The 72,089-nt window shown below is 46.1% G+C and overlaps 2 protein-coding genes across 2 annotated transcripts; both read left to right on the top strand.

Annotated features, from left to right (window-relative positions):
• Window positions 1-25,885: 25,885 nt before the first annotated feature.
• Tmem242 (transmembrane protein 242) lies at window positions 25,886-55,428 on the top strand. Its single transcript, XM_051164666.1, has 4 exons — window positions 25,886-26,039; window positions 26,528-26,628; window positions 33,009-33,146; window positions 55,163-55,428. The coding sequence occupies exons 1-4, from the start codon at window positions 25,955-25,957 to the stop codon at window positions 55,259-55,261; spliced, it is 423 nt and encodes a 140-aa protein (XP_051020623.1). The 5' UTR covers window positions 25,886-25,954; the 3' UTR covers window positions 55,262-55,428.
• On the top strand, window positions 47,188-48,628 carry Ldhal6b (lactate dehydrogenase A like 6B). Its single transcript, XM_051164665.1, has one exon. It carries the CDS (start codon window positions 47,420-47,422, stop codon window positions 48,566-48,568), a length of 1,149 nt encoding a protein of 382 aa, XP_051020622.1. The 5' UTR covers window positions 47,188-47,419; the 3' UTR covers window positions 48,569-48,628.
• Window positions 55,429-72,089: the final 16,661 nt, after the last annotated feature.

Below are 72,089 nucleotides of genomic sequence, written 5' to 3'. Positions count from 1 at the left end.
TGGGGGAACTTCTGCTTCCACCTGGGCACGAGGAACTTGTATCACACTGTATTAGTCACTTGCCCCCTACAAGTGACAAAAGCCCTGACGAAAGCAGTGTGACGAAGCAGGGATTGCTTTGTATTACAGTCCATCATGGTGGGAAAGCTGTAGCCTGAGGCAGCTGGTCACTGGGGTGAAAGCTGGTGCTCACTCACTTCCTCCTTGCTGTTCAGACCGAGGCCCCATTCCATGGGGGTCTTCACACCCCAATTAACATAACCTACATAATCCCTCACAGGCATGCTCAGAAGCTTGTCTTCTACATAACTATATAGGTCCTGTTGACAACACACACACACACACACACACACACACACACACACACACACACGCACACATGCACCCATACACATACACACGCACACACACACTCACCACATACACTACCTCTCCCACAAGCACATTGTGGGATTTTTCTATTTTTGTTCACCCAAGATAAAAAGGGCAACAAAAGAGCCTGTTCTTCCCGGGTCTAGCTGATTGTGTTTTATCAGGCTTGCTTACAGGAGAAAGGGTGGGAGGTTACTTACTAGATCCAGGGACAGTTTACTTCCCCACTCCTGAACGATTTTTTAAACTCTTCTAAGTCTCTAGGGAAGGACAGAGCCCATGCGCATCATTGGCCTCCCTACTTTCATTGTAGTATATTAGTACACCAGTCTTGGGATTGGCTCATGTGGGAATCACGGGTGTTCTCATTGCAAAGTGACAACTGTCATGCCATCCATGGAAGACAAACACAACCATAAAGGCAAAATAAAAGCACACACACACACACACACACACACACACACACACACACACAACACATACACTCATTCTCATGCACACACATATTCACACATACACACTAACATATACACACATTCATACACAAACACACGGAGTAAAGCATAAAGATGGTAACCAAACAGCCGTCAATGGGCCAACATCCTGGAGAGAAAGAAAATAAATTGAGGTGAACCAGATACCTACCACTACAATTTCCTCCAGGGGGATATCCTGGAGCTTAGAGGCCAAATGAATAATAAGATGGTATAGCATGCAAGACTCTCACCAGGATGGATAGGTATACCCCAAAGCTCATGGCTCAGTGGTGAAAAGGGTTGGAGGAATCAGCATGCTAGAAAAGTGTGCACCATATTCACTGTGTAATTTCTCTCCAAGCCACTCCCTACTCCTAAGTTAAGCATGCATGGTCCACAAGGCAAGAAAACAAACACCATCAATGTGTTAGTCAGAGACTTAGTGCCTGGAAAGAGGGCAAATAAGAGATAAGTAGCCTTTGCTTAACCTGAAGCCCTTAGCAAGGTTAGTGACACATGCCTGCACCACACCTCAGGGGCATATCTCAGCATTCATGAGGCAGAGGCAGAGGGATGATAGCAAGTTCTAGGCCAGCCTGGTGAGTTCTAGTCCTGCCAGGGCTACATACCGAGACCCTATCTCAAAACCAAACCAAACTAGAAAAGGGGGTCTACACCCTGTGTAATTTTTTTATACAAAGTGTCTAGATTTTAATCAAATTATTACCAAGCATACAAAACACACACACACACACACACACACACACACACACAACCATTACCCAAAAAGCAAGAGTAACCAAAACAGCAAGACAATGGAAAGAGAGAACATTTGATAGAGACATTAAGTTTATGAGGCTTAGAACTTTAGATAAAAATATAATTGAAATAGTCACGAAAGTATGAAGGTTTTCACCCAGAACTGTAACATATTTTAAAAATACTTAAGCGACAATTTTTACAAGTGAGTTGAGAATTCAAAACCTGGGTTTAGTAGTAATTTAAAGAAGAGATAGTTAGAAGATAAGCAAGCTTTTAAAAGTCTAATTGGGGGCTACAGAGATGGCCTGGTGCTTAAGAGCACTGCCTGCTCCTCCAAAAGAGTCAGGTTCAATTCCTAGCACCCACATGGTGCTAACAATCATTTGTACTCCAGTCTTGGGGGATTCGATGCCCTCTTCTGGCCTCTGCAGGCACCAAACACACACACACACACACACACACACACACACACACACACACACGGTGCACAGACACACATATGGGCAAAACACTGAGACACACAAATAAATAAAAATTTTAAATCCAAATTGAGACATGAAGAGAAAAGTTTTAAAAGCTAAAGAGTGGAAGAGAGATGTGAGGTATCCTAGAAAGCTCCAATGTACCTGCAGTTTGAATTCCATGAGGGCAGAAGAGGCGCCAGAAGCGAGTTCCCAAAATGAACAGATGACGTCAAGCCACAAACTGAGAAAGCTTGAGGTTTCTGGGTATACAAATACGAACCTAACCACATCTTTGCGCTCCTTTGAAAGATTGCAGGAAGCCAAAGTTAAGTGTGTGAAAAGCCACAGCAAATAGGAAAAAACAGCACTCTCAGAGGGCAACAGAAAGCCAATTTGAATACTAGCATTGGGGTTCTATGTGTCAGGAAAAGAACAAAATAATCAAACTGATGGCAATAAGTTGCATAGATTATGTAAAGTCTTTACATTAAACATAAGAAACATCCTGAGAGAATATGTGGGGGGACAGGGGGGGGTGCACATCATGTGGAGTCCAGAGGTTGACATCAGGTAGCTTCTTCAGCTACTCTCAATTTGGGGGGGCAATATGTGTGCATGTATGGATGATGTTTGTGCATGTTAATGTATGTGAGTAAGGAAACATGCCACAGCACATGTGTGGAGGGCTATAAACAAACTCGGGTTTCAATCCTTACTTTCCACCTTGCTTGATAAAGGGTATCTTTGTTGTTCACCACTGAATATGCACATGTGTGTGTGCATGCTTGAGTATGTGGATGCACGCTGCTTGCATGTGTGTGTGTGCATGCTTGAGTATGTGGATGCACGCTGCTTGCATGTGTGTGTGTGCATGCTTGAGTATGTGGATGCACGCTGCTTGCATGTGTGTGTGTGCATGCTTGAGTATGTGGATGCATGCTGCTTGCATGTGTGTGTGCATGTGCATGGGTGCATGGATATATGCTTGTGCATGTGTGCATGTATGCTTGTGTGCATGTGTGCTTGTGTGTGCACATGTGTGTGTGCATGCTTGAGTATGTGGATGCATGCTGCTTGCATGTGTGTGTGTGCATGTGCATGGGTGCATGGATATATGCTTGTGCATGTATGCTTGTGTGCATGTGTGCTTGTGTGTGCGAGTGCATGAGTGTGTGGATACATACATACTGCATGTGTGCATGCATGTGTGTATGCATGAGTTTGTGGATGCCTGCTATGTGCATGGATACATGCTGTATGCATGTGTGTGCATGCATATGTGCCTGTGTGCATGTGTGTGTACGTGTGTGTGTGTGTGTGTACCTGTGTGTGTGTGTGTTTAGGCCTGAGGCTAACATCAGGAATCTTGCACAATTGCTCTTCCCCTTACTTACTGACATAGAGTCTTTCAATTAGAACTAGAGTTCACCAGTGCAGCTTGCCTGGCTAGCCAGCTTGACCTAGGTATTCCCTGTCTCTACGGGTAGGCCATAACACCCACTCAGCGTCTCTGTGGACTCCGAGAAGAGAATTGAAACTCCAGTCCTTGTACTTTCTTGCCAAGCTTTTTACCCGCCGAGCCAGCTCCTCAATCCCCACGTCCAGCATTTCAAGGATAATTCTACTTAAATTGACCATAAAATCCCCATAAAAATATGTATAGGTCATTGGCAAGATGAAAAGTAACAAGGTGAGTTTGAAGTTTATACTGAATGCAAAGAATTATAACAGTGACAATAGTCTCAGTGTTGACGAAAAAGCAGAAGACTTAATATTCCAAATACTGAGTATATCTAACTAAATAACTACAGTGTTGATGAATGAACAGAACAAACAGTAGGACTCTGTGCTATTATGTGAAGATGTTACGGGGTGGGCTTTGAGGTTTTAAAAGACCATGTCAAGTCTCCCCCTCCCCACTACCCCCCATCCCCCACTCCAATCAACCGGCTCTGTTCCAGGGCTGGCCTGCTTGGTGATAATGGACTAAACCTCTGAAACTGTAAGCGAGCTCTAGATAAATGCCTTCTCCTATAACAACTGCCTTAGTCATGATGTCAGTTTGCAGCAATAGGCCGGTGACTCGGGCAGCTACTGACACTAAGAATGAGCGCTTGCCGTGCAATCATGAGCATCAGGGTTCGATCCCAGCACCCACCGAAAAAGTCAGGCATCCTGCTGCACACCCAAGGGAGGCAGACTTGGCGCTTCTTGGCTTCCAACCTTGCTAGGAGAACAGCTTCGAGGTCAAGAAGAGATCCTGCCTCAAAGGAGCAGGTAAAGGAGGAATAGGGGAGAGCACGGAAGGCCTTGTCTAGGCCCCATGTATGCACAGGTACATGTGTCTGTGCAAACATACACATATAAATAAATCAACCTATTTTAAAAGGTACTTCTATTTCTCAAGAGATGGCATTCAAATGATAAAAGGCACGTGACAAGTTATAAGAACACAATCATGTGAGAAGAATGCCTATGTGTGCTCAGCAGGGCTCCCTGGAGGAACAGAACCAGTATAACGAAGATATATTAAAAGGAGGGACATATTAAAAGGGGATTTATTAGACTGTCTTACATGAGATGGTCTGAGTAGTCCAACAATAGTTCCCATACCACTGAGACTAGGAACCCAGCAGTTGCTCAGTCCATGCGCTCAGTTGCCTCGACAGTCCCAATTTGGCACTGAAGGCATGGAGCGCTCCTAAAAAGACTTTGGTTTCCTATTCAAAGCAGAAGCCCAAATCTGGATCCTACTCTCTATGAAGGTATGCAGTAGTGGCCACCATGAAGGAAGTGAATCTGTGAGCTAGAGTAAAGGCAAGCAGGCAAAAAGCACAAAATGACCTGCTTTTCTGGGATGCGCTGGGAAGGTACCACCCACATTTGGGGGCGGGGATTGTCTTTCCACTTCAGATAGTGCAATCAGGCAAACTTGTCAGAGGAGAGCCCAGCTATCTGCTTTTTATTTGATTTCAGGATCCAGTCAAGTTGACAACCAAGATCGGCCATCGTGTGATGTCTGTGTACCCGACAAATAATTGAGAAGGAAAATAGCTCATTGAAAATAGACAAACAGAGCTTGATTAGGCTCTTGCAGAAAGTGCATCCAAGGGACACAAGCACAAAGGCTGTTTGATGGCATTAGTCATCAGGAAAAACAATGAGAATTAAGAGCAAAAGAAGATGTTATCACCCAATGGAACAGCTAAAATGAAAAAGACATGGCAATGCTAAGTGCTGATGAGGATGACACTGGGTCTCACATCATGGCGAGTGGGAACATGAGTTGATGCAAAAAGTGGTGGAAAAATTTTAATGGCCACTAAGTCTGTAGATATATATGTATGTATGCAGTTGCAATTAGAGTATCTAGTTCACCTATAGATAAGTTTTGTTTCTCCATTCCTGGAGTCTGGACTCAGTCATGTCACAAGCGTTCACTAGTAAGACACAAGAAAAGTATGACACACAGAAAAAGGTAGGAGGAAGCTGCTGTGTTGATGGTCACTCTCTTATTGTCTTGGAAATTCTGTCAATACTACCATGCGACTGGACCCAGATTCCATGCCAGGCAATGAGCGAGCCATGGACCATAACGACCTTAACGAGCAAGCCTATGCTCCTAATGACCTTGATGAGCAAGCCATGGCTTCTGCTAACATTGATGAGTGAGTCAGGAGACAGTAATGAATGGTTGGTGCTGCCATTGCTCTTATGGGCAACCAGCTGCTTGCTAGACCCATAAATGGGTCTATCAACTACTTTCTGACCACATAAGCCGGTCCAAACCAGCTGACACACATGGATCAAGCATTGTAGATCAATCCAGTCCCAAGTTGTGACCTAGAGAACCATGAGTCACTGTTTGAAGCCACTGTATTTGGGGTGTTTTGTTACATAGAAAAAAGCTAACTGGCAAAACCACTTTAGAAAATTGTCTTTCTGAGTCTGTTGCGTCCATATCCCATTACCAGAAGTTCCACTCCTGGAAATCATCAATATCATGAACAAGAATGTTTACTGTAACACTGTTCATGATAGCCTTAAAAAGAAAATGTCAAAATCTCCATCAAGAGTATAATAAATAGGGGGCTGGAGAGATGGCTCAGAGGTTAAGAGCATTGGCTGTTCTTCCAAAGGTCCTGAGTTCAATTCCCAGCAACCACATGGTGGCTCAGAACCATCTATAATGTGATTTAATGCCCTCTTCTGTCACGCAGTCAGAACACTGTATACATAATAAATAAATAAATGTTTTAAAAAAAAGAATATAGTAAATAATGCCTGGTGTGGTGGTGCACACCTTTAATCCCAGCACTCAGGAGGCAGAGGCAGGTGGATCACTGCAGGTTTGAGGCCAGCCAGGTCTACATAGTCCTGGACAGCCAAGGCTACATAGAGAGACCCTGTCTTGAAAAACAAAAACAAAAAAAGTACAATAAATAAACTGTAGTCACACAGTGGAACGATACATAGAAATAGAAATGAACAAACTATCAGTAGTTATAAAATATTTATAGATTTCACAAAATACTATAATGAGTGAAAATACCTGATATGGACACACACATGCACGCACGCACGCACACACATCTTGAATTAATTTATCCACATGAAGTTCAAAAACGAGGAAGAAGCTACAGACAGCAGCAGTGGGTTGAATACAGCCTGCCTCATCTGAAGCTCATGAGCTAAACAACCACAAGAGCAATCCCTACACTGATAACTCACCCTTTCCCTAGAACCCTGTCACAGCAGAAGGAAACAGATGGAGACACTTACCATCCGAGGGAGTGGACCGGGGTGGAGACATGAAGAAGGTCTCTGAATGCTGGGCGTGTTTCAGAGTGGTGGGTTGGTGGTTACTTAGCTGTGAGCCCAGTGCCCTTTCCCATGATGCCACATTTCCTACTTTAAGAAGACACCTAAGAAATGGTTCTCTGTTTATGTCTCTACAGGATCGCCTTCAGAAACCTCTACTGTTATTCCTTCTAGCCCTTCTGTAAACTTCTTCTATTTATCTACTTGTTTATTTATTTAAATAAACCTACTTATTTATTTATTGTGTGGTGTGCATGCATTTGTGTATGCATGGTTGCATAGGTGGGGACACATACACATGCAAGTCCTAAGTTGGACATCCAGTGTGTTCCTCAATCACTCTCCACCTTATACATTGAGGCAGTGTCTCTCATTTGAACCCAAGCTCCCTGATTTAGCTATTCTAGCCAGCCAGTTTGCTCCAGGGACCCACTGTCTTCAACTGTGCACACTGTGATTTTAGGCAGGCTGCCACTAGGGACTAGTCCGTACGTTTGTGCAGACAGTTCTTTACCCGCTGAACCATCTCCCCAGACTCTGTGAACATCTGTACCATACTATCCGATCCATTAACATAGCAAAGACAACGTTTTATGGAGACCGAGCCTCACCAACTGCCACATATTTGCATTAGTGGTGCTCTACATTGTCACATGCCTGCTCTAGCATCCTCACTGTCACATGCCTGCTCTAGCATCCTCACTGTCACATGCCTTCTCTAGCATCCTCACTGTCACATGCCTTCTCTAGCATCCTCACTGTCACATGCTTTCTAGCATCCTCACTGTCACATGCCTTCTCTAGCATCCTCACTGTCACATGCCTGCTCTAGCATCCTCACTGTCACATGCCTGCTCTAGCATCCTCACTGTCACATGCCTGCTCTAGCATCCTGTCACATGCCTTCTCTAGCATCCTCACTGTCACATGCCTTCTCTAGCATCCTCACTGTCACATGCCTGCTCTAGCATCCTCACTGTCACATGCCTGCTCTAGCATCCTGTCACATGCCTTCTCTAGCATCCTCACTGTCACATGCCTGCTCTAGCATCCTCACTGTCACATGCCTTCTCTAGCATCCTCACTGTCACATGCCTGCTCTAGCATCCTCACTGTCACGTGCCATCTCTAGCATCCTCACTGTCACATGCCTTCTCTAGCATCCTCACTGTCACATGCCTGCTCTAGCATCCTGTCACATGCCTTCTCTAGCATCCTCATTGTCACATGCTTTCTAGCATCCTCACTGTCACATGCCTTCTCTAGCATCCTCACTGTCACATGCCATCTCTAGCATCCTCACTGTCACATGCCTTCTCTAACATCCTCACTGTCACATGCCTTCTCTAGCATCCTCATTGTCACATGCTTTCTAGCATCCTCACTGTCACATGCCTGCTCTAGCATCCTCACTGTCACATGCCTGCTCTAGCATCCTCACTGTCACATGCCTGCTCTAGCATCCTCACTGTCACATGCCTTCTCTAGCATCCTTATTGTCACATGCCTGCTCTAGCATCCTTATTGTCACATGCCTTCTCTAGCATCCTCACTGTCACATGCCTTCTCTAACATCCTCACTGTCCCATGCCTTCTCTAGCATCCTCATTGTCACATGCTTTCTAGCATCCTCATTGTCACATGCCTTCTCTAGCATCCATTATCTCTGTACCAAATTGTCAAGTACCACAAATATTCTGTAACTTCTTTTATGAATCTGTAACCTCTCCCCCCTAAACCATTTGCTGAGCATTTAGTGACACGTGATAACTTCCCAGCTTCTCTTGATCTTGGCATTATCTTTCCTTGGACTTCCTTCCTCCTTTCTATAATATCAGATAAAGCTCATGTGATAGACAGCTGCTGCTCCAGTGACTGAAAACAGAAAGATGCTTAGTACAGAGAATTCATAGCTCATGAAAGTAATGGGGGAGCTAAAGGAGCCTTCCCCAGGATGACTACTACTAGCAAGGCCACCAAACCAGATCTCCCACTGTCCTTTAGTCAGGTGAAGTGCCAGGAGGCTGCTCCTGGAGGTACTAACAAGCTGCCCGACACAGCCAGAAACTTCAGAGGGGAAAAGGTGGCCTTCGTGTCACTTCATAGTTATGCACCTCAGGAAACCAGAGAAACTGAATTTACTCACAGAACACTGACTGCAAGGAGGACTAGAAACACGACTTTTCACTTTCTAGGTATGAGAGACAGGAAGAAAGTCCCTGGAAGGAGACGGAGAAAATGGCACAGGGTGGCTCCTTCCATCCAACACCAGCCCGTGACCTCTGCCCCTGCATAGTTGCCTCCATCATGCTATCTTTCCTGGGTGCTGGGATCACATGGAAAGGCACTGTGTGCACCATGATGGCGAAGGGCAAGGCTCTTCCTTCTCTGTCACTTGGGAAGCGGGAGGCCTGATCAGAAGCTCCAACACTGGTGAATCTTTACTGCTATTGTTTGCTTTATCCCAGATGCCTCCCAATTCCAATGTAGCAACAATCTTGTGAGAGAACTCATCCAGAAAGCAGCTGACGGTCAACTAAAAGTTAAAAAGAGTGGTCTTCGTGAGAGTTTCCAGCCTTCAAGTTCCTCTTGAACACATTAAGTGAATGACTGGAGATACTTTAGATTGCCTTTAACAGTTAATCAGCATCTGCCCGTGTCTTGTGTCAACCACAGAGGCACAGTCCTTCTAAAGTTTGGAGACAGGAAGAATACATTCTAAAACAGTGGTTCTCAACCTTCCTAATGCTGCGACCCTATAACACAGTTAGTTCCTCATGCTGTGCTGACCCCCCCCCCCAACCATAAAATCACTTTGTTGCTACTTCATAACTGCAATTTTGCTACTGTTATGAAACATAATGTAAGTATCTGCTATGCAGGATGTCTGATATGTGACCCTTGTGAAAGGGTTGTTTGACTCCAGGGGTCATGGCCCACAGGTTGAGAACCACTGCTCCAGATTGCTACATTATTGAAAGCTGAATGATACTCAGCCGTTTAAATAAGACCCATAGTTCCTTGAGGCTTTTCTATAAAACTGACATGAAATGGTAGCGGTGTTAGGCTAGCACTGGGCAAACAGCAGTGGCTAGCTCTCTGGAACCAGATGTTGATGTGACAAAAATGGAAAGTAGAAGAGTTAAAGATGTATTTCAGGCCCTGTCAGCTGTGGTCAGGTTCCTACTGGCCCCTGCTACTAAGGAGATTCATATTCTCTCTCTCTCTCTCTCTCTCTCTCTCTCTCTCTCTCTCTCTCTCTCTCTCTCTCTCTCTCTCTCTGTAGCTTTCTTGTGGTGAATGGCACCCAGGTGCAAAGCCAATGTTCCTTTTGACCTTGTAAGTAGCAGCAGCCATCCTAGACCGTTCTAGAATGAGGTAGGGATGCTTCCCACAGCTCCTTTTTGGGAAGAGCGTCCCACAGCTCTTGGGAACAGCCTGAAGGACAACAACATGAATGAGGAAATGCATGCTAGCCTTGATTCCTCAGTTGTCTGAGATGGGCTCATGCATTTACACTGGCCTTTGACTCCCTGTATAGCCCAGGATGACCTTGACCTTCTTTCTGATCTTCCCATCTTAGCCCCCACGCCCAGCACTGGGGTTACAGAACACATTTCATCATGTCCTGTGTGTCCAGTGTTGGAGATGAAATTCAGGGCTCTATGAGTGCTACTAGGCAAGCACTCTACCAACTGAGCTATACCTCCAGCTCCTTAATTTATTCTTTGTTCATATTTTGCAGCGTTGGGGATCAAACTGAAGACATGGCACATGCTAGGCAAGCATTCTACCACTGAGCCGCAACCACCACCCAAAGCATGGCATGTTTTAAAACCTGGAGTGATTCCTTTACTAAACCTTGAGTCATAACTATTAGCTTTAAGGTGCAGTAAAGCAAGAATAATTAATTTCAGGTTTCTTTCATCACCTATTCAAGCTGAATAGACCAAACTCCCTTGAAGAATCGCTCCCGTTTATGTTGTAGTTAATTAAAAACCCCCTCGACAATATTAAACTACAGTTATAAATTTAACACATTCCACTTTCCTTTGAACTACTGCAAATGCCCATCCTGAGGAGCAAAGCCATGCCAAGCTTTTAAGCAACAGCAATAAATCTAATAAACTGGATCCATAAGTAATACTGACTCAGTTCAATTGGACATTCCAATACTATTTATAATGTAATCAAATCTTAAACTTAATTTAAAATCACATCTAAAATCAATTACCTAATTACATATTTTAGGTGGAATTGTAAGGCTGGCTGTCTTTGTTGTGTGTGTGTGTGTGTGTGTGTGTGTGTGTGTGTGTATGTGTGTGTGTGTGTGTGTGTGTGTGCGCGCGTGATGCCAGAGGTAGAGGTTCAATGTTGGATACCTCCCTCAGTCCCTCCATGCTAATTTTTGAGCCAGGGTCTGGCACTGAACCCAGGGCTCACTGGTTCAGCCCCACTGGCTGACCAATGCGCTCACACGTTTCCTTGTATTACCACCATCTTCGTATGCTCCAGCCTATGCCCTCCCAGAACCAGAATGCCAAGTGCTTTCCCTGAAGCCTAGATTTTTTACATGGGCGCTAAGGATGTGACTCAGGTCCTCACACTTATGTGGCAATTCTTTCATCACAAACACATAAAATCCAAGTACACTCAGACTGTCTCAACAACCACAGATGTCTTCTTCAATGCTAGCCACTTAATAGGATAACCATTATGGCTTCCTCAGCACCATCTCTAAACCTCTAACTTGAAATGCTTATAGAATGAGAAATATGGTCCATCTGTGGAGGGGACAATGTCATCATCCTCCAACAACCTGGGGTGTCCAAGATGTTGAAATATTGGCCAGACAGCTGGGTTTTGTTGGTGGTGGTGGTGGTTTTTTTGAGACACAGTGTCTCTGTGTCACCTTGGCTGTCCTGGACTCGTTTTACAGATCAAGCTGGCCTTGAACTCACAGATATCCACCTGCCTCTGCCTCCCAAGTGCTAGGATTACAGGCGTGCACCACCACACCTGGCTCAGACAGCTGATTTTTATTGAGACTCCAATTCTGAACCTGCATTTGCCATCCTAACAGCCATTAGAAAGTATGGAGGTAATTCAGAAAAATTAAAACAAGAACTACCACAGAAACCCAAAAGCCTGCAGCTAAGTATATGTACATAAAGGAGATGACTAGATGTTAAAAAGACATCTATCTGTAACCCCCATGTTCACTGTGGCTCTTTATCTAATCGCCAGCACACAAAACGGGCCTGAAAGATACATGGGATTTTTAAAAAGTGGTGTATATGCACAATAGGACACTAATAAGCCTTGAAAATGACAGAAATTCTGTTCTTCACAACACTTGAGTATCCTTGGATGACATTATATAAAACAAGTGAGATACAGAAAGACAAATACTGCCAGGCGTGATGACATGCACCTTTAATTCCAGTCTACAAGTGAGTTCTAGGCTAGCCAAAGTTACGTAAAGAGGCCCTGTCTCAAAAACCAAGATCCAAAGGACAAATCTCGAATGACCTCATATGCAGAAGCTGAGAAAGTTGAGGTCATAGATGCAGAAAGTAGACGGGGCAGAGATAACTGCGGGAGATGTTGGTCAGGGGAAAGAAAATCATATTCACCCAAGAAGAATAAACAACAGAGCTAGAGCATGGTGGTGATGCGTACCGGAAAACTCTTAGGAGAGTACACTTTAAGGGTTCTCACCACAAGAAGGCTCGTGAAGACCTCAGTGCAGCCATGTCACGGTGCACACACATCAATACTTCCAAACATCATCTTGCACAGAATTTTGTCACTTAGAACAAGGAAATGCCAAGGAAGATGCAGCTCCAGAAAGAGCAGCATGGGAGAAGAGAAAGAGCCACATGCCCTGGATTTGTCAGACTGTTAGCTACAGTCAGCTCCTCTGTTCCTGGGACCACAGCCAATCCCACTGTTTCTTCCTCAAGAGAGAAGAAGTTAATGCTGGAATATCATCTACCTCATCTGCCTGTGACTCTTGTTTCCAGACCATTTTATCTAATAATTGCACCTTCACCTGGCTGGCTTCATGGCTTGGGGGAGGCAGGAGCCATACCTTAGTCAACAGGGTCCTCTTATGTCAGAGGGGGAAAGCAGTGTCTCTTTGGCAGGTGCTGGGACTCAAAGAGACCATGCAGTTAATTGCTGTCCACTGTGACTGGACACTGTAACTGTCCACTGTGACTGGACACTGTAACTGGCCACTGTGACTGGACACTGTGATTGGACACTGTAACTGGCCACTGATTGACCACTGTGACTGACCACTGTGACTGGATACTGTAACTGGACATTGTGATTGGATGCTGTAACTGGACACTGTGACTAGACACTGTGACTGGCCTCAGGCCCGTGCACAATAAATGGTATCTGCTACCATCTTCAATGTATGCATATGTGTGTCTTCTTCAGCATGGGCTGCCTAACAAAATATTGCAGACTGGCTTAATAAAAACTTACTTGTCAGGATTCAAGAGGACAGAAGGATGCCAACATAGTTTGGTTCTTGTGAGAGCTCAATTTCTGGGTGGCAAATGGCCAGCTTCTTGTGTGTGTGACTCTGCATGGTGAAGGGGGTGAGATTTCTCTGGCGTCTCTTCACACAAGGGCACTGATCTCTTTCTGGGGGCCCCGCCCTCATGATCTCACATTAACTAATTGCCTCACAAAGCACTTGCTCCCATACTGGAGGTAAGGACTTCAGTGCCTGCATTTGGAGAGGTACAAATATTCAGCAAACGGTATGCTTCTCTGGGATTCTCCTGGGCTTTTTCTGTATCTCTTGAAAATCCTGAGTTATTACAACCTTACATAGCTGAACCTGGAGGAGACAGATTGGAACAATGGCAACACTGTATTTCAAATGTCAGCTTGGGGTGAGGGGCTGTATCCAGTCTTTTCATTACCTTCCCTGCTTTTCTTTCCCCTGCAAACCCTCATGAGGGCTGATTCCTGTAATTTGACCAGTGGGAAGCAGCGGGGGATGGTAGAGGGCTTGAGGCAGAGGAATTTTCCTGCCTTGCTCCTTTTATGCTCTAGCTCCTCGTCAGGGAGTGATGCCATCCTTCCTGTGATGCCAACCAGCTCCGGCAGGGGACCTAACTTGGCGCCACTACTGAGCACCACCCCTACCCACTTTCCTTCAGGCCACAGTCTTTTACATCCCCCTACAGTTAAGAGTTTCTGTCCTCACTCTCCTGGGGTCCCTGGGCCCTGCCAGGTCACTGTAAAGAGTCCCTTCATGAGAAAGACTTCTGCTGAGCCAGCTGAGGGGTTTTCCACTTTTTTGCTGGGCCCCTGGGTGACAGATGTAATTATAATACGTTTCAATATTTTCCCCCATGCAGCCTACTTCGCCCTGTCCATCCTGCTCTTAGTTTAATAAAATGCCTTCTTTCGTTAAAAAGTGAAATCCTGGAGCAGTTCCAGCTGGCACATGTGGTTTTCGAAAGGTCATGCTGATGACTGCCTTAAGGGAAATAGTCATTTTTCAGTATTGTGTGGGAGCGAGATTGAGGCGTCCAGGAACTGAGCTGCAGTCCTTGTTCCTGGTTTGATGCTATAGGAAAGAACGGTAAGTTAGAAAGACGGTAACTCAGCATCGGGGGCAGGGGTTGGCAGAGGCTAGCTGTGGGAAACTTCACCTGCCTCTTCTGCTCCCAAGACAAAGTACTTATTACCTGTCCAGAGAGCCCAATGGAAGGGGCCAGTGTCAGGTGTATAGTCTCATGGCCCCAAGCCCAAATCTTGGAAGTAAAAGAAAAGTATCCCTGCAGCGTTCGTTTTTAAATTCCTTCTCTAGATCATGACAGAAAAATGCAGGGTCCCTTGAAGGTAGAAGGACCCCCCAAGAATGGGAGGACTTGGCCCCAGGTACCCAGAACAAGCAGGGCCACGCAGTGCAGAAGCAGCAGCCTGCAGAGTCTCATATCCTTAGTGGGGATCAAACACTGCACTTTATCTCAGCCTGGCGCCATTAAAACAATCCATTAAATTCCCTGGGCTCGTCAAGAACTATTTTTACAGTGATGATTTCCCTAACACAAAAGTAATACACATTTTGTTGTTGATTGCGATGTGTGTAGAACTGGCCTGGATCTTTCCATGTAGTCAAGACTGGCCTCCAAATCATATTCCTCTTGCCTCCCTTTTCCAAGTTCTGTTATTATAGCTTTTAAAAAACTACATGTTTAAATCTTTTGTTATCACATTGATTTGTGTGTGTGTGTGTGTGTGTGTGTGTGTGTGTGTGTATGTGTGTGTGTCAGAGGACAAATGTGGGAGTTGGTTCTCTCCTTCCACCATGTCAAACTCAGGGATTAAACTTAAATTTGACAGGCTCGGCTTTGAGTGCTTTACCTGCTGAACCATCTTGCCAGCCCATAAGCAACACATGTTTATATATTGGTAATAAACAGGAAATAGGGACCAAGCCCAGGAGTAATGTGAATGATCTTAACATATTTACTTCTTGCTATTTATGACATACATAAATATATAAACTCACTTAATAATGAGAACAGTTATTTCATCTTAACTGATGATGTCTGTCAGCATGCTCTTCTTGAAATAATGAATAATGAGCACTGTTGGGTGTCAACAAGTGTATCTCAGCTGCAGACCAGTAAATGAATGTTTTGGGTACTCATGTAATCTGTTTAACCAAAGCCCTTTTATTGCCCATATCTCCCACTACACCCAAAGCACTTCTACAGACATCCGTATAGCAAATCTTTACACCTCATCGACCATTACTCCATACCGATTCCCAAAGGGTGATTACTGCTCTAAACGCAGTGGAACCTGGAAGAGTGGAGTCCAAAAATGAAGCAGAATAAAGTCTCACGCAATAGCGAACTTTATTCAGAGCATCAGACAATTTATACTCTGAGGATTAAGAAGTGTCACCTGAGTAAAGTTCTCCTGAGTTCAAGCTGTATATAATCACAAGGATAAACCCCATGTGGCAAACACATATTTTTCCATGGAGACATATAAACAAATAACAATGGCCAGTGGCGGTGAATAATCTGAATTAAGCTCGCTGCTATCCGCCACACCTAAAGAAACGGACGTCACGGGATTCTTGTTCTTGGAGTTTTCTCACGAGCACTCAGAATTCTCCCCACAACACTCCATTCTTGGACTGTGTTCCAACAGAAAGGGAAGGGCATGCACAAACTTCCAATACATTTCACCTGATCACTTTCTGGCAGCTAGTGTAGTTCTCCTAGCATCTGCAGTATTTGCTAGTAGCAAAATCATTCCTGGAGTTGATTTTTTAATGTTTTTATTCATACTCTTTACTCTTTTAAGGCGAGACTATATCTTGATATTTATAGAAGTTTTTGTGTTTACAGGGAAATTAACTTTTGTGATGTACATTGCAAGCACTTTTTTCTGTTATTTGTAGTGGTGATTTTCCTTAAATTTGGGATGGCGGGGGGGGGGGGGGGGAATGAATGTGATGCCAAGCAGCAGAAAGCCCAAATTTACTGTTTGAAAGGAGGGGACCTGTTATCTCACATAATTATATCTAAAGGAGAGGCCAAGCTAGGACTGATCACACAGTTGGCAATGCGAAGGCTCACAGCCCTGCCCTCTCTTGGCATCTCCTGATTCCCAGATTAGAGGCAATGAAAAGCTGCTATAGTGTTAGCCATCACACCTGTGACCCAGGAAGAGCGACAAGACAGCACCAGACACTGGCTTATATCCTGCAGCCAGAACTGAACAATCCAAACACAAAGGGGAAGTAACTAAAGGAGAAGTAAGATTAAAGGCACAAGTTCTATCTGCCAGAGAGAGCTTTTCAGATTTTTATATAGCCAAATTAGTGTATATTTATTTATTTATTTATTTGAGCTCATGCTTAGAAAGTTCCCAGTTCAAGGGTGTGTTTCCCAGTAGATACACATCTGTATTTTCTTCCCTTTACTTAATAGTTTCCTTGTCCTATGAGATACAAATCAATTGTCCCCTAGATAATTAGACAACTGCCCAATACACTGCTTTGAAGTACTCTGCGTTCCTTGCTGTCAAGTGCTCCTGAATCCTTTTGGTTACTTCTTGTTTCAATGCAGTTTGTTATGTGCCAGTTGCCCACAAAAATGTTGAAATGACCATGACCGAGAGAGAGAGAGAGAGAGAGAGAGAGAGAGAGAGAGAGAGAGAGAGAGAGAGAGAGAGAGAGAGAGAGACTTTCCAGCTTCAAAGGCAGCCTTATTAACATTGCTACCAAAGGTGAAAAGGATGGTCCATTGCATGAAGTGCAGACTGCACTCCACTGTGCATCCGTATTGCCAGACCCACCTATCACATGGTCCATCCTAGTGCAGTGCTCCAGATAGATCGAGCAGGGTGCACAGTGCCAAATAAAGACCTAGAAGAGCTGACTCTGGGAGTGGAATTCCCAAAGGACTACCGCATTTTTCAGACCATAAGATGCACTTTCCCCCAAAAAGAGTGGCGGGTGGGGGGCGGTTAGGGTGCGCTTTATGGTCCAATTGCTATTTTTCCTGTTTTTCTTGTTGTACTGCTCAAACAACTGGGTGTGTCTTATGCTCAGGTGCGTCTGATAGTCCGAAAAATACAGTAGGTGGTGGGTGGAGCAGAGGCATCCAAACTAGCCACAAGTAATATGAGAAATGAGTGCCAACCATTGAATGGCCTTGTGAAGACCTTGGCTTCCAGAAGATGTGTGATGGGGGAAGGTGGAAGCAGGTGGCATGAGTGAGTATGTTAGCTGCCCTGGACCTACTCTGGGTGTGGGTATGCAAGGGTGCAATCACATCAAATAATTTAAATGAGGAAGGGCTTGTCTCCCCAATCTAGCAAAGATTCCATGAGGGTTAGAGGGATTCCTGGAGAAGACTGACAGCAAGTTTGGAAGCGAGAGGAGGCAGATCTGAGCAGGAACCAGCACAGGATGCCTGCAGAAGCACTAGGAGAGAGACGAGCAGACAGACCTGCAGGACAGAAAGGCATAGCTAAGACATTACAGATCGAATGGATCCCCAAAGCACATAGTTGCCCCTGGGTGGGGTTGCTGGGTTACAGGTGACCGACTTTGGGTCTGCTGCTGGTTTGGATCAGTTCGCTTTGTCCAGGGCAAGTGTGTCACAGGTCAGGAGACTTAAAGACCACTGTAACTGGGGCTGCCTCTGGTTGTCTTTCTCAGAAGCTGAGGGTGTGGTTGGACCTCTCCATGGTGCTTTGCTCCCATCACAGCACAACACCCAGTGAATTCAGGAGAGGTACTAGGTAGAAGGTACTCCCAAAGCATGATGGGCCCTGGGGCTACATTGGGAATGAGAGGAACCGAAGCACAATATTGCCCAGATTTGAAACGATCAGCTACAGGATCCAAGGTCATTCTCACTACCATAATCCTGCAACTCTGGCAGACGCAGCCAAATAAGGCTCAACACACGGCACGGCTTGAAATAGGGCATCTAATTCTACTGTGCGTCAGTCTATTTTGGCTTCTCAACACCACTATTTAGAACATGCTTTGGGGACTGCATTTTTCTTCTTAATTGATTGGAATGAAGCACATTATTTTGCCTGAGTATCCCCTTATAAAACTTCCTCTTCTCTCAGGATCTGAATAGCTCTAAACTAAAGGCTCAATGACCTGATATGAGAGAGAGTATTTTTGTCTTAAGTTAGGAGGACAGTTTCTTGCTCCTTCATGACATCTAGCCTTTGCTATTCTCACTACCTTTTTTGGCCCATAAAAATTGCAGAATGGAGACATAGCTGAATTTTATATGTGAAAGGAGCTATGGGGGGTGGGCGGTGAGCTCTCTCTCTTTTCAGTAGGAGAGACATCCATCATGAAGTTCAAGGGCTTCAAACAATTCTAGCCACCAGTTAGTTTTATATTTTCTGGGACCACACACAAGGATACATGAAGCCATGGGATGTCCCTGAACAAAGGATTTTATGGTCACATGACAGAATTGTGCCTTCCTGTGACCTCCTCCTGAAGATGCCAGAGACACCGTGGGCAAGAAGTCCATTAGGTTTTGTTTGTCAAAGTTATTTAATCATGACATATTCTGAGGTGTAGGGGGAGGTGGCTGAGTGTGTGCGTTTCCAGGTAACACCTGACAGCTTCAGGAAATGGAATGCCCAAAAAGACATTTGGAGACTGTTGTCAGCTTTGTGATTCTCCCGCGCCTCCCCCACCCCCACCCCCTGCTGCCAAATTATAGAGGAAGAAAATAGAGCCCATAGCGAGAGACATGGAGGTAGGCTGACCCCTGCCACTGGCAAGGCTCAGGGATTTGACCTTGGATTCCCAACAACCAGTCTGGGTTTTTTTCTGTCACCTTGAAAGAGTCACTGTTCGTGGAGCTGACTCTGAGGTAGCCCCTCGCACATCATTTTCACTGTCTGGAACTTAAGGTTGCATTTATTTATAGTGCACTCAGCAATGAGTCCATCAAATGCTTCAAAGGTTTTAAAAAGGGCATTGGGCCCTGCACAATTGACCTAAATAAAACACCAGTGTCTAGCTGGCATGTAATTTACTGTAGTCTGAAATATTCTATCAGGCTGTGTCATCATATTCTCAGAGGGTATCATTCCACTATCAAGAGTAAATCAAAGGTACGCAAATGCAGTAAAGCTTTACAAAACTGTGAGCACACAGCCCCGTGGGAGGTAACTGTAGACACTTCTCTGGTCATGCAGAGAGGACTAGTGGGTGAGCCAAAATTACAAAACAAACAACAAACAAGCAAAATCCCACCCATCCAAAGGCTACATTATGTGCCCCCCACCCAAATAATAAAAATTCAAGTAGTTTGAGAAGAGACATTTTAAAGGTGTTTTCTCTAAATTCCAAAGGCACTTAGAATCTGTGCAAACATTAGCGGGTCCTTAACTCGACATTTGCTGCTGAGACTCTGGTATGGACACTGTGGAATCTTTCATGTGTGTCTGTGTGTGTGTGTGTGTGTGTGTGTGTGTGTGTGTGTGTAGATAGATAGATAGATAGATAGATAATGAATACAGTTGAGGTAAGGGAGATAGTGATTTACTCCCTACAGTCCCTGGGTGTCTCCCCATCCCCTGAAGCCTCCACTCCTACAAGGCTGATCTAGCCTTCATCCTGACCGCAGTCAACATGAACTTCCTGTGTGGCTTCCCTTGGGGCCTTGGACCCAGTGTCAGCATCTGTTTGCCTCTGTCCCCATTCTCTAAGACTGATAACTGGATTTTGGAACCCAGCTCTCTTTGTGGTTTATGTCTTGCAATTATCAGTTACCATCTCCAGCTCATCGGCTCTGCCTAGGGTTGGGACCTGACACCCATGAATGAATGGGACACTAGTGTTCCTGCTTGGTGCTCCTCTCTCCCTTGCACTGACATCCATGACACTATGTTATCTATTTAGAAATCCTACTTCATCTCACAAGAGCACTTTTGGCTGACAGCCTCTATTGCTATGACACCTAGCATAAGCTTTATTCCCCCCCAAGATAAGCCTATTTGCTGATAGGTGTTTAACCCAGGTCCCTATTGTCACACCTACTTCTAGGAACCAGCCTCTTTTGCCTGCTCCTTCTGCATTCGGAGCCCATGCAGCCCAGGCTTGGTACATACACCCCACCCCCATCTCCTGTTTCCACATCCTCGCCTCAGAGTTGAAGCACCTAATATTCTGTAAGCAAATATCAACAATAAAAGCAGTGGTGTGCTAAGGAAATCCTACTACTTAGAAAGTTAAAGCCTGGCTCTACGAGGTCCAACAGGCAACGCACTGGGTTTCCACACTTCACCAGAGTAAACCCAGAACCTAGCACCATACAAGATGCTCAGTAAACACATGCTGAGAGTAGAAAAAGTGACGTCAATGGTAACATTAGTATTTTGCCAAGAAAGATTTTACTGGCTTGTGTGGTTGTTTTGTCACACACTAGAGCGAAGCTGGCTTTGCTTTGTTTTGTTTTGACACAAGGTCTTATGTAATTCAAGCTAGCTTTGAAATCACTATGTAGCCAAAGATGACCTTGAACTCCTGATCCTTCTGTCTCTACATCCTAAGTGCTAAGATTCCAGGTATCTTATGTAGTTTATGATCTTTACTATATCATGTTAGGACATGATAATTAATATAAATAAAATATGCATAATAACCATTTAATGATAAAGTGGTTGATATTGTAATTTTTTTCAATATGTGTCTGTGTGTGTGTGTGTGTGTGTGTGTGTGTGACCACACCAGAGCTTACCCTGGGGACCAATGAGTTTATCACAGCGCTTACTAACAAAATAGGGGGAAAGCGGCTATGGCACATGCATAGATGACCTTGCAATAAGCACACTGGAAGGTTTGTACCCAGTAAGGATGATGGCTTCCCCAGGGCTGCACATATGGAAACCCCTCCCCTCATCCTTCCCCATCTATATCTTCTATCCTCTCCCCCAGGACCACATGTAATTAGGGCGGAATTATTTACAACTGGTTGGGAGGGGTGCCTGGATACTCAGGTGAGGATCCTGGGACTGCTCCTTGACCCCTCCTTCTGTGAGGGAATGCAAACAGTCCATGGCCCAGCTGCGATGATCTCTTGCTTGGAAGATAATCCTATACCAGTCCTCACAAGAGAAAGGAAGGCAGCTTAGGGAAGCAATACGTATTGCTCTTTTGCAGGAAAATAGCTAGTGAGTTACGAAATATAACAGTTATGTCAGGAGGGTTCTGGGGTGATCATTAAGAGGAACAATTCAACTGAGCTCTTAGAAAGAGCCCGGAAAGACGAACTCTGTGGGTGAGAGAGTGGGGGAAGGAAGACTCCGAAATGGCAACTTCCATTTACTGTGAGGAAGACGGACATATTAGTCAACCTGGGGCAGTAGCAGAATGGGATTCTGAAAGATAAGTAACAAGATCCTAGAAGTGAGAAATGAGCCCCCAGCTTCAGCTCACTTCAGGGGAAGCATGGCTGTGCTTACCGGTGATATTGCCTTGAATTGATTGGCGTAGCGCACTGCAAGGGAGACACAGCCCTGGGGAGCTGGCACAGACACTGGAAAGAATCCAAAAAGCCTGACTGGGGGACGGCCAGCACCACGTGGGCTTTCTCCTCATGACCTCATGCTCCCTCCTCCTTGCTTTCCAAGAACGTTGTCACCAGGATCCGGTTTGATGAGCTATCCTGAACATTCCTATTTAAATAGGAAAAAAAAAAAACATGTCTTTTAAACAAGGCAGTATGTTTTTAAAGTACACATCTTCTTTATTTTCCCTCTCTCTAAATTAATGCATATCCCTTTGTATAATATTTTCCAACGTTATATAAATACATTAACATTGCTTGGTGTTTTACTTACAGATAGGAAGCTCATTTCCCCTTTCTCTCACAGGAAACTCTGTTAGTGACTCAAAGCCAGCAGGTCTTTCACTATTTGTGGCCTTAATTAGACAATAACTGAGAGCCCTCTGCCCTAGAGTTGCAATAACTACTTCATGTCAAACAGCAGTAAGACTGACGTGGCCAATACATGAGCCTTACTGGATTTTAAAACTAATTCCACCTCAGACTTTAAACACAGAATAACTAAAACTCCAAGTATATATCTTAAAAGTTGATGAGAGAGAATATGGGGAGCCCATTGGTGTATGAAAACAGCTAGAGCGAAGGCTTCCAAAATCCTGGGAACAATGCTGCCTATAGGCTTCTTGCTGTCTAAATTTGAAATGGAATCTACAGAGGCCAAAGAGTTTGAAATAAGAATGTGGTCAGATTCACTGCTAATGTGGTCTTTTTGCTGACTCGATCAAACACCAAAATAGCAACAATGTCTGTGTTGGACAGACTGGCTTTCCCAGCACCCTCCTCCTGCAGGACATCTCACTACATGTTTCTAAAAGGAAATCCTGCATCCACTGAAATGGCACTAGTGCTAGCTTTGCGGGAAACACCAAACACCCTGTGCTGCTCTCATCGCTGCATCCCCCTCAAGGAAACGCTGTCTTGCTATGGAGAGGGAAAGCCTGCTGTCTGACTGGAGAGTGCTCTGCAGCTTGCAAATCGCCTATGTGGAGCTTGCCTCTTGTTTTCCCACAGGGACAAGTCAAAGTGGAATGTTGAAATTCCTAAAGCAGCAGGCTGGAATGGTTCCAGGGTTGAGAGCCCTCGCTGCTCTTCCAGAAACATGCTTGGCTCCAGCATCCATGTGAGGTGTCTCACAACTACCTGTAACTCCAGCTCCAAGGGGTCCCACACCCTCCTCGGGCATCATGCACACACACACACACATAGCATATGCTGACATATACAGCAAATGAAAACCAAAATAAATTTCAAAGATTCATAAAGCCAGCCCACCCACACCGGCTTGCACAGGAAGTTCCTGACTGTGAGTGCTGTGGACACAGAAGACCTTGTACACCACTATCTTTAAGAAATGTTTCCTTTCAGGGTTCTCACTGGGATGCTTGGAATGCAGTCCCAGTCACAGAGCCAGGCATTCCTGTCCTTGATCTGGAAAGGCTTCAGAGGCTCTGGAAAGCAATCACACAGTCAGCCACTGCACCGCTGCCATTACAAAACCAGACAGAGGCCACATAGGGTTTGAAGGAGCTCGTACAATGAGACAGGCTCTGGAGCACGGGACTCTGCAAATTCTTATATTTAAACATAGTCTCCCTTCAAGTCCTCATGGCTGTGCAGCCGGGCGTGGTGGCACACACCCTTAATCCCACCACTTGGGAGGCAGAGGCAGGTGGATCGCTGTGAGTTCGAAGCCAGCCTGGTCTACAAAGTGAGTTTAGGGCAGCCAAGGCTACACAGAGAAACCCTGCCTCAAAAAACCAAAACCAAAACAACAACAAAACTGTCTGTGCTCTAGGTGGGACACAGCAAGGAAAGAGATCCTAAAAGGCTCTCCGTTTGTAGACACGCAAGTTGTTAGGCTGTTACTGGCTCAGAAGCTCTGGGATAGGCCCAGCAGTCTGAGAGTGCCAAGCCCTTCCAGGTGAGGCCAGTGATTCTGCCCAGGTGAAGAGCACCTGTTCATTGAGCAAGGCAGACCCTGCTTCGAAAGGCCAGGCTGTGACCCTCAACAGCCGTGTGCACTTGAGTGGGTTAGTCTTTGTGGGTTTAGAGAGCACTAGATGAAATCAAGCGTTTGGGGCATGAAGTGAAGTGCTGTAGTTGGTTAGACAGCTTCCCAGAGCCACAACAAAACACCTGGGATAACTGACGTAGAAAGACACAGTTTTGGAAGCTCCTGTCACGATCAGATTACACCTAATCTGGCCCGCCCATGCAAATGAGCTCAGTGCACACCTATGGGCAAGCTGAGAACAAACCACTCAAGTCAAAGCTGGATTTGTTGGGCACACCTCTCAATGACATAAGGGCTCCGTACTAGGCCCCACAGTTCAAAGGTTCTGCTGGCTCTAAATAGTTATCACCTGATGGGCTCCCAGGGATTCGAAAGGGCATATAGGAAGTACTTGGACCATAGTGGCGTGGTCACAATTATATAAGACGGGAAAGGAAAAGTGTAACTCAAGTCATTGAACACGTTAGCATAGCATTTGCCCACTTTAAGGGGCCACCCCAGACGCTAGAACTTGGCTTCTAGGGAACCCAAAGGCCAAACACACTCTATGTGATCCTATCGGCACAGAAACAGCAGTGGTCCTCAACTCAGCCAAGCATCAGAATTCTCACGCTGTCCTAGACTTCCAGAGATAAAATTTTCTGTGGGGAAAAATTGAGCAACTGTAACTTGTAATAGGTTAATGCTAAAGAAACTACTAGAATCAATGGTGAACATTTAGAATCAATTAGAACATGTATTATCTGCACCAGACACTATGTTCACTCCAACACACACACACACACACACACACACACACACCCCTTCATTCAGTCTCCACAGAAATCCTATAAAGTACTGTTTCCATATTTAACGATGGAGGGGAATGAGGTAATGAGAGGCTCTATGACACCAAGTCCACGCAGATGAGAAGTGCTTTAAGACCTAAATGCAGCTCTGAGCTAATAGACGCATTGAACTGCTGCGAAAACCAATGCTTTCATTGACTCACTCATCTGAGGCGCATTTACTATACATGACCAGGTAATACGCCGAGAGCTGGAGAATTGAAAATGAGGCTAGATCCCCATCTCCACCTTCAAGAAGCCTATGCCCTAGAGTGATCAGAAAAGGACAGCGGCAAATGCGTTCATTTTAAAAGATGCTGTCATGTGTCTCCTGTCTCCCTTTGAGAAGCTGAAACCGTTTGCTACTTCCCACTAGCCTCCTTCTCTCAATGGCCTCTTACTCCCAGAGTCCTCCCAGGCCTGCCTGCAGGCTGCTAAGTCACCCAGCAACCCCAGGGCCACCTTGGAGCCAGTATTAACAAGGCCTGAGAGAGAAGACCTCTGTGTGCTGCTGTCAGCCAGTCAGTTAGCTGGGCCAGCGCGCCCACTGCAGGCGGGCAGGTCACACCTCAGGAACGGCTTGTACTTCAGAGCTGGTAGCCTGATTCTCCTGCAGGATTAGCCACGTCACTTAATCCTGAAGTAACAACAATCCTGAAATTTCTCAGAAAGAAACGGGGAAAATATCGAGGCTTGCTTTTTAGATCGGGGCATGGTAGCGCGGACACAATCCTTAGATAGAGGGCAAGGTTGAGCGCCAGGATCCAAGACAGGCTGAGACTGGGCTCCCGGATCCATTTGCGACCCCTCACTGCCTCCTAGAGTCAGAACTGAGTATTCTTTCAAGTAGATAAAATACTAAAGTCCAACAAATCATCATCACCTTGCAAGAAAGCGAGAGATCCTCCCAGGGAGGACGTCTTGTAGGCTCTGGGCTAGCGACGCAGAGAGCAACCCCTTTCAGGTTTCTCTCGCAGCAAGTGGTAGAAGTAATCCGGACCCGTTTTCAGGTTGCACAGGGGAGGCAGCTGCGGAACCTTTCTTTTCTCTCCTTTGCGCTTCCACTCGGGCGTCTTTGGTAACGGACACGGTAGAGGAGACTTTAAACATGGAGAGCACAGGTTCAGGCCCTGGGGAGCCTTCTGCATTAGAAGCTCGAGGGTCGACGGACGATCGCCTTTTCCTGGTTAAAGGTATGGTTGCTCTGCGCTGGAATGGCCATTACTTTTTGAGATCCCATATCTTGGACTTTGCTCCGAACTCAGCCAGTAGGGCCCGTATGTCACTCACTCACCGGTGAAGTCTCCTTGGCAGGGGCAGGCAGATCCTGCCGTCTAGTCTCCAGTTCACGCAGTATCTACCCATCCTCTCTATAGCGTTGTCTCGTGCCCTGCCCTTTTCTGATAGCCACTCTCTTCTTCCGTGGAAAAACTTCGCTCCTGTCCTAGAGGACAGCGGGAAGGGAAAACACACCCATACTCAGCCAGGAGAACCGTGCTCTGACGTGTCTCCAAAACCAGAGGGTCGTGAGGTCATGCAGGTTTCTCAGTCCCATTTCCCAAGAGCCGCGTAGCCATGATATTTCAATTTTTGAGTGTAATCTTAAAAGTATCTAAGACTGACTTGTGCGCATCTTTTTATTTAAACTTTAGTTTTAATCCCTTTTCCCATTTCTTGGCAGGTGGAATTTTCCTTGGTTCTGCAGCAGCAGCAGGAATGCTAGCCGGATTTGTTACGACATTGTCATTAGCTAAAAAGAAAAGCCCTGAATGGTTTAATAAGGTTTGTGACTCTGAAATCCATCCATACCATTGCTACTGTTTTGTTTTTAACAAGGACAGCTTTTTGCATAGGAAAAAAAATAGTAACCTTTCCCATTGTTTTAAAAAATATACCCAGAAAACCTCATGGATTTAAGTATACTAGTTGTCAGTCTTGATCTTTTTCATGTGCTTTCTTTTTTTCTTTTCTTTCTTTCTTTATTTTTTTTAACAGTATTCTGCCCACATGTGTGCCTGCCCACCACAAGAACGTACCAGATCTCATCACAGGTGCTTGTGAGTCACTATTTGGTTGCTGGGAACTGAACTCGAGACCTTTGGAAGAGCAGACTGTGCTCTTAGCCTCTGAGCCATCTCTCCAGCCCCCCCCCCCGTGCTTTCTTAAAATTAACAAAACAAAACTTTAGAAACTCGTTTATTATTGCTTTCCCTACCACATGAATAAGTAATTTATTATAACTAGAGACCCTGCTTAGAAAGAAAAACAATGTCGCTTAAACTGTTGGTGCTGTCTAGTTCATAGACATTAAAATGTTAACATTCTTTAGAATTAGTGAATTACTATATTAGTATTATTTATTGTTGTTGTTGTTATTATTATTATTATTTTGCTGCAGAGGTTATTATTATTATTATTATTATTATTATTATTATTATTATTATTATTATTATTTCGCTGCAGAGGCCAGACCTTCAGTCTCAGTGTCTGCCACATAATAGGTATTCAGAAAACACTAGATGACTGACTATAACCCACTCAAGATAGAAGACCTTTATTCTGTTGGCAAGCTTATACATTTGCTGTCTGACGTCATGTACCTACTTTCCCTGGTTGGTGGGGAATTTTCTTGATGTTTATTTATAGTTGCTTATAGTGTTCGATCTCTTCCCCTCCCATCCTTACAGCTGATTTATTCTTCATCACTTCAGCAAATGTTTACTGAGGATCTCGTATGTTTCAGGCTCGCTATGAGTAAGGTGAAAGGAGTACAAAAACAAACAGCGTGCCTGTCCCTCAGGAACTTAAATGTCTGTTGTGGAGACACAATTAGATATTCACACAAATAACTAATTAGTTTGATGTGTGCTGTGGAAGAATATTATGTGGGAAATCATAAACCAATTGAATTTTCTTTCCACTTATCTGTAATAATCATACTTAATGGCAAGAGACTATATCTAAAATGCTTTTCAATTTTCTCACAATACCCTAAAGACCTATGGAGCTACTAAGGTCACTTCTGTGGCTCTTGTGGGCCATTTTCTCCCTATATTATGCAGTATCTTTAGAGAAGAAATTTAATTTGTGGCAGATGTCATTAAGACCTAACCAAGCCGGACGTGGTGGCGCATGCCTTTAATTCCAGCACTCAGGAGGCAGAGGCAGGTGGATCACTGTGAGTTCGAGGCCAGCCTGGTCTACAAAGTGAGTACAGGACAGCCAAGGCTACACAGAGAAACCCTATCTCAAAACAAAAACAACAACAACAAAAACTAACCAATATCGGTGCTTTAACAGTCAAGTTTGGTTTGATATCCAAGCCACAGGTGTAATTTTTATTAACCCTGGGTCGGGGGTCTGTTTAAGAATCTGATGAGAGCAAGGGATTATCCTGTTTCCATATATTGACAATATAGGATGCTTTGTTTTATTCTGGGACAGGATCATAGCATATACCATTTATGGTCTAAGACAGTTATAAACTGTGGTCCACAGAATCTTGATGGTCTTTAGGACAACTATTTCCCTATTCACGTTCAGAGACATGCACTGACTGTACAGAGCAATGGATGGTAAAACTGCTAAATACCTTGGCATAATCATGGCAGCTGTGGCATAAAACCATCCTTACAGTCTTAGTGTACTTCATTGTAATGTGCCAGTAGTTTAAAAAAAAAATTAAAAGGAAACAGTATTAGGTAAATGCCATTGTGTAAAGCAGTATTAACTTTACTCAATAATGATACTTGGGTATGCCTGTTTTTTAAACTTCATATGAAAAGGTGGGAAGTGTGCGTGTAGCGCCTCTGCTTGAGAGTGAGGTAAGATTTTTCTCCAGAAAAAGCAACCACCCTACCAGCTGAAGCAGCGTGTTTTTCCCATGGAGCGTCTTCTTTGTGAAGGAACAACTCATAGGACTGTCAGTCTCTCACAAGTGCGGCATTTAGCAGACAGTTCCTTAAAAACACAGAGTGAGACCTGGGGAGAGGGCTCACAGGTTAAGAGCACTGACTGCTCCTCCAGAGGTCCCAAGTTCAATTCCCAGCTCACAACCACCTATAATGTGATCTGATGCCCTCTTCTGGCATGCAGGTAAAGAACTGTATGCATATAAATAAATCTGGTTTTAAAAATGAAAATAAAATCTTTCTAAAATGATGCCTGGCACAAAAAATGTTTAAAAAAAAAAACACAAAGTGAGATGGCTCTTGAGGAAAGCAGTTGTCAACCGTTGTTGCCAGGGATAGTATGCTTTGAAGGGAGAACAGTTAAGACTCATGACTACCATCATGAACATGACAGCATCTCAATTCTTAACAGCTTTGCTGTTATGATTTCAGCGGTGTTTTTAAAATACTGTTTAACACATGAGATCGAGAGCTGTATAATTTAGTAAACCATTTCTGAATAGTTACTTCACGGAATAGTGTCCATTCAAAGGGCAAAGCTGATGGGTGAATTTGAATGTTACACATGGCAGAAATTTTCATTACTAGGACTCTGTGTGGCAATCAACCTTTAGAGGGCTTTTTTTGTTTGGTGCTAATACGAAGAAGAAAAGCTAATAAAAAATACTTCTTTTTTTAAAGCATATATTGGTGTGAGACAAGAGTTCTTATTCCTACACTTCAGCTGTCAATGAAAAATATAGAAAATATTTACAGCAGATTGACTACAGCTATGAAAAGCCACCTTTTAGGCTGTACATTTAAGAGATTAACAAAAGCATAAAACATCCATCCTCTATATTTTTTTGGCTTGGAAAGATAAGTTATCTTAATATAAAAGTGAGTTTACAACAAAATGTAGTGGATTTGGTATTTTTAAATGAATAAAGTGTAAATTTCTTAGTTTTAATTTCTATTACATTAAACATTGATAAGCCCCACATAATTGAACATCTTTGGGACCCATGTGTCAGGGAACTTGAGAACCACCATGCAGGTGGCTAAAATGTTACTAAGTTTGCCCCACATGGGGAAATGTTGAAATTAGCACATCCCCCCCTTACCAGATCTCACCTGAGAGCATGCAGTTAACTGAGCACCCGTTCAAAAAGCTGCTTAGGCAGTGTGCTTCCATCATCACCTGGAGGACCTCTCACATCCCCCATACTAAACCCAGACAGCTGAAGGCTGCCGTTGTTAGCTACCCTTCCAAAGGCCTCACTCATGTCACATACACAGCCCACAAAGGCACCAAACAGGGACACAAAGGCACATGTAGATTAGGCTGTCTGTCCAACATGGCACCCCACCCCCGACCCCACCCCTGCGCCATAAATGATGTCACTTCTAGCAGTACTTTTATTTAAATAAGCTGTGCTTCTAGCCTGAGAACAGGCTCAAACTGCAATCCAAAAGGACTTTCAAACGACCAACCTTTCATCTGAGAACCGCCTATGCTTTTTCTACTTCAGGGGACAGTCATTCCTTAGTGCTGAATTCTGTAATTGCTGAGTCTTATGCTTGAAGCTGAAAGCTGAAAAGTACTGAATGAACATATACTTTTCTTTGTAATCCCTTGAATAAAGAGAAAGGGGGAAATGCAGATTGCAAACTGAAGTCAAAAACAGTATTCCCTCGAGTTTCTTTGGTCTGCACACACACACTGCAATGAGATCCAGAGGGGGCCTGGGACAGACACAGGTGTGTCTCTGTGTTTTATAAGAGCTAGGATTAGAATCTAGACCTGGTATGTGAGGCAGGCATTATGCAAAGCAACCATGCTAACCCCAAGCTATATCTCCATCCGTCCAAGATTTTTTTTAAAAAATCTGGTACTGTTTACACACTGGCTTTATAACATGGCTATGAGACAAATGAAGTGACGTGTGAACAGAATATGCATGCTATGTGTGTCTTTGGTTAGGGTACTTGAAATGCAGAATTGATGTGTATATATACACAAAGCTTAATTACTAAGACAAGTCAGTGCCCTGCTTACCTTAGTATGATGGCATGGCAGAACTTCACATAACTGAGTTATTCTAAAACCCTTTTGTGAGTGGACAAGTAGAACAAAAAGGGCAGGTTACCGCACATCTTTCTGACACAGCTTTAACTTCTAATAAGTAAAAAAACATTTTAAATTATAAATATAAATATATATAATATGTATATAATATATAAGTATATAATACGTGTATAAGTATAGAATATATATTACAAAAGTTACTTTGGTAATACAACTATATAGAAATATTGGTCAGCTTGGTATGTAGGGGAAATGACTAGATTGAATATTCTCTCTCTCTCTCTCTGAATCCTCTTGTGTGTACCTGGCTGGGGCATTATGTGTAGGGTCCAGATGCTGACACTGGCTGGCCTCCTCAATCTCTACTTTATTTTCTGAGACATGGTCTTTCTCCAATCCTGGAGCTCACAGATTTGGACAGACTGGTGGCCAGCAAGCCCCACGGACCTCCCTGACCCATCCTCCATGTCGTCATTGTGTCAGGCCCATGGTGCTGTGCCTGGCTTTTTCTGTGAGGGCTGCAGATCCAAGCTTAGCCTCATGCTTGTGCTGCAGTGCTTTATGCACAGAGCCATCTCTCCACCCCCAGATTGAATTCTCCCTAAAATCCCATTTGATGTTTATGGAAAATGAATCCTAGGATTACACTGAAAAAAGTTAAGGATGTGAAACTACACATTTGACCTTTGACATGACAGTTTGCTATTGGTGCTTCCTACTTAGGTGGATGAGAGGTCAGTTCTTGTTACCCACTTTCTCAGGCTCTGGTGAATACCAGGAGGACTATCCATGTCCTCAAGTATTACAAACACAGAATAGAAAGTTCACTACCTGTTGATTTTGGAAATACTGAATAAAATAAGTACAGTGTAATTTGTTCAGTTCAACTTCCAAATATGGAAGCCTTAATTTTAATTTAAAAGGGGGGGGGTTCAATGAAGGGAAATGTCGCTTTTAAAACGTGTATGTACACCCATGCACATGTGCACACACACGACTTGTGTGTATGGCTATATCTAATGTCTTATAAAACAACATTATTTTTGGCAAGTTAAGTCTTTTCTGCAAAACGTCAGCCAATATTATTTTGAACAGAGTGTATGAAAATCATTTGATATTTTCTCCCAGAAGAAAAAACATGTCATTAGACTTTTAAAAACTCACAGAGAGGTCAATTTTTTTTTTTTTTTTAGAGAGGTCAATCTTGACCATCGAGCTTCTAAAGTTCATGTTTAGAAATTTGGAGCCAGCACTGTGCTCACCTCACAAGTTAAATGCCTGATAGCACACACATGCATCTGTTCTTATCTGAGATTCTGTTGTGAATATCTCGAGTTATTTTCACATGATTATCTTTTTTATTTGATTTGGCAAAACAAAAGTGGGTTTGTGTAGACTTTGAAGAGTGAGTGCGCGCACAAAAAATGTCTGTTCTTTACAGAGGGAAATGGCTACTTCATCTGCTTCTAAAATAAAATTGATACCAGAGCATACGAGCTGATCCTAACAAAACAATATTGGTTGATGATCCTGCTTCTGAATGGGGATTGAGGCCAGATAAAGTCAGGATGCTAGTGGAGGCTGCAGAAACCGTGGCCATGTGGGACAGGAGTCAAAACCTAGAATAGATGTGCTTACAATAGGAAGCAGCTAAAGAAAGATGCTGTCAGTCTGGTTAGATATTTACCAGAAGTGTCGGTCAGCAACACTGAGTACCCAGCATCTGGTCTTGATGGCCCGTGGTCCTGCAGGCTAGCAGACAGATGCTGCGGCCCAGGCACAGCGCCTGTGGTCACACAGCACACGGGCACAGGAAAGGCCTGCACCGAGAAGCTTATTAAGCAGTATACAGACAGTTGCTCTAAAAAAGAGAAGAACTTTAGTAAACTGAAATAATCTTTCCAGGTGGAAGACAGAATGTTTTAAACCCATTACCCCTGATTAGCTAGTTCCTCAAATGCTGTTTTAATGAAAATGCTCGTGAATCTTGATGGTATGCTTTAGGTTTTTCTGGAAGGAAAACAACCACAGAGCCCACATACTCATCAGTCAGAGGGCTCACGCACTCACAGAGGTGGCAAAGCTACTGTGTGACTTTGGGTCGGGTCGGCCTGTCAAGGCCAGCTTGGTTACACATGGAGTACGGAGTATTTTACCCACCATGCTTTCTGTGTTCGTTCCAGGGCACCATGGCCACGGCCGCCTTGCCAGAGAGTGGCTCTTCCCTTGCCCTGCGAGCCCTGGGCTGGGGTTCTCTTTATGCCTGGTGTGGGGTCGGTGTGATCAGCTTTGCCGTCTGGAAAGCTTTAGGAGTTCACAGTGTAAGTACCTAGCCTTGTGGTTGACACCTGGCTGTGACGTTGTGTTGTCTCAAGTCCCTGTCTTCAGGGTTGTGTATAATTTGGCCTCTGTCTTCTGAAGTCATGACACAGAATATGCCCGAATTCTTCCCAGTGTGTAGGCAGCTTCTCATCACTCGTAACGTGTAAATGTAAGCTGTTCAAATATAATCAGTGACTGATTCAGAGCTAATGCTCATTCTGTATAAATTGGTATTTTTTAATAAAATTATTGATTTGGAACTACTTTCTATATTGTTTGACATCCATATACATAAACATACTTTTAAATAAAGCATTTTAATTAATTACTTAAATTATTAGGGTGTTGTATACATGTTTCAGAGAAAAGTTCTAAGCACCTGTGTGTATATGAAATGGATTCCCTGAACTAAAAATTATGCACTTTTAATAATCATTGAGAAGCAGTGTGGAGCAGGCTGCACTGGCCGGGAGTAGACAGTGCTTTGCAGAGGCGGCATCGGTGGCATGGATGAAAAGAGCTTTCTCATAAGCAAAGTCAGCATGGGGTTCTTGTGGGCGAGGGAGTGTGAAGTCCAGGCTTGTCTCCAGGCACTGGACTGAGCACCTGGAAGATGGATGAGGACAGGAGCAGGTGTCAGGTGAAATCAGGGGCTCCGTGTGGGACTTGTGAGCTTGAGCCGTCTGTTAAGCACATTGTCCTAGTCACTGTTTGATTGCTGTGAAGAGACACCATGACCAACCTGACCGAGGCACCTCTCAGAAAGGAAAGCACGTAAGTGTACTCACTGAAAGCATGACGTGCCTCCCTTCTCACCTCTGCTCTTTACCCCACTGTCACTGTTGCCTGCTCAGCATTTCTCACAGCAGACTGGGGACTCCTCAGAAAAGTCAGAAGACCTGTGACTGGAGGGCTGTTGATGACTGTTGCTATTTGCCCATTTCTCCAGACATTTAGACATGGCCGACCAGAGGATGCTAATATGGGGAGCTGGTGAGCCTAAGTCGCTTGCCTGAGCTCACAGAGCTTTCTGTCAGCGAGCCGAGCTTGGGACTCAGCTCTGAATATTTAGGAGCTAGGTTTTCCAGTTTTACTTCCGGTAGCTAAGATGGGAAATAGGTAGGGGAGAGGGGAGGGAGAGCTGGATTTGATTGGCCCGATCCACATGGTTTTTGGTGGCTCCCCAAGCTTTCCTAGATCGATGTCAGTCTTACAAGACTGGCCTTTTTCTCCTCACAGAAGAGGAGACACCGTAAGCAATCGTCTGAAGCAGGAAAATGCTTAGGATATAGGGGCACGTGAACAAAAGATGAGTAGCAGTTATCTGATAACTGTAAGAAAGAATGTTGACAGAAATATGTGAACAAATTAATAAGCTATGGATAAATATTTACTTTCTTAGAAATAATACTATAGTGTTAGTATTCCTTTTTTAAAAACTACACAGATGTTTATACTCGTACCACCCAAATGCACCCAACCTATATGTAAGGTTTTATTTTATTATTTGTACCAAAAATAAAGCACAGCCGCCTAGGAGCTCAGGAGACTGCTCTGACTGGCTGAGGTCTGTTTGGGCACACTTCTGCCATTGGCACTTTCTGCATTAGCTACTGGATGCTGACAGCCTGTGTCCCCCGTACTTAGTGCTGTAGGTCATCAGCAGTACTCTGTGATCAGAAGGGTCATGATAGGTAAGGCCCCACTGCTGAGGACAACATCTGCCTAACTCACCGAACATGGAGAAATAGAGCTGGTTCCTGCACAGAGCCTTCATCCCTATGTTCCAGCATCTTTGGTACAGAAAAATACTCCACATGCTACCAACAGAGAAATGTAAACATCAAGTCAGCCACAAACCCTTTGATCTACAATGCAAATCTGCCTGCAAAACATGCTAGAGCAGTGGTGGCACAAAGCTTGTGTGAGTGACCAGCTCATGTCTGATTTTCCGTCAGGCCCTCTCCATGAGACGGAACTCATACTTGGTACTGCTAGAGTGACAAGAACCTGAGACTGAGTGCCCCAGGGACCTAGAGTAAAACCAAATACTAAAATCAAAACAATGTAGCAATAATATGACACTCTGCTGTACTCACAGGTCAGTGCCTTGTTCAGCCAGCATCAGAGAAGCTTCCTTCTGCATCAGATAGAAACCCACAATCAGACATTATGCAGAAATAGAGACTGAGGAACACTCAGCCCTAAATGGGATGTCTCCATCAGATCACGCCCCCGCACGCCCCCCCCACTCCCACCCCAGAGCTCAGGAACTCAGTGGAAAGAAAGGAGGCAGTAAGAGCCAGAGGCATGGAGCACACCAAGGAAACAAGGCCCTCTAAAACTGTGATCCACACAAAAACTGCAGCAGCATGCACAGGACCTGCACAGCTCTGCAGCCGGTGGGGCCCTAGAACTGAAGGAAGTGGGCACACACCCCCATCCCCAACCCTCAAACTGTCTCCAGCCGATAATACTTGCAAAGGAAATTTTACTTTCCTCCAAAGGAGTCTTACCAGGAAACAAACTACTCTTAAGGGTAGACTGTATGCCTAGCAACAGATGGCCGACAGAAAACAAACTCCACAGCATCCATGAAAGTTCTTTATCTCACAGTGTCATGTCAGGGCTTTTCCATATAGACATACACGCACATTCATACATACATACATGCATACATACATACATACATAATTTTTAAAATTTTTATTTCTTGTATGTTTTTTCTTATCTCTTTTTACCCTACTAGTACTTTGCACATAGATTATAGCTTCCAGTTTACTGTTTTTATGAGACACCTGAGTGCAGTTGAGTGGGTCTCTGTTTCCTGTGTGCTCTCTTAGGCTCTTTTTCTTCTGTTTTGTCCGACTTAGATGTAATAGTTTTGTTTTAGCTTATCATGTTTTACTTTATGACTATCCCTTAGAATCCTGTTTGTTTTCTAATGAGAGACAGTGGAGCTGCCCAGAGCTGAGTCTGTGCTGACACAGAGCCCTGCTCCAAGCTCCTAGACAGAAAGGACAGTGGGAAGGAACTGGGAGGTGCAGTGGGAAGGAAATCGTAATCAGGATATATTATGTGAGGAAAAGGTCTTTTCAATAAGAGGGAAAAAATACGAGTCATAATAAGAAATTAATCTAAATTTTCATAAACCAATAAAAGTAGGTTATTATACTCCTGAGGACTTGGCTTTATGGGCCAGACTGTGCTATTTTAGTTTCTAGAACATGAACGACTTTGTTTTATGACACCAATAAGAGGATTATTACCTAAGTAAAATATTTGAGGGAGAAAAAAATATTTTCTAGTTAGCGTTACTGAATGTGAGAATATTGGACTCTTTGACATTGCATCTTAACAATCCTACTAGAAAGAGAACGCAAACACCCGCCCGCCCACCTCAGAGGCCTGCGGGCCTGCGGGCCATCTGTTCCGCAAAGATGCCCTCAGAAGACTAAACCCTCTGACACCTCTCCAGGGGCGGGAGTGCTTGCTAACCTAAGGATTTACTCCTCCAGAACTCATCTGTGGGGCTACCCCGAGCTGCCTCTGTGCAGACACAAGGCTCCCCTAGCAAAGGGCACAACCCTGCCCCAGGCTCCTAGAAGACAGTGTGAGCGGATCCCTGCGCTGACAGTTTGAAAGCCGGAGGCTGACCCGAGACTGGTAGTGAACTTGGATCTCTGTGTCTGGCCTCATTTGAAAAATGCTGTTTTTCTATAGCTCAAGGTGGTGGGCTCAGTAGATGAGCAGACTGGCCCGTGCCCTGCACCCAGTATGTCGGCAAGGTGGCCAGTCCCACAATCAACTTCACATAGTCCCAGGAAGTACCCTGAGTTGTGCTCTGCTCTAAATCCAGTTGCTCTTGTCTGCCATCGTGTGGCTGACTGAGCAGTGTGCCTGAAGAGCTTACGTTTGCTGTTTCACAGCTACCCCTGCTGGCCTGAGAGGCAACATGTTTAAATTGCTCAAACCAAAACTTCAGTGTTTACCCATAGTTACTATGAAATTTCACTGCACGGTGAACACATAGAATATGTCAAGTGAAAAAGTACATTTGTATTATATATAGTAGTGTGGCACTGAAGCAGAGATTCACAAAAGGACAGCTGCTGGAAGCTTTGGTATTAGCCTTGCTCAAGGCTAAGGTGAGGCCTTTAGAAACCGGTCCAGGTTCAGCATGCATCCACTGCAACACCTTGGCCGGTACTGAGCCAGCACATCCAGCTTGATTGGTCTATGCGAATTCACTGATCATTATGAATTATGGTTGAGTTGTGGTAGTTTATCATTTGAGTATGGTTGAAGCAGTATTTCATCTCTGCATCTTTACTGCGGGGGGGGGGTGGGAGGGGAGGGTTGCTGTACATATGATTCCAGGAGAAAGCCTTTCAGCCTAGGTGAGTATACAGTGGGACAGTGGGATTAGATGTCACCAGGCTGGTGGCTTAGCAAACAGTTGAGAGAAATGTGATATTAAGCAGTGGTTTCCTGTTTATGGAAGAAAGCAAAATTCTCTTTAGTTAATGGCATGTTACTCATGCAGTGAGTGACTGGGTAACTTTGTCACTAGTGCCCTTTTATTACTTGCTAGGTATTAATTCGTGGATGAAGGATTTCTGAAGAGGTTTAGCTTCTTCGTAGCTAGACTACTCTGTCTCTCTTTCCCCCTCTCAGAAAGTGCCATGTTAGCTATCCCACTATTTCTTGGTTGTGCTTATGAATACAGAAGGGAGTGTGCAGTGCTCCGCCTGTGGTCTGTGCTGGGTGTTCTCACCTCAGCAGCCCGGCAGTCACCACATTCGCCATTACTGAATGGGAGACTATGTGGGATCTTATATTGCATCTTATGTCATACAGAAAGGAGAATGCAGATGCCCCTACCCATCCACAGGTCTCAGGCTCACCGCCTCTGCTCTCTAAGCTGCCCAGCTTCTCTTGTGCCTTGTACAGACTAGTCATGATGCCTGGGGAAGGATTTATCATTTATAGCTATTGCCTTTAAAGGAGCTAAAACACCAATCATAATAAAACCCAGGGATGAAAATGTCCTCTGTCATGGCAAATTACTTTAAATTATCTAGAGATTTAATTTTAAATTAATGAATAAATGGAGATTTAACTTTATTAATTTTTTTTTAAACTACTGGATAAGGAGGGATATGTCTTTAAGTACTGAGTCAGTCAGCTACCTGATACGGTAACCGAGAACCTGAGGTCATGAGTGTCCTCTGGGAAAGATTACTCAGCCCATGGTTTGGAAGTCACAGTCTAGGACTGAGTGGCCCCATTGTTTCCTGCTCCTGGTGGAGAGATGGAGCTTAGTGGCGGGCATGTAAGGTGGATAGAACTGCTCAGGTCACCAGCTAAGGAAGAGCCAGGAAGGCTTGGACAGTCCTCGTCCCAGCCCAGTGCTCCTCCTTCCCAGTGCACCTCCTGGACCCCCCCCTTCCCCAAGGCCCTCTTCCCATAGTTCCCAGCGTCTATTAGCAGCACTCTGAGGCCAAGTCTTCAACATGTGGATCTCTGAGGAACCTTCAAAATCCAAATTATGGATGGCTGCATGGATGTGTTTAAAATAGAATGTGTAGAACTTGTTTCTTTAAAAAGATACTTCATTATTTTCTTCAGCTAACCACTACAAAGGCGCCCAGATGGAACTCCCCTGAGTTGTGATCTCCAACCAAAGTGGGGCTTCCTTTCAGACCCATTCTTTCTGCCTGAGGGCACACCCACAGCATCCAGTGGAAGCTCTCCGACTTGGATGGTCCCCCCCCCCAGCAGTCATGGGGCCATCTTCACCCGATAGACTGCATAAATCTTCATCACATAATGACTGTGTGGTGCTCCACTACATAATCTACGTAAGCAGCCCTGCACTGGGGCCAGCCTGTCACTATTAAATATTATAATGAACCTGTTAAGCCATACATCTTACTGCTCTTTCCTTGATTAAGAAAATCGTCATAAGGACAGAAGATGTTAATGTGGAAGCAAGGGGTGTTTAAAATGTTTCTGATGTGTGTTGCTAAGGGGCTGTGTAGAAAAGGAGGGAAGGTTAGGGTGCACATGTTTCCTAGCTCCCTGGCCATTGGAGGCTTCTGCTTCTCTGTAATGTTTGCCAGTGTGCTAGATGTTAAACTGGGTGTCTCTGGCTGTGAAGGTTCACTTGGAGACAGTTGAGTCTGGAATCTTGCAAAGTTCCCCCATGTCCTGTCCTGTTTGCTTTTTCTGATGGTTGTTGCTACTCTCCCAAAAGTCCAGCCTCCTTCTCTTTAAAAATCAGGAAGTTAGAAGTGTGAATGAAGCATGGTTTACCCGTCTTCTGAAATAGGCATTTGCCGTTGCATCCTCAGAGACCCTAAGACGGGGTACCCGTCTGTTAAGACGGACAGGATGCACTCTAACAGGACAGATTTGCTCAGACTCTCGAGCTGCACGCTTGTTCCTGCAGCACCTGAGAGGCGGGGCAGAAGCTGGAGAGTTGGAGGTCAGCCTGGGCCAGGCAAGTTCCAGCCAGTGTGGCCTGTTGAGCAAGACCGCCTCAAAACACAAAACCAAAAAAGCCCAAAGGCATTTTCTCCGGTTGTTGTTGTTGTTGTTGTTACTCTATGTATGTAAGTAGCTATAGAGTTAGGTAGATATAGATATGTGCCTTTATTTTTGAGACATAATTTTTATGTTAGCTTGTTAGGCTCACTTCTAACCCTGATAGCCACTGTAAGGGCCTTTAAGTTGAGTTCCTTCTTTGTACTCTTTGCTAATTTTAATTTTCATCAGTATTTACCAATGTCCCTTATTAGTACACAGATGTGTCTCATCAGTGTCACTTACAAATACATGTATCCCCACTCTATTTCACTTATGCATCTCAATGAAACAGCTGGCCCATATTTAAGTAAAACTGTGGAAAGGTTTACAAGTTTTCACTTTGAAGGTGTCAAAGAAGGGAAATAGGCCTTTAAGTGCTGGGTGTTTCACCCGTTCAGCTAAAGGTTAAAAGCAAGTCTGAGTTTCCTGGCAAATTGTTTAATGGCAGCCATTTTGGAGTGGCCTAATCGAATGCTCTGCCCCAGGAAGAAGAGCCAGTTTCCTGTTCTGGTTGCCATTATGCCTCACTTTCTCCTCCTGACAGTGTTTGCTGGAACTGCAGAACAGAGTCCTCACGACCTGGCAGCAGTTTCTTCTGTCAGCCTTGCAGACTGAGGAATGTTTTCCTGGAATCATTTACAAATGAATTGGAAGTAGCAGCGTGCATTAGCTAGTCAGTTCAAGTCTGGGGTGACAAGAACATCTCTGTCACCCTTATTTCCTATTCCACTACAGCAGCTCTAATGGCCTCACTCAAACTGGGGAGAGGCATTTGATGGAAATGTGGAAGAGCAATTTGGTGACAGAGTCACGTGGTCATGTTCAGTTTGAGGTGGGAGATAATGACCTGGTACTTCTTCTTAAGCCTAGGGAGGGGGAGTCTGCTCTTTGGGCACATTTCCAAACTACTTCTTTAGAAACCCACCAATTTCTTCTTATAAGTAAAATTTGGCCTCGAAGCATTTTGCAAAGTGGGAATGTGCCCCAATTAATGGGAGATAAGTGGTGTAAGAGCCTTGGTGTTCAGAGGTCCCCCACAAACCAGGCTTCGTCACCTTGCTTTCTCGGATGTGCTGCGCCAGTTGGAGGCGGGGGTTATCCTGGACTTAACCTGTTTGGGGTTTTGCTTTCCCTTTGTCTTGATCACTGAGCTAACTGGCTTCTTTCTCACAGCACAGCACTGTGTACGGAAAGAGTTGGCACTGCCACTTCCCCTCAAGCGTCAGTCTCAGAGCCACCTGTGACTGCTTAGTCTCCTACAGAGAGGGGAAGCTCTGGGGCATTACATCATTGGTAGATTTGCATATGAAATTTAACTTGTCAGTTGTATACAGAAAATGAAGTCTTCTCTCAAAATGAGTCCTTCTAACTAAAAGTCGTCCAGAATACTTAACTGTGTTTGTACGTGTGCATGTGTTAGAGGCCAATATTAGGCAACTTCCTCAAATCAGGGTCTCTCATTCAGCCTCAGGCTTGCTAATCTGGCTAGACTGCCTGGCCAGCAAATCCTGGGTATTCTCCCAGGCCTGGGGCTTGGGGTGCACCCTGCTGCAGCAGCCTTACATGGGTGCTGGGCGCAAACTTAGCTGCTCCTGTTCATGTAACACACACTACACTGACTGAGCCACTGCCTCAACTCATCCTGGTTTACTTGTATGCTAATCTTGGTGACAGTACACACCTGTAATCCCAGTACTTGGGAGAATCTTTAGTTCTAAGGCCAGCCTGAGCTATATAAGGAGATTCTGTTTAAAAAAATTTTTTTTTTTTTTTTGAAACAGGATCTCTCTGTGTCAGGCTTGGCTGTCCTGGGCTCACTTTGTAGACCAGACTGGCCTTGAACTCACAGCAATCCACCTGATTGCTGGGATTAAAGGTGTGCCGCCACAACGCCACAACGCCAGGCTTATAAATTAATTTTTAATGTGCTGCATATGTTTTCACCCTGAGAATTGTGCTGAATGTTATAAAATGCAGTGCAGTGATGGGGTATCTTTAGCAGGACCATGGCAAGGTATGCCCCTGAGTTATTACAACATGCCACAGACCTAGTATAAAAGAGGTTTACTGGGGAGGGAAAGGGACAGAGGCAGACAAGTGGACATATAGACAGGCAGACAGGCAGGCCAGCGGGATCACCTGTACGCTAATACTGAGTGTGACTTGATATTTTTTGATGAGTGATGTCAGTTATTGTTTCGTTTGTGTTAAAAGATTCTGGGCTTTTGTTGTTTTCTTATTCCTCTTCTCTGGATTCTGGTTTGGCTCTCACTGGCAGCTGTGTCACCTCTGCACTCATGCAGCTGTACTGGATATGCAGTGGTGCTCCCGGCCCTTTCTTCAGCCCTCATCTTTTCTTCTTCAGGTTCTAGCCACTGGGCAACCCTGTTCGCAGACCCAGAGGTCCACACGGCCTGGCACTGGTCCCTGTAGCTGCAGCAGGTGCCATGTGTGCTTCCTTCCCACTGAACTGTCATTTATCCCAACACCCACCTACGCTACAGTCACACCCCCTCTGAACGGCAGCATCCACAAAGCTGCCCAGAAAGTAAACCAGATTGCTATTCATAATTACATCTCCCCATGTTTAATCAGTCCCCAAATCTTACCTGTCCTTCACACCACCGTTTCATCTGGAGCCACGCCTTCCCACTGGGTAATCTAAATGGCTTCTGTGTATTCCTTCCCTCGCTGATGCTCGGGCATCCAACCTGCACTGAACTACACTGTCTGGGGTGGACTGTGCATGTTGCTGCCGGCCAGCTGTGTAGGCCGTAGGTGCCACCAGGTCATCTTTCCAGACTCTGCTGCTGTCATCATAGCCCTTGGCCTTCGCTGATTGTCTTTTTCTGCTGCAGCATGTACAGAAATGCTCCGGTTTATTTCAACTCTGAAACTCCATGATCTGGTAGTCACTGCTGTCCTCTTACTAGCAGCCCATTTGTCTGCATCCCCAACTGAAATGACGCCCCCAAACACTGCCTGGGATTGCTGTCTCCTCCTCTGCTGCCCTCCATCCAGCTCCGCCCCCCACCCACCCACCAGTGGTGCACGGAAGGTCACCAGCTCCCTCCTGTTGCCAGATCTAGGACTGTGTGTTGATCCTGCCTCTCCATAGCATTGGACAGTGGACTGAGCCTGCTCTGGCTTGCTGCTACTGTCAGAGTGACCAGTGGGCTTTCCACCCAGATCTGATCTCCATCTCTCCTCCGCTCAGCTCTCTCATCCAGACTCCGGTGCTCAAAGCAATCTGTCCCATCTAGTGATGTCCAAGCATATAGCTCCAGCCCTTCAGACTTACAGCCTACTTGTCTCACGGTATGTCTGGTGGTAACACACACTAACCAGAAGTCCTGGTTCTCTTGTGTTGTTCCCTTAATCTTCTCCCACTGAGGAAACACCTTCATCGGTTCAACCCTGAAATTCAAAAGCCCAAGGGTTGTCTCTTCTAACCCCTGCGCATGCGCCGCGGTAAGCCCACTGACGAGCATGGCCTCACTCTGCCTGTGTTCATCTATTGCTTGTACCCTGACAGCTTCCTGTCCAGTCTCTCAGCCTCACTCATTTCCCCTAGATTTGTTTCCCCACATGGCAGCCAGATATACTTTTAAAATGTAAGTGGATGGATCATGCCAGTCCTTCATTTAAAGCCGTCAATGGCTTCCTGCTAACAGGCTTACTTGATGGAGCCCACTACCACCCTGACCACATCCAGACCCCCCAGTCACCCACCCCGCCTGCTGCTCTTCAGTGCTGCCGGCCTCTTCGGTGCCGCAGCGCCGGGCTTCTTAACCTTTTCCACTCTCAATCTTTTTCACCTAAGAAATGTTTACGTAACCCTGGGTACATAGGAACATAAAATAATTACACAGTCGAGCACTTACTAATAATAAACCCCTTTCCTTTTTAGTGGTTAATCCGAGTTGTTCTTTCACATTGAATCAACAATTATGAATATGATGTTACAAAAATGTGATTTGGAGAATTTATCAGAGGAGCTGGCCAGTTTGCTTTTCAGTTTTGTTTGTTTTGTTTTTCGAGACAGGGTTTCTCTGAGTAGCCTTGGCTGTCCTGGACTCACTTTGTAGACCAGACTGGCCTGGAACTCACAGCCATCCTCCTGCCTCTGCCTCCTTGAGTGCTAGCATTAAAGATGTGCACCACCACACCCAGCTTTGCTTTTCAGTGTTTAATTCTTTAATCAGAGTCATTGTAAGTGCTTTCCCAGTATGTCCTCTCTACCCACACCTGTGTCCTACTTGCAAGGCAAACTTTGTGGCTTGCCTCTGACAGAGAAAAATACTTTGGGCTCTAAGATTTATAAAGACCCTCACTTGAGGATCACTTTAGTTTGTGATCAACACAATTAGATTTTTAATTTAATTTTTTAAACTACAGTTCTCATGTTATGGATTTCATGTCACAAAGAAAACTTCCATTTGTGCTCTGCCTTGTGCACCCTGCTTGCCGGAGCTGCAGCCACTCCAGGTCAGCCAAGGTGCTGGCCCTGACCACCCCTCCCAGCACCCTCCCCCCCAGCACCCCTTTGTTCCTCACGGAAGTCTTCCTCTGCTGATTGTTCTCAAACTTTAAATAGTTTTAAGGATTAAAAGATTCTCTTTGCTACCAGACATTCGTTCTGTTGTGCTTCCCGCACTGTGGGTGTCATTACTGCCTCGGGTTTGATGTAGCAAAAGTCTGAAAAAGACCTGAGAAAAAAATTACCACACCCTTAGCTAGCTTCATTAACTTTCCAAGCAGCGTCTATGGGGCAAGCCTACCTGTCTTAGTTACCTGCCCTGAGAATCGCCACACCAGGAGACCTGGCCTTCTCAGCCCTCACCCAGCCCTCCAGCTGTCCTAGCCCAGGTCTGGAGTTACCGAGCCCTCTCCTCCACATGCACTTACAGAATTCTGGTCCCTTTGCTCAGATCTGCTCTAGAGGGCAGGAGTGTGCTGGTAATACAAGTGACTCCTCTCTGGCAGACCTGTGGTGGTCACCTTTAACTGTTTGTAACAGATTTTATAATGGGCTACAAAGCACAGTGCAGATTCTAGATTTTAAAAACTAGTTCTGCTTAGCGGCCTGAGAAAGAGCTGCTATAGGATGGTGTTGGCTAGACGCCTAAGGAAGAAAAAGGAGGTAACAGTGACACTCCTGTAGAGTGACTATCCAGTGGCTGGGTGGAGTGGCTGTTAGTCTAGATGCATGTTGGTGGCCTGACTTCCAACTCCTCTATCCTAAGAGATGCAACCAAAAGTATTGAGGTACCCTGCGTCGGCTGCAATAGTACCCTGCATTTTTAATAGACAAATTGAATTAGGTCTTCACTTGGAAGGAGCAATGGGTCACCTGAGATAGGCCGCCATTAGCCACCATCTGGCTGTGTTGGCTTCCTGCGTCTGCTCAGGGCTCATGAGCATCTCGTCTGTCTTCATGCTTGCCATCTTAGCTCAAGACATACTGTAAATAATGTGCTGCTTTGTTTGGGGCATTCTTTATTTGGGGATGTTGTCATTTTTCCCTCCTCAAATTGATTTAGTTGTGACTGATGGGAAAGACTGGAGAGGCAGCTGCCATAAAGGTTGTATTTCTGAAGAGGCTCAATTTCCAGAAAGAAGATGGCTGTCGATAGAAGCTGCCCAGTTAAGAGTAGTTATATCCTTGAGTCTCACACTCAAGAGCTCTCATCCTGGAAAACAACCTAACTGGTCAAAGGAATCATTACAGAAAGAAGGTGGGAGCAGTTGCCAGGCTAAATATTTCAAGTGAGAAGTGAGATCAAAGAAATGACAGCTATCAGTGATAGTTTGTGGGCCATTTTCAAGGGTCCCTCTAAAATGTTGGCCACCATTCAATAACGATGACCTTTTCTCTTTTAAATTCCAGTTCCTGACAGCTTGCTGCCATAAATCTGATTGTCAGTGTGGAGAAAATCTGTTTTAAACTGTTGTGTCCCGGTGGCTCTGTTTCCTCCAGGCAGCTCTTCTGGCTTGGGAACATGTAACACCATCAGCAACAAGGCTAAGGGCGCCACTAACTCCAGTGTCTGGTTTGGTTTGGTTTTTCGAGACAACAAAACCCAAAATAACAGTCTGTCCCCAAGCCCTCCAACTTCTTTCCTCCTCCTCCTCTTTCTCCCCCTACACCCCCAAGCATGGTTTTCTTGTGTAGCCTGGCCTGTCCTAGACTCACTTTGTAGACCAGGCTGGCCTTGAACTCATAGCGATCCACCTGCCTCTGCCTCTGCCTCCTGAGTGCTGGGATTAAAGGCATACGCCACCACACCTGGCTAACTCCAGTGTCTTTCCTGGCTTCTCTGCCCAGCACTGCCTTCCTGGGCTGCATTCCAGCAGTGGGAGGAAAATCTACCTATAAAGTATTTTTGCCAGGGCTCAGCATCCTAAAATTGAAAAACTACAGACAATGAGAGGGCTACATGTACCTAGCACCTACATTCTGGAGAGCCTATGCTGTACTCCCAAGAGGACGTGCTCAGAGCATTCAGCTCATGGTCAGAACTGATTAGTGAAGAGAAAATGCCATCATATTTACTAGGATGTTTGTAGTTTTTTAGGTTTTTCATAAAATGTAATGTTTGCATCTCCTCAGAATTTAAAATTAGTTCACAACATTGTCTAGAAAACCATAGAAAAGATAAGATATACCGGTGCAAAGTGCTTTTATTTTCACTGCTTTAGTCAATAATCTAATTTACACATTGGTTAAAACTTAAAATCTGCTGTTTTTAAGGTTATTTCAAAGATACATTTTTAGTAGAAGGCTACAGGTCATTTTTCTCCTTAAGAAATTGAAGGGCGCTGGGTGGGGTGGCGCATGCCTATGATCCCAGCACTCAGGAAGACAGGCAAGCAGATCTCTGTGAGTTCGAGGCCAGTTTGGTCTACAAAGCAAGTCCAGGACAGCCAAGGCTACACAGGAAAACCATGCTTAGGGGGTGTGGGGGGGAGAAAGAGGAGGAGGAAAGAAGTTGGAGGGCTTGGGGACAGGCTATTGTTTTGGGTTTTGTTGTTGTGTGTGCCCGAGTTTATGTTGCCATGTGGAGTAGGTGCCCACAGAGGCTAGAGCATATCTGATGCCCCTGGAACTGGAGCTCAAGGTGAGCTTCAACAGAGCAGAATGCCCTCACGCCTGCTGCCTTCCCCATGTGTGCACCGTGGTTAGGATACAGGCAGAAATCCTTCTTAAGTAAAAGGTCCTCCCGCTAGTACGCTGGCCTTGAGCCCATTTCTCCAGTCATGGTGACTCTTGGTAGACAGCACAGCCCACCTTTGTTCTGGCTTCAAGGTTTTAGCCTTGTTTTCATCTGTAGTTAGTTGCCAGAAACATTTTTCTTGGTATACACAGTAAGAACAGAAAACAAATAGCTCCAGTGGTCTGGGTTGGGCCTTAAATATCAATATTAAAGAGTATAATTTTTAAAAACTAACTCCAGCGTTTCCTTACTGGGAGTGGAAGCCCTTTATAAAGCGTTGGTACAGGCCGGCAGTTGCTGGAGCAGAAAGACCCAGCCTGCCTGGAGCCCATGCGCAGGACTGTGCGGGGACTGCGCAGCCGCAGTGGAAAGAAGGGTTATTACACTGTGCTGCAGGGCAACGACTGTTCTGCCCTCAACCGTCTTCCTCCGCCCATTCACTTCCTTCACCTGAGCAAGCAGCCATGGCCTGGGCTGCGGGCATGCTCCGGGCCAGCAGAAGAGTGGGTGCAGCCGGGGTGGATTTCAGGGACTTGTACATAGCTCCGCAGTCCAGTCAGGTGCCTCATGTTCCGCTCAACCGGACCTGGTGGAGCCTCACCCCCACGGCCACCATGGCGACCGTGAAGGGTAAACTTCTCCAACACATCAGCTCTGAAGAGCCCGTTCTCCATAGCAAGGTCTCCATTATAGGAGCTGGGTCAGTCGGCATGGCCTGTGCCGTGAGCATCCTAGCAAAAGGCTTGGCTGATGAGCTTGCCCTTGTTGATAGTAACGAAGACAGAATGAAGGGGGAGACGATGGATCTCCAGCATGGCAGTGTCTTCATGAGAATGCCAAATGTTGTTTGCAGCAAGGATTTCCTTGTCACTGCCAACTCCGAGGTAGTGATTATCACAGCAGGCGCACGCCAGGCCAAGGACGAGACGCGTCTGGACTTAGTCCAGCGAAACGTATCCATCTTTAAGACAATGATTGCCGATATTATAAAGCACAGCCACCACTGCAAAATGATTATTGTCTCCAATCCAGTGGACATCTTAACTTACGTAACCTGGAAACTGAGCGGATTTCCTAAAAACCGCATTATTGGAAGTGGCTGTAACATCGATACTGCTCGTTTCCGTTACCTGCTTGGGCAGAAGCTTGGGATCCACTCTGAAAGCTGCCATGGGTGGGTCCTTGGAGAGCATGGAGATTCGAGTGTCCTTGTGTGGAGTGGGGTGAACGTCGCTGGTGTGCCTCTGAAAGATCTGAATGCAGCTATCGGAACTAACAAAGACCCCGAGCAGTGGGGAAATCTTCACAAAGACGTCATTGCCAGTGCCTATGACATCATCAGAATGAAAGGCTATACCTCCTGGGCCATTGGCCTGTCTGTGGCTGATATTGTAGAAAGTATTCTGAAGAATCTCAGGAAGACACATCCAGTTTCCACCAAAGTCAAAGGTCTGTACGGAATAAAAGAAGAGGTGTTCCTCAGCATGCCTTGTATCCTGGGAAAAAATGGCATATCCGACATTATAAAGGTAAAGCTGAACCCTACAGAGGAAGCCCAGATGGTAAAGAGCGCAGACACGATTTGGAAGATTCAGAAAGATATCAAGTTTTAAGCCACCCTTCCAAAGATACTGAAGACAACAGATGCAGTATGCACCCAAGTGTGGGGTGAACCGGGGGTTCTGAGAGCTGGAGACCACCATGTTTGCATCTCCTCTTGTACAGCATGCAATGGCTTTACCTTTTCAGTTTCTAAGGGACTGAATTAAAGGTATTTTGGTGTTTGAAACACTGGTTATTGCCTGTTGGTGTGATGTTGAAGAATTTGATGACTTTCATTAGTACATGAACTGCACTAGTCCATTCTGGTTGGCTTACGCATATATACACTCACTTTTATATACACCACTTTTAAAAGTAAGTGGCGCACACCTTTAATCCCAACACTTGGGAGATAGAGAAAGGCAGATCTCTGTGAGTTCGAGGCCCATCTGGTCTACAGGGCGAGTTCCAAGACAGCCAGGACTATTACACAGAGAAACCCTGTCTTCAAAAACAAAAACAAAAAGTAACTCCTACATTTAAAAATAAAAATATGTGCACATAAATATTTCCTGTGATACATTTTAAAACGGCCTTTGTTGTCTTGGAATGGCCTACCAGCTGAGTCATCAAGACGTTATGAAGGGAGTATGAAGGTGGCTCTTGGTGCTTTTGCAGGGACCCAGGTTCAGTTCCCAGCACCCACATGGCATCATACTTACGTGCGGGTAGCACCCATGTACACAAATATTTTCTTTACAAAGACCTCATGAGGGGCTGGAGAGATGTCCAAGTCCCTTGAAGTTTCTTTCATTTCCTTTTTTGGGCATTGCTGTCTCCTCCTCCTCCTCCTCCTCCTCCTCCTCCTCCTCCTCCTCTTCTTTTCTTCGTTTTGCCTTAGTCTGTAGCCCAGGCTAGACTACAGCTCACCATGTAGCCTACACTGATTTTGAGTTGGTCAGAATGCCCCTGCCTTAGCTGTTGTCGATGGCGTTTTCCAGTTCTTAGGTTTATTTATTTATTATGGTGGGCGTGAGGGTTTTGCTTGCATACATGTCTCTACACTGCATGTATGGCTGTACCTCCAAAGGTCCTGAGTTCAAGTCCCAGCAACCATATGGTGGCTCATAACCGTCTATAATGAGATCTGATGCCCTCTTCTGGTCTGTTAGCTCGCGTGCAGGCCAAATGTTATACAAGTAATAAATCTTTAAAAAGAAAAAAGGAATCATGAAATGGGGACTGCAGCTGCTTGAAGAGTATGGGGAGAGATAAGTAGGGAGACGAAGGGAAGGGAAGGAAGGAAGAAAGGAAGGAAAGAAGGGGTCCAATATTCTTGTGTAGCAGGACTTAGGTTAACATGAATGCCACGGTGGTCGGTTGTAGGAAGGAAGGACTTGCAGCAGTGACACAGGCACTGCTGTTGATTTGGCAAGGATATAGGATACAGAGCACCCCTGAGACTGCTGTTTAGAACTGCTCTGGCCCTGCTGGCAATGTTAAGTCAAGATACAGGTTGTACACTGTTCTTGCTGGGCTGGGTCCTAGCAGCACAGTGGGCCTTGGCCCTACTGCTCAGTTTACCTTCTGTGATGGAAGCAGAAGCTTTTGAACCATGTCCTATTGCTAAGCGCGGGCCCTTTAATAAGCACTGACAGGCTTGTACTTCTCAGGCTACATGCTCACCTTTATTCCTAAATCAGTTGCCTTGACTGCAGTTCCTGGATATTGTGGACGTGCTGCGGAAGTGGGATACTGCTCTGCCCTTTTCTTAACAACAGAAGTGTGGGAAGCCTCATGTTAGCCTTCCTAATGCCACTGAGCAGTCTAGGAACACTGTGTAGAGCCCTCTGCTCTGGGTCCTCACACCAGCAGGCTGTCGGTGGCTGCTCCCTGAACCAAGCCAGTGCTGGTTAGTCAATATTATCAAGTAGACATGAGACAGCAATCTTTAATCAATTAAAATGGCCCACCCTTGCCGATCAGAAAACCTATACTTAGTCATTGAAAAAAGATAGATGTTTTGATTCCCCAGGAAGTGGTGTCATAAAAGTGAACCCAGTGATGCTTGGGGAGCTGGTGTCTGTTTCCTCTTCTCCAACCTTTTTTGAAATAAATTGATGTTTTAGTGACAGCCCCAGAGATACCTCATGTCAATGACTTCTCTCCTGATTCAGCCAGCATCAGCATAGACTGAGTTGTGCCAGAATTAAAACAATGTCAGTGCTGGGGTGTCGCCAGGAAGTGCTTCATGGTACAAGCATGAGGACTGGAGCTCCGTCCCCAGAACCACCAGCATTGGAAAGCAGAGACAAGCAGATACCTGGGGCTCCTTGGCAATCCTCGGGTCCTGATGAGGGGCCCTGCTCTTGAGGAACACACCCGGGGTTGGTGTATGGCCGCCATACATATGCATGCATACATGTGTGCACATATACAAACAAAACAACATAAAAACCAACTCTGCTATGACAGAAGTTCAGTTTTCACTACGCAGGATCCATGGTAGATTTAAGCTGATCTCTTGGGAAGCTCCTCTCTGTATCCTATTGGCACTTTAGCTTGCTTTGTCCCTGAGGCACCACCATGACCACATGTTCCAAAATTTCCATAAGGAGAAGCCTAAAGAGTTGAACTTGTGCTATTAAATGCCTAGGTGTGGCATGTTTCTTTTATCCACACTAGTCACGTGGCTGCCTATCTTCAGGGGGGTAAAGAAATATAATATCTACAGAAGTAGATGATACTGACCATTGATGAACACTGGTTAGTAATGTTCCCCTCAGACCATCCCCAGCTAGCATGGCCAGCTATGGGCCCATGATTCTAAATCACTGCAAAAGGCATAGGAGCCCTTCATCATTGTAGCTCACAGAACCAGAATGGCCGTGGGAGAGTCCTGGGTATCAGTCAGGCAGCCATACCTTCCAGCCATGTCACATAAATAAGTTAACCCTTCACTCTGGTCTCTCATGTGTTGGGTGGTGGCCCTCGTTTCCGCCATGTGGAAGTGTGAAGAATGACAAACAGCCTGGTGCTTTGGTACCCGACACATAACCAACCCCACCTGGGAGACACTGCCCCCACTCAGAAAACACTTTCACACACTTGCTGTGCTTTTTAACTCCTGCTGTTTGTATCATGTGGTCTCACCCTATTTATGCAAAAGCCAGATCACCACCGGCCCCTTCCCCACAGGCATGTCTATGGGTTTTCTCTTAACAGGACCTGTGATGAGGCAGAAGCTCTTGGACCTACAATGTGGTTCTATCAATAACAAAAAAGAAAAAAAATTTTAACTCAGCTTCTAGTACCAACAACTGCCTGTTAGAATACATTCTGTAAGGCTGGAGAGATGGCTCAGTGGTTCTGAGCTCCAACTGCTCTTCCTAAGGTCCTGAGTTCAGTTCCCAGCAACCACATGCTGGCTCACCGCAAGCTATAATGTAATCTGATGCCCTCTTCTGGCCTGCAGATGTACATGCAGGCAGAGCATTGTATATATAATAAATAAATAAATAAATGTTATTTTAAAAAAGAATAGATTCTGTAAGGATTTCTGAAAGTAGAGATAATCTGAATGTTTTAAGCAATTTTCCAATATATAATCAGACAAAAAAGTTTTCAATTTCTTCTTCCACCTCACAGACATGCCATGGCAGTGTGGGGCAGCATCCACGCGCACACGCACGCAGTGTAGAGTGCAAGCATAGTCACGCACTCAGACCTGCTTCCTCAGCTGGGATGACACACTGGTTTCTCTAGGCTTCCCTCACTCTGTCTTTAGAAGGGGGGGAGCACTTGCCCCACCCATTGTTGATGTGTGAACAATAAACACACCAGTACCTGGTACGGACTGAGCCACACCACTGGCTGTTCTCAGCCTGGCATACTAGCTACATGGCTATTGGAACTCGAGGGAAAGCATTATTAGAGGCATAACCGTGGTTCTAGTCTAACATCTAAAAAATCAGTCAGAGCCAGTTCCCTGGATGTCTGATAAATTGCTTGTAATAATTTCCCAGTTGTCACGACCCCCATCTGAGCACTGTAAGGTTACAGCTGTGAGAACAGCAGGCTATCAGGACGAGGCTGCAGGAGTGAGAGGCTCTGCTCCAGGGAACACCATTTTTGCCTTAATCCCTGCATAGGACACCCCTAAGATCTCAGGAAACAGGCTGCACACAGAGGCTGTGCTTATAAGGATGACCTTGTAGCTCAAAGCATGAAAACTTCTCTCTGGTCAAAGGACCAAGGGAAGAGAGAACTACGTGGAGACACTCCTGGGCTTTGCTTTGGAGTCCTGTGACCAGAATGCTCTCATTCATCAATGTCTGTGGTCAGAGGGAAAGTTCATGGCAATAGCCATGGATTCTCTTTAGTATATTTATGTCCAGATTTAATTATATTCAATCTTTAAATCTTTTTTTCAAGGGCATCTTTCAACAGAGAAATAGCCCATTGACCTTTGTCTGACCTTCACTGACACATACTCCATATAGACACTGTCCATAAAAATATAAATGGTACAAGCTTGGAACCCTATAGAGCCCTGCTGTTTGAAGCAACTTGAGAGCCTGCTTATTACATAATTGTGGACTCTGGGTTTCCCTCTCTACAGCCTGAAGGCACAGGGCGCAGCAGTGTTCTTTAGCGCATGTCCTCACTGCCCCACATCTGCGATGTCCCACATCTTAGCCTGAAGCCTAATGCCGGTTGGTTGGTTGTCAGATACGATCCCTCCTAGTAACTCTTTATGACCTCGGGAGCAAATAAGTAACATGACACTTGAGAACTGGGAGGCAGAAGATCAGGCCAAGGGTGGGGCGAATAGAACAGCTACCCCACTCCCCACCTCCCAGCATGCTTCCTAGCCTCTCCATTCCTAGCAGCTGGCCACACAGTGGAGAACAGTTGTGCCCATACTTAGGCTAGACAGTCCAACACAAGTTGTAAAAGACACAAGACAGAAGGATAGCACGCTGCACACCGTGGCCAGAGAGGCCTTGGGTTTCTGCATCTATGGAGAGTTCTTCAAAAGGCTGTGGATGGCATGTTTGACAAGCGGGTCTTTATGTGAGTCCTGCATAGTCAGCATCTATGTTACCCCTGCCACCAACTGCAAACAGTAGTCACAGCAGCAGTGACCAGAAAAGAGAGCCCTCCTCAGTTCTAGTCCCTCTCCGGAGATGTAGAACCACTGTTGTGGAGAGCCTCTCGTGAAGGCTCATGGGAGTACAGCCCAAAAAAAGTGGTAGGGGGAGACGATGCCCATGTGTGTGTTCTAGATTAGCGTCTGGCTGGCAGGTTTCTGTGAACAGGGTATCATGCTTGCCTAACGCAAGAAAGAGACTGGGAAACACAGTGCTTTGGGAGCTCGGTGGCAGAGTGATTGCCTAGCTGTGCAAATGGCTGTGGAGAATCCGGCCAGTTGGCCTCCTACAGAGTCCATAGAATGGCACATAACTATGAAGCCATGCTTTTAGTAAACATGCTGTGAGCTTTGTTTCTGGAGTGCAGCAGACACATCTGGATAGTGCTGCAGTGACCACCTGGAGTTGCACTTTGTGTGCACACCTCACCTTGTCCCCCCAACTCTGAGGCAGGGGATTCCTATCTTCTTTCTGCATATGTGGGTGCTGGTAAGAGGAGACAGAGGACGGGGGCTGGGATTTAGGCAGCGCTCTATCGGACCCTGAAGTCTGTCACCAGATGTATGATATGGAGCCTAGAATTTACAAATACCAAAAAAGATGTAACCCCCGAGTTTTCAACAGGGTAAACACTTAGCTTCTGTTTGAAATTAATGCATATCATCAACAGAAAGAAAAAAAAAGAAGAAGAAAACGAAAAGGACCTGTATCTCCAGTAGTCTCCCAGACATGATGTATTGCTGCAGAGTCCCAGAAATTCTGTGAATCTGCTTAACACCTGTGTCCAAAGGAGAATGAGTGGGTGTGGCTGATGGGGTCAGCCTGTGCCATACATAGTGCTGCCACTGAGAGCCCAGCATGGCCACGTCATACACACACAAGAGGATGGGTTCAGTGTGCACCTAGGAATTGTCTTCTCCCACAGATCAGCAATGCCCTCCACAGAGGTCAGAGTTACATGGTGTGGCCTCCCTGTCCCCTCCTTGACTCTAGCTCAAATCACCTTTTCACTGATGAACTCTCAGTTATGTTTTTCACACTGGCACATAAGAACATTCTAGTATATCTGTCCTCTGTTTTTTTTTGTTTGTTTGTTTTTGTTTTTGTTTGTTTGTTTGTTTGTTTTGTTTTGTTTTCTGCTCTCCTAGCTCTAAAATTCTGCCTTTGAATGGCCTGGGTTTAAGCATGTATTTAAATGGACAGGAATGTTATTGTCTGCTGCATCTTTGTGATGAAAGCCACCGTGCATTCCATTCTTCTGATATGCATCCTGGGGGTCTGCTGATTTAAACCAAGAGAGAAGTTGTCTGTTATTTAGTTGGTGAATTCACACTTGGAAGAACGGGTGTTGCGTTTCAGTACCGAGTGCAGACAGTCCTCAGCCTCACTGTCTGCCCTTTGCTCTGCGCTCAGGAGGGGCGGGTGTTCTCCACTCAGGCTAGACGCTGTCTCTCTGGGCTTCACCTCTTCCTCCCTCCCTTTAACAGTTGATGTTTTGTTTTTTTCTTCTAGATGAAGGACTTTCGGAGTAAGATGCAGTCCATATTTCCACCAATCCCCAAGAACCCCGAGTCAGCAGTTGAGTGGGAGGAAGTCCTGGAATCGAAATGACGTGGGCGTGGGCATGGTGACTCCGGAATAGCTCCAGGAACCGCCACGTCTGAGAAGGGGCTGGGGCAGCTCCTCTCGAGGAACGCGTGCAGGTGGCTGGCGAGCCCATAGGCTACAGCGGCTCTGTATCTACAGCACAGGGCGGGAATGCTTTCTGAAAGCTAAGACAACTATTCAACTACCTAGAAATCCCCTTGAAGGAAGGGTTCCAGAGGAAATATTTCTGCTTAGAGCAATAAGCCATGGTTTATACTCACAAAAGAAATAGAATAGAATTTTTGGTAAGAGCTGCAGAGATCGTCGTGGCTAAGAGTGCACATTGCTCTTGCAGAGGACCCCAGCTCATTTCCTAGCACCCGCTTTGAGTGCCTCGTAACCACCTGCACTTGCAGCTCTAGGGGATCTGATGTCTTTCCTGGATTCTTGGGCACCTGCACTCACATGTGTATACAGCCAAAAAAAAAAAAAAAAAATTATAAACTAAAAATAAACCTTTTTTAAAAAACTCAGTAGATTGTCCGTGCATATACCTATGTTTATAACGAGGAAGAGGAGGGCATTTGAAGCTAAGTAAAGGTGGACTCTAAAGGAGTTGGAGAGTAAATGATATACAGTGCCCATATATGAAATTCTCCGAAACATTTTTCAGTTTAAGAAAATCTATAAGCAGACTCCTAGCAGCAGCAGCATACATGCTTCCGTGTGTCTAATTAAATGAGTTTTAAAAACCTATCTTAACTGCATATGACTAAGAATTTGGAAGCTAAGTTCTTATTGGCCAGTATTCAAAGTGGTGAATTCAGCACTAGGATCGGGTGCCGCTTCTCCTGACCGCAGTCTGGGTCATGTGCTGAAGGCCTCCACTGAGGGACGTGTAGATTCTTACACACAGGACAAAAAGCCAGGAGCAGATGAAGGCGACTCGAAAAGGCCCGCTTGTGCTGAAATGGTACTGGTGACACCATGACTATAAAACATACTTTGTGGGGAAACTGGTTCTAAGATCCAGTCAGTACTCTACTGACAGCTTGTAGTTTTGTCAGAGTGACAGGGTTTCTCTGTACAGTCCTGGCTGTTCTGGAACTCACCCTGTAGACAAGGCTGGCCTCGAACTCACAGAGAGAAGGAGGAAAAGCCTCTCAGCATGGCAGTGTCTACAGATAAGCCCTTTAGTTGAACATCAGGTGTATAGCGCCTTTAGAATTACCCAGGCCCTGAGTAGCCAGCTAGCATGTTCCATAAAGTGCATTCAAAACCTGCTGCAGTAAAACCTTTTAGTTCTAAAGAAACCCTTTAAGTGAAATGTCAAGTGCATAATGTAACATTTTTCTCTAGACTACATTGCTCTGTTAAAATTGCTGTATTGTTAATTAAACAGGTGTAATTGGTGTCTGAGATTCACATGTAACCTGCTAAAAATCCAAGAAAAGATTGTAAGCTTTATCAGCAAGCATGGAGTAGAGAGGAGAAAAAAAAAACATTCTTTACCCATCTTTTATTTTTATCATGTTCTCTGGGGAGAAAAAATTCCTGACCTTTGAATGCAGAAAAGGAAAGGTGGGGGCAGGCTGAATGAGTGTGTGCAGAGCGGGCACTGCCCCCAGCCCCTGGCTGAATGAGTGTGCGCAGAGCGGGCACTGCCCCCCAGCCCTTGGCCGAATGGGTGTGCACAGAGCAGGCACTGCCCCCAGCCCCTGGCCGAATGGGTGTGCGCAGAGCGGGCACTGCCTCCAGCCCCTCTTGCATTTTCTTCCTAGTAATTTTGGAAAGACCACCATTGGGTGGGCACAAATGAAAATTCCTGTAGTCGCTGAAGGGATAAAAAGAAGAACCATGATTAACTCTCTCTATTAGAGTCCTGCGTTGTAATCTCCTGGAGGGTAGGGCCTTGTAAATGTCACAGAGCTGCCACAGGGGCTATATAGGCTGTACTGATGGTGGCCATGTCCTAGGATGGAGCTGAGGGACACGCAGGATGCACTGTGCTGCCGCTGGACCTGAAGGACCGTGTGTCAAAGGGATGAAGCAACACTTGCTTCCCCGGCGTGTCCAATGTTAAAGCCCCTTGGCTACACTTCACATCCTCCTAGGGTTCACCTCAGTCACCTTGGTGACAGGGAGAGCTTTCCTAGAAGAGGCAGGCACAGGCCTGGCCTGCCTGTTGAAAGCAAAAATGAAGTAACAGAAGATGAAAACTCAAAAGAGCAAGCAAGCGATATCACTAAAGTGTTTTTCCGCCGGATTTAGATGCTACAGGATTTAGTCGTTTGTCTATTTCTTCCATACCAGAGGCATATTGTTAAATTGGTTAATGGGAAGGAAAAATGTTTAAGAGATAATGTTATTCTTTACGTGAGGAGCCATCTGTGTACGAGTCCTGAATGTCCCCGGATACGGAAGAGAGGAGGTGTTGTGGAATTTCACGTCTGCCTTTGCTGCTGTCTTTATCTTGGGTGGAGTATGACAAACATAATCACACTTATCTCCTGGAGCATAAAGGGTTTTAATCACCCTATTAACCAGGATGACATTTTTCACAGACTTAAAAAGGAGTAGAGCAGACATTATCTCCCCATAAGCCATCCATTTCATGGAGACTGAGCACTAGAAATGCTTTCGAGGAGGGATAACGCAGGCATTTCCACTTCCCATCTAAGCCAACATTAAGGAGGCTTTCAGTAAGATGTGGCTTCCGTTGCGTGCATGTTAAGCTTTATTCTTAGAACTGTAAGCCCGCAGCTGTTGGAGAAAGCACACTGAGAAAACACGGTGGGCAGAGAGGAGCAGACCTCAGGTGGTCTTACGGGAAAATAACTGGTACCCAGATAACTCACCACTGCCCTATGATACGGCTCGCTCACCCAGAGCTTTTCAGAACAGACACACAACTCTGGAGGGAAAGTAGGGGGGTGGGACTAATCACACAAGGAAAGTGAGCCTTTGACTAGAAGAAACATGGATCCCAACTGAATGGAGAATAGCATCTGCCCCTGAGCCCAGCAGAGGCAAGATGGGTCGTGGTGACTTCTTTCACCCTCCTCATCCCAGCTCCAAGCCACATGATGACACTGAGAAAGAGAGCTGAGCCTGCTCAGCCAAGAGGAGGAACCAAGCCTGGCACACCAAGTCTGTCTGAGGAGTGTTCAGTCTCAGGGTTACTATGGACTAAACTGGCAAATTAACCACTGTAACCTAAGAAGGAAACAAAGAAATTAAGGGGTGGGGAGATGGGGACAAAAATAATTAAAATCCACTGAATGTAGCTATTTCACTTAGGGCAAAATTTAAACTCTCCTAGGTTTAATCCTGAAAGAATCTTTATTTTTCTTATTTTCATGTGTTTTCTTGATACAGTGAGTGGGGTACAAGTAAAAAAAGAAAACTCTTCAAATACTTAAATTTCCCATGAGAGACAGTATAATACATATTTTAATAGTATTTTATCAAGCTCAGTTTAGGTGTTTCCTTCCAGCCAAAAAGTCTTTGAGTGATGCAGCAACCACTGGGGTCTCGTTGCAGTCCTTAGGACTTCGTCAACACCCAAGAAGAAAGCAAGCACCCCTATCACAGCTCAAAAGTCAGTAACGGTAAGGCCAGTGAAAATGCCATCTGGTGGCAGATACCTCAGCTTGGGAGAGAATTAAAAAATATTACCAAGAAACAGTTTTAGTATTAGCAGTGATTTAGAGCCTTAACATATTCTTTTGTTTTGTTTTGGTTTTTGGTTTTTTTTGAGACAGGGTTTCTCTGTGTAGCCTTGGCTGTCCTGGACTCGCTTTCTAGACCAGACTAGCCTCGAACTCACAGGGATCTGCCTGCCTCTGCCTCCCAAGTGCTGGGACTAAAGGTGTGCACCACCACGCCTGGCCTTTTTTTTTTTTTTTTTTTTTTTAAAGCTGTATCTAGTCCTTGGCCTTGTTGCCATTTGATGAGCCATGATCACATTCTAAAGGGAACCAATATTTAAAAAACAAACAGAACAGGTAAGTGAAGGCTGGCAAGATGGCTCAGCAAGTAAAGCTACCTGCAGGTAAAGCCAAGCCTGACCACCTGAGACCTGAGTTCGGTCCCTAGGGCACACATGAGGGAAGGAGAGGACAGATTCCAAGAAGTTGCCCTCTGACTTCCACATGAGCTCTGTGGCACGAGTGTAAGAAAGAGGAATAAATGTGATTTTTTTTTTTTTTTTTTTTTTTGACTAGGCAGGTGACTGTGTAAATATGCCCACAGACGCAAGGGTAAAGACCATGCTCCATAGATTCCAGTCAGAAGCCAGATCAGGCAAGCTGAGCAAACTTGCTGTGTTTCTAATACCTGTGACCTGCTCACCTGAGAAGCTACAAAAGACCCTTCCTGCTGCCCTTGGTTACAGCAACAACAATTAAACAGAGAAACACAGAAAGCAACAGTATGTATATTTTGTGCAATAGTGGGGCAGACAAACTCCTCAGTATTCTGAATATTACCACAGGGGTAGGAAGTGAGGGCTGCGTTTAAAAGGCCAAGATCCGGGAGCCACCCCGCCCCAACCCCCTTTGCCCCCCCCCCACCCCCACCCCCGCGCTGGAGAAACACCTGCACTCCTGGCAAGCATTATCACCATCCTCGAGTTGTTTCTTAAGTCGGCTATAAGCACCTGATAAATATAAAAAAGAAGGGAGGTGGAGAAAGAAGAGAGGGCAGAGGGAGGGGAATGGAGAGTGCGGGTGAGGCTGGTGTCCTCACTGAAAAGAGCATCTTCGTGTCTGTACTTAGGGTGCAGCCAGGTCTAGGTAAACATGGAGTTTGCCCTCTCACCTAGATGGGTCACAACTCAGCCAGAAAAATCTCAAGAAAACGAATTAACTCCCAGCTGACCACACAAGCTTAAAACTGCCCACGCTGTTAAGGCAATCACCAACTTAGAGCAGGAAGGAACAAGCCAGGTAACTATCTGACCAATGTTCTTCCAGATGACGCGGAGTCCCACTCAGATGAGAGGCAACCTTGCCCAGAGCCGAGTCTCCTAGCAAACGGACCTCTCCCTTCACTTCTGAAGCCTCACCGCCCATTCGTAGCTTTGGCGGAACAGTAAACCCCAGGGCCCTCCCTCCACTCCAGGATGGAGAGGTGTGCTTTGTATCCAGATAGCCTTGGTTGAAGCTTCACCCTGGAAGTACTGAGGATCAGGAAGGGTACCTAGCAATGCCCTGGTCACAAAGTTGTTCCTAGAATAAATTAGGCAAACCAACCAGCCACCCACTTCTCTTGAACCTACAGTGCCCCCAGAAAGACCATTAATTCCATCCCAACCCCCCATTTCGCACCCCTGCGTTAAGCCTCTGTCTCATAGTTCACTTTTTCTCAAGTCACTAAATTGTTCCGAGCTGAATGCCATCACACATTAATTACCTGGCATGCCAAACTCCCAGGTCAGCTGTTTTCCGGAGCTGGGTCTGTTGGGAGGCAGTGGGGACTATCAGAAAGGTTCAACTGGCGGGTTAATGACCCTTCGGTTTCAGTGTGTGAAGCCCCGCTTCGTGCTCAGGCAGTAAGCACTCACATTAAAACTAGCATCCTCGCTCATTCTCAAACACAGGACAGGACAAGTGTCTTCTAGGCCCTCGGCCATCATGACCTGTGCGATAGCTTTATCCCCGTTGGCTTCAAACTTCTAAATCATCCTCTCAGAGCTGAATGTCAGCAGCTCAGTAGCTGCTAGCTCAACTTGCTAGTGTGAGGTAGTACCCAGCCCCAGGCCTGGTGGGGGAGTCCAATGGAGGCTGGGGGAGGCTCTGGGAGGCCAGAGGTGGCTCAGGGAGGTGGGGGATGGGGGATGGGAAATGGGGACAGGGAAGCTCAGGGAGGCCCATGGAGGCTCCAGGAGGACCAAGGTGGCTCAGGGAGGCGGCGGGGGGGGGGGTGGGGGAGAGGGAGGCTCGCCCAGGGATGCCCATGGAGGCTCCGGGAGGCCCGGGAAGGAGGGAGGGGGGAGGGGGGCTTGGGCAGGCTCTTGCACTTCCAATAGCTCAGTTGAACTCCTTAGGAAGCGTCAGTGCCCAACCCAGAAACATCTGAAAACATCCCAGACCACAGAGCTCATTTCCAAACCTCCTCCATTTCCTAACAGCTATCAATAGACTGGTCTAAACCACGATGCACCAAGAGCGTTCTCTGTGGCTAGGATTTCTTCATCACAAATGGAAGAGAGTCCTTGTACTCAATGCAGCCCTGTGACGAGACACACTGGAATCCCTCTCATTGCCAGTACCTCCCCTCTCTAGCCACAGCCTCCTCCACCGGAAGGCATAGCCAAGTTGACCCGCAACGGGCAGAATTAAGTATGTAGCAAAAGCACACTTACTAGATTGGCTTACATGGTACAGCCAGACTAGTCCAAGCATGGCGGTCTGTCATAGGGGAGGCCGAAAACTCCGTAGCTGTTCAGTCAGCAAGGCTGGGTGCCCCAGGAGTCATACTGTAAGGCAGGAGGCCTGAGGAATCTCGGAGAGCGATGATCTTCAGTTCACACTGCAAACCTGAAAAGCTGGTTCTAATACTAGTGAACGCGACAGCAGTAGCAGTGGCAGCCACAGCAGCAGTGGCAGCGGCCACAGCCACAGGGTAGATAAATTTGCTCCCAAGCCCTTTTATTTGGGCAGCTACCAGAAAGTACTGCCCACATTTAGGGTGGGACATTTCACGTTAATTAAAGCAATCAAGATAATCCACTGCAGGCTAGCCTGATATAGACAACCCCTCTCTGAAGCTGTCAGGTGATTCTAGGTTATGTCAAGTTGACAATTGAGTTTAACCGTCAAAAGCCCACTCTCTTCATTCTCCGTAGTAGGTATGAAAACCCCGGTGTCAGCCCACGGTGGGGCACACCTGCAATCCCAGCATTCTGGGAAGCAGAAGCAGGTGGATCTCTCTGAGTTCGAGGTCAGCCTGGTCTACAAAGGGAGTCCAGGACAACAGCCAAGGCTACCTAGAGAAACCCTGTCTCAAAAAAAAACAAAAAACAAAAAACAAAAAACAAAAAACAAAAAAACCCAAAAAACAAAAAACTCTGTATCACTATGCTAGTAGGTCAGTATGTGATATGTTTAATGCAACACCCGCTCATGTCTCTCCCAACCCCTGCATGCACTGGTGGCACAGTGAAGCAGAGGTGGGCTAGGTGGCACTAACACCACCAAGCCTCCGGTCCCTAAATGCAGCTATCACCCCATCACATCAGCTCCCCAAAAGCTTGTCCCAGCCTCCCAATGCTACCGTCCCTAGATCAACATCCCTCCTTCACTTACCACCTGGTATGTAAGGCCACACCTGCTGACTAGCTGGGTCACTGGTGGCATCCTTATTTCTGCTTTGAGAGACAATGGCGCATCTAAGGAGGCACAGGACAGGAGAAGGCCTCCATGTTGGGGCAAACAGGGCTCAGCAGTTCACTTCTAGTGAGAAAAGGGGCAGTGTAGTCACAGCCGTCGTCATCCTGACTGGCCTGTGTTTCTGAGGAAAGGAGTTCACACAAAATTACAGCGCACCTGGGGTGGGCTCTGAGCAAGTGTGTATCTCACAAATTCTCTAGGCTTGCTTTTGTCACCTAGTCCGACGTGACACAACCAGCCAGTCGCAGGAGAGCAGTGTTGACTGCACTCAGCCATCTTTACTTTGGAGCCTTGTGCTTAGGGTCCCTGGCTGGCGGACATGTTCTGTCCAGAGCCCTTAGAGCCTGAGAACGTCTGCTCTTCACGCCAGGAATGCATCACTTGCTGCAACCTTATTAGCTCCCTGCAGCCCCTGTCCCTGTAGGCGTAACCTACACATCCCTCCTGAATTCTGTCTCTCCAAAGCTCCTGTGTTCACTGGCCTGAAAATAATCAGTCTAGTGTGTCAACTGTGCCCTCTCAGCAAGCCGTGGCCAGCCTTGGTTGCCTCTAAACTCGGTCTTCTGGGCATCATAGCAAGATGTCACTTTCTTTCTTTTTCTTTTTAATTTTTATTTAAGTAATTTATTCAGATTACATCTTGATTGTTATCCACTCACTTGTATCTTCCCGTTCACCCCTTCCTCGTTCATCCTATTCTGTGACAGAAGGGGACCTTGTCCCCCACTATAGGATCACAGCCTATCCTGGTAGCCTGCTTACTCTTCCTCTGAGTGTCACCAGGCCTCCCCACCAAGGGGAAGTGGTCAAACAGGAGGCACCAGAGTTCATGTCCGAGTCAGTCCCTGCTCTCCACACAATTGTGGAGAACGTGCTGTCCATTGGCTAGATCTGGATAGGGGTTCCGGCTTCTAGGGCCAAGGGAGACAGCAAAAGGGCACCACCTGCCCTGCAGGGTGCCAGCAGGGGCACAGAGCTCTGCCTGAGTGACCAGAGAGGCTGGGGCTGACTGGGTGGAAACTGAGGGCTTTGGCTGTGGACTGCAACTCCACAATGCTCCTGGGTGCTACTCTCCTTTTGTTAAAGGGAGTGGGGCAGAGACCTCACCCCGCCCCCGCCCCACCAATGGGAGGCATGCTGAAATACCAATGTGCACCGGCAGGCAAGACACAGGCAAAGCATTCTTAGCAGACCAAGACTTGGGTAGAGCAGAGGGAAACCAATCCAAAAGGACCAGTTTACAACAGGCTTGGGTTGGTGTTTACAAATAGATTTGGTTTGGCTTATAAACAATGCAAATAGAAACCCATCGAAATTCCTGAATTTGTGACAAATGATAATATTTTCCTTCCTTATTTCCTTTCTTCCTTCCTTCCTTTTTTCCTTTTCTCCTTCTTTCCTTCTGTCCTAAATCGAAGGTACAGTTATTATGGTTGGCACTAGGTGGGGACATGGCACAACTAGACAGTCCTCCTGTAAAAACTTCTCGCTAAGGAAAAGGGAAGCGTTGAAAGAAGGAGAGCGAGGCGCTACCCCCAGCAGCCATCAGGGGGAGCAGAGCCCCTGGGAGTGACCCCAAGGTCAGGCTCTGAGCCTGAGCATGTGGGCTACGGACTGCACCTCCACAGAGCTCCCTGGAGCCCCCTTTCTTCTGGTATAGGAGAGCAAAAAAAACAAATGGCCAGGGGGTAGCTGGGAGGGTCTCCACTTGGTCTCCCCAGGTGACAGGATGGATGGCTGAGAGCACAGCCTCCCTTTGGGATCCTCTCTTGCAACCGCTAGAGCGCTCCAGGCACTTCAGGAAAAGCTCTGGAGGTGCTAAGTTCCAAGGACCCATGAGCAGGAGGACCTTCTAGAGACTCCTGGTGCCGAACACAGGGAGACTCGGCAATTCTGAGTCCCACTGGAGGGAATTAGACAGGACCCAAGGGATAGGAACGGGCACACAATGGCTGGCCCCATGATAACACTGATAATAACACTTGTGTGGTGTTTAGTATATTTAGGAGCCACTTTTAAAGCTTCATTACATACATACATACATACAGCTTTGCCCATAATGGACATCATTATCGTCGTCGTCGTCGCCGTCGTCATCATCATCATCATCATCAATGTAAGGAGAGGAAAAACTATGGCCTGGAATGGTCAAAGTACATTTTTCTTCCCCAGAGCCACACAGCTGAGATTCAAGTGAGACGTAATAACTGATTCCATGTCACACATCTAATTAAGCGTTGGAGCTCAGATTCAAGGCCACGTCTGACCTTCAGAGTGGTCCATTCTCCATCAGCAAAGGCTGTGGGTGAAACAAGGTGAACTGGGAATTCCTGTGTTGGCCAGGCCACAGGCAAGAATGGAATGGAGGCCCCGGGTACTGCGTGCCTGTCTAAGCGCTCTTATGGGTCCAGCTAACATACCTACTGCTAATATATTACAATATGCTAACGTACTGCTACAACTACCCAGTGACATTTCTCACCAAATACAGCATCATAGATTCAGAGGATGTAGGTAGGTAAGACATGGGATCTTGAGGCTCAGGTCTGGGGTGGGAGGATGTCGGGGTGGGCGTGGGGCGGGGCGGGGCATTAAAAGTAGATTGCCATACAAATCTGCCAACCTAAGTTCAATCCCCAGGACTCACACTGCGGTGTAAGGAGAAAACTCACTCCAGGAAGTTGTCTCTGACCTCCATAAGTGTGACACATCAGCGCCCCGACCCTGTGATAATAAATACATGCTAACGTGTAAGTAATAATAATAAAGGGATTCTCAGATTCTTCAAAGGTCCAGGGGACATGATGGCAGGGCGCAGCTCATCCCAACCCTGGGCCAAGTTCTCCCCGTCAGCTCTGGCTCCTTCCCACGCCCCACCCCACCCCCCGCCCCTGCATATTTATACTGTACTGACAGCAGCCTGTACTGAAAGTGCCCCGTACTCCTAGCCGCCCTCCCACCCTCCCTGCCGCTCTTCAGGCAGATCTATGAATACCTGTGGAGTTCTGAGGCCCAGACCTTAAGGATTTGGGGGTGAAGCCAGAGAAGTGGGGCCCTTGGTATTAAGGGGCTAGATCAGATCCTAACCCAGCCTGACCTAGGGCACCCCCGTCTCACCTCAAAGCCCAGGCCCTCTCCTACACCTGCTGCCTTAGGCAGGGAGTGTCCAGCCCTTGGCTTCCTCAGAGGCTCTTCCAGGAGAGACCAAGTGAACACAGGGCTTGCAGGGCAAACCCCTCCCTGCTTGGCGACTTTATTTTCTCAGATGATGAAAGGCCAGCAGGGCTTCTTTTCCCCATCTGTGCTTTAGCCACCAGAAAGCTCAGAACTAAATGGAACCTTGACTCACGCAGACTTCACCCCCTTTCTCAGCTTCCTCCTCCTTCTGTGCCAGTTTTCCATTTTCTCTTCCCATTTTAGCAACTTCACTGTGCACACGGCTTTTATTGGAAGCTGCCTCTGGTCTTTTTAGAAGCCGACAGGGTATAAATTATAAATAAAAATAAAGGCTGCTGAAATCCTCCCGTTGTCGCTTTCTTATTTCGGGAGGTATCTGAAATCCTGACTTGGCATTTGAGATAAATTCAACACAAAACATCTTGTGCGCCAACATATTTTTAAGTTTTCATTTCTATAAAAGATCTCGGCTTGCTGAAAGCCCAGGCACCTAACTTCTCCGAGAGCAAGCAGCGGTAAACAGGGGAGTTAAGCAGAGCCTTCCTCAAGGGCCCACCTCTTTCTTAAGCAAGTGTTGTTTAAAATCTGGGCTTGGACAAAGGATTAATTTCATCTAAGCTGGAGAAATTAGCATATGAAAGACATCTTTGTCTTAGGCCTTTATTCTTATTTTTTTTTGACATATTATCCTATGAGATTAGATATTTTGCTATTTCCCATGAAGAAACTGCAAGTACACACCTGTGCTTGTGGGCACACACACCTTCCTCCCACCAAGCCCTTTAGACCATCATGAAGCCCTGCCCTCTGTTCTGACTAGAAGGCAAGCTCAGCTCCTACGGGTTGTTCACAAAGGTTCATTTTTTTTAGTGTTTTTAGTTATGTGCACATGCATGTGTCTAAGTATGGGTCTATGCACTTGAGTGCAATGCCCTTTGAGGCCAGAATCCACTAGACTTGGAGTCACAAGTGGACTGAACTCTCGTCCTCGGCAAGAGCAGTACACGCTCCTAACCGCTGATCCATCTCTCCAGCTCCACCAAAGACACAGTTTTGGTGCCTCTGCCTCAGCTCCTTCTCTGTTTGTCCCTGATCCTGGCCTGTGTAACCATTCCCACCCATTCTGAAGCTCGTAGGTTCATTCACTCCTCTGCCATGACCTTAGTTACCTACCATGAATGACCGTGCTCTCTCTCATCCTGCGGCACCCCTCACCAAGCTCACCCAGACTCCTCTGGATGGGTCTGATTTTCCTCCTTCAAACCACAGGAGCACAAAACCAGCTACCCAGAGGGGCACCAAAGTTCTAACTATGGGTCACATTTTAAACTAGTCAAGAGCTTCCTACCTCAGCATCCCAATTGCTGGGATTAACAGACTCCTGTTGCCACGTGGTAAGAATGGCCTTTTCTTCATAGGAGCCTAGAAAATGGATTTTCAAAATGATAACGAAAGCCACAGCTACAGGAAGGTTGGCCGGTGGGCATGTCTGTGGAGGACGGCCTAGACTGCCTACCGATGAAGAAAGACCCAGCCCATCGTGAACAGCTCTGTTCAGCTTCAGGCCGTCTATATATCCAGTCTGAGATCATTTCTAGAATTTTCTTTTTTTTTTTTTTGGCACTGCCCGAGACCTAACGTTCCAGCCTCTTGATGGATGATAACAGATGACATAGTCTCTTCTATAACTGGGAAGGCCCATCCTGGTAGTCTAGGAAGGCTGGAATGCAAGTCAAAGGTGGGCATGGGTAGGGGCGAGGGGTCCAAGTTTGCAAGCCAGTTCTTCTTAGATGTATAGACTGACTGCGCTCTAATCAGCACCATTTCGTGGGCTGGGCCTCCTGGACTACGAAGAGCAGAAGAGGCTGGCTAAACAGCACAAACAAACGGGCAGTGATCATCCGCTTCTCTCTGCTCTATACCGTGGCTGTGAAGTGACTAGCTGCTCCTGCCTTAACTTCCCTCCCTGGCGCTCTGTAACATATACCTGAAAGGCGAACAAACCCTCCCTCCACTGTGCTACTTTGCTTTGGGTCATGATATTTTATCATAGCAACAGAAATGAAACTAGAATGCTAGAAAAAGGGACAGTCCTTATTCGTTTTGTGAATTTACGCTGTCCTCCGAGCCCCAGTGAATTAAAAAAAAAAAAAAAAAAAAAATATCCATCCTTGCCCACAGTTGCCTATGGATCTAAAACCCTTATACAGTCCACGTTCTCTTCCCTGCATTCTCTTCGCTCAGTCCCCACATCAACTATTGCCTGGCTGGAGATCACTCAGGCTCCCTGGCCACGGAGACCCTCAGTGTCTGTCTTTGAGCAGACCAGCCCACAGTCCCGTTGGCCGTACCTGCTGTTTGAGGTGAGTCTTTGAAAGGCGCACCCTTCCTTCTTGTAAGTAAAACAGGGGCGTCTTAGATATAATCAAATTCAGATGAAGGTCATCTTTGATTATTGCAACAACTACTGTCCTAACAGAGAATATGCAAGGTGGGCCCGGGTATAATGCGACGTAGAGACAGACCGAGGACGACGGTGGTGAAGGGTCTGACAATGGTCCTCCCTGGAACCTTCAGGGTGAGCTGTGAATGCCTTGACTTTGGGTTTGCATCCACCAGGATTAGGAAATAATCCGTTTCTGAAAATAATATGATCTTTAAGCCTCTTCAACGAAGCCGCCCCCAGAAGAAGAGCACCGCAGCATCGCATCCTTGCTCCCTACCACCAGCACTGCAGGGCGCTTGGGGTTGTTCAGCAGGTCAATCACAGACCTACCTGCTGGGGCCCTGGGGCAGGCAGTCATCCTGTCGCGCTCCTCGGAGGCCTCACGAAGACATTCCGAGTAAACAAAGCCCTCCCTCTCAGGTGCTCCCTTTTACCCTGTGCCCAGGTTTCTCCCTGTGTTTTCAAGCGTGGAGTTCCTGTTAGACATGCAAGCGCCAGGTGTCATTCAGGCTTTCTGCCAGCAGAGGGCGGCAGAACTGCGGGTTGGCGGCGGCTGCTGTCGCGCAGTACGTGGGGCTTCCGGTCGGGACACCGACGCGTGAAGACAGACAGGGGGCGCTGTCGGAGCCCAGGCTCTCGCTGCTCTTTGCGTGAGCCCGGAAAACTAAGTCCAGTGAAGCGTTCTAGAGACGCCCAAGACACATTAGCTCTGATCTGCCTATGGTGGTCACACTGCTTAGCAGTCCTTAACCACACCCTAGACACCCCCCTCCCGCCCCCCCCCGTACAGACCAATCTAAGCGTGGGTGTCGCCTGGGGAGAATGGCGGGCTGTGTTCTCCCAGGACAAGTCCCTCTGCCCTCAAGCACCATGGGACTCCAGACCCAGTCACCCTGCTGGGATGTGTCTCGCGCTCCCTCAGTATGGAGGAGATGCCTCCCCCATGCTCAGCAACAAATCGGTAGGGAGAGGCCTTTGCCACAAAACCTTTAGTATCTCTGTGAATGACTATTTTTCCCTCACCTTGTTACAAGCAATGTCACGTTCAAGCCAGAAAATGGGGTGGGGGGGGGTGGGGAGAAGGAGGGAGTCAAGACATGCAAACAAACACAACCAGAAGTCACCTGAAACTCCATCTTTATGCCGTCAGTAATACTACTGACATTTTGCAGTGCCCACCCGGACATTCTCCTTCGGGCACGTGCATGCGTGTGTGCAGGGTGACACATGCGCTTTCCAATGTAGCTGTCTCCCCTTCCCTGACCACTGCAATTTGCTTTTCCATCAAAGGGCACCGAAGAGACACTTGGGCGTCCCCAAATGAGCACTTATGGGATGGCTTATTGCCGCCAAGCCTGGCCCCTCAGTTCGATCCCCGGAGCCCATACAGTGGAAGAAAAGAACAGACCTCCTTACTTGAGCCATGGTATGTGGGTGCAGATGCACACACACACACACACACACACACACACACACACACACACACACACACACATACAAATACACACACACACAAATGTGGGTTTTATTTTTTTGTTTGTTTGGGTTTTTTTGTTTTGTTCTGTTTTGTTTTTTAAGAGCTGTTTACCCTGGAAGGAAGGGAACAGGCTTTCTGGCCAAGGAATGCCCCTGTCCATGTCTAGGAGCTCCTTGGGCACCTGTCACCCTGAGTCATCTAAGTTGAGGGCTTGTCCCTGGCTGCAGCTCCCAGGGCTTTTCTGTGGGCTTTTTTTTTTTTTTTTTTTTTTTTTTTTTTAAAAGAAGAGCATCCCATTCCTATCCCTGCCTGGCCCATCAGCAGCTGAAATACTCCAGGGTGGTGCTTTCTGGTGTGAATTTAAATCCGAAAAGATGTAAAATAAATCTGTATTGACACACAGAGGAATGCCACACCTCCTTTCCACATGCTGGCAGGAGAAGTGAGCTTTGCTGTAAGTGATTCTCAGTGAGGGGTGGAGGGGTGGGAGGGGGACTGCCTCCCCCAAATAACATTTGGTGATGCCAGGCTGAAGACATTTTAGTTGTCACGACTGGGGAAACGCTGCTGGTACCTGGTGGGTAGAACAGAACCCACGCCCTGAACTCCCCCAAAAAGAGAATTAGCCATACCACATGCTGGCAGTCTCAGATTGAGAAACATTATTCCAGGTGTTCCTGGAGACTCCCTTAGGCCTAAGAGACCCTAAGCCTCTAGCTAATGCAGAGCCAGGAAGACAACAACCTTGACCAAAGACCTCTAGGCCTTGTCCCTTGGCCTAGGACATAAAGAGCTGGCGATGAAGACAGGCAAAAGGTTGCAAGGCAAGTCAGCCAGGCAGGGTGTGGGCGTCAGGGTGACAGTCACTGAGGGTCCCTGTTTCCTCTTGTTCACTGTGCATGGATTCAGGCCAGTTCCTAAGGTCCTGGGGGAAGCTGTGCCTCCTCTCATGAGCCTTTTCTTCCCAGGTGATCTATGTAGTACCATCCCACCAACAAACCTTACCTTTGAAGGCACTTAACAGAGCTCAAAGGAGCCTTAGGTGTTTTCTTTTGCAACACTGTCGTCTTTCCCAGGTTGAGTCCGGACTGAGGTTCACGGATGGCCTCAATGCCTCGGTTTCTTCATCGGTAAATTAGGAATAATCATATCTGCCTTCTGCCTGGGGCGCTTTCACACACATTATCTTGAACTCTCAACACCCTGGGAAGAGAGTAGCTCGCCCACTTGAAGGCACCTGGGCTCCGATTCCAGGAACCCGTTTCTGAAGCTACAGGACCAGCAGAGCAGGTTCTGAGGGAGGAAGGCTACAAAACCAGGACTCCATCTCTCTACAGCCAGGCTGAGACACTCAGTCTCTGATCTGCTGCCTGTCTGAATCACCCACAACCCTCTGCAAAGGCAAGATGCCTTAAAACCACAATGTTTCCTACATTTGAGACACTCGAATTCTACTCCAGAGGGTCTTTCTCCTGCAGAATCTGAGAACCTTGGTCCTGAGAACACTTCTCTCAACTGTTCACATCACACGTGTGAGGCTCAGGGCAAGTCTTTCTCAAGAGATGTTCACAGGGGCAGCAGATGGAGCCTGATTAAAGTGCTGGGCAATCACACCTGAGGCTCTGGCTCAGTCTCTAGCCACAGCACACGACTGAGCGTGATGCCACAAGCCTCTCACGGCAGTACTCAGGAGGTAGAGGAATGAGTTCAAGGTCGCCCTCAGGCCTGTCTACATGAACTTTTGTGTCAAAAGGTGTGGAGATATACAGATAGTCAAAAAAAGATGGACAGATGTAGCGCATGCCTTGATTCACTGGGGCCAGCAAAATACGCCCTGCGGCCAAAGAGAATCTCTCTCTTTAAAAAAAAAAAAAAAAGATTTATTTATTTATTTATTTATCTATTTATTTATTATATATACAGTGCTCTGCCTGCATGTACATTTTCAGACCAGAAGAGGGCACCAGATCTCATTATAGATGGTTGTGAGCCACCATGTGGTTGCTGGGAATCGAACTAAGAACATTTGGAAGAACAGCCAGTGCTCTTAACCTCTAAGCCAGTCTCTTTTGGTTCATTGGGACCAGTGGGGGAAAAAAGAAAGAGGGGGAAATCCGCCCCCCACACACACACACTTGGTGGATGAACAAGCTTCAAGATCCAACAATAACTTCATACATGTATACATACATACACACACACATACATACATACATACATACATACACACCCATTCATACATACATACATACACACACACATACATACACACACATATACATACATACATGCACACATTTGATGGATGGAGCCAAGCTCCAACCATTTTACATATTCCATATACATTCCCATATTGGG

The sequence above is a fragment of the Acomys russatus genome, chromosome 21 (genome assembly GCF_903995435.1).
Source record: "Acomys russatus chromosome 21, mAcoRus1.1, whole genome shotgun sequence".
Classification (NCBI taxonomy): domain Eukaryota; kingdom Metazoa; phylum Chordata; class Mammalia; order Rodentia; family Muridae; genus Acomys; species Acomys russatus.
This window is presented reverse-complemented; position numbering and strand designations above follow the sequence as displayed.

Bases quoted from the DNA above. Each gene is read 5' to 3' on its own strand.
- Tmem242 (XM_051164666.1), top strand. From the start codon at position 25,955: ATGGAGAGCACAGGTTCAGGCCCTGGGGAGCCTTCTGCATTAGAAGCT. The intron at 26,629-33,008 runs GTTTGTGACTCT...TGTTCGTTCCAG, and splicing joins GCCCTGAATGGTTTAATAAG to GGCACCATGGCCACGGCCGC. The intron at 33,147-55,162 runs GTAAGTACCTAG...TTTTTCTTCTAG, and splicing joins AAGCTTTAGGAGTTCACAGT to ATGAAGGACTTTCGGAGTAA.
- Ldhal6b (XM_051164665.1), top strand. From the start codon at position 47,420: ATGGCCTGGGCTGCGGGCATGCTCCGGGCCAGCAGAAGAGTGGGTGCA.